The following is a 71331-nucleotide window of genomic DNA, read 5'->3' on the forward strand; positions in this document are numbered from 1 at the left end:
TCAATACTCTTTTTTGTCTAGGATTGTAGGTAGTAAACCTTTTTTTTTTTTTTTGAGCAAAACGTGTAGGACTAAACTTGATCCACTAAAACCGGCCCACTATCCATCCATACCACTAAATCTGATTTTTTTTTTTTTTTTTTTTTTTTAAACGTGTAGGACTAAGATCCGTGTTTTAAGTGGGTTCCATTCCATAGTCTTCTAGAAAATACTAAATTTGATCCACTAAAACCGGCCCACTATTCATCCATACCACTAAATTTGATTTTTTTTTTTTTTTTTATAAAAAAACGTGTAGGACTAGGATCCATGCTTTAAGTGGGTTTCATTCCATAGTCTTCTAGAAAATACTAAAAGAAATCAAGATTTAAGAGTAAAAACAAATGAGTAAAGAGTACAACAAAAGTTAAGCCAAAAGGGGAATGAAAACCCAGCAACAAAGCCATGAAGAAAACTAGAGAAGACCAAAGAGGTAAAGAGAAGAGAAAACAAAAAAAACGAACTTGAAATGACGATCTGTGAACACACCAAGCCTATTGCCAACACCAATTAATGAGTAAGCCAACTAAAAAGAATTTTTTTTTTAGAATCAAGATAGAGAGAGTGAGTGCTTTTTTCTTCTTTCTTTTTTTCTGCCTTTTGTTACTTGTCTATTCTTTCTTTTTTATGCCTTTTGTTATCTTTTATTCTGCATTTTGGTACTTGTATATTGAGAAAATCAATATCTCTCTTTATCTCTCTCTCTACATTTCAAGTAATAAACATGGGTTTTTTTAATGAAATGCGGTACAAAGGTTTGATCTAGGGGATACTTAGATGTAGTGATTTTTTTTTTCCCCTGAGAAACCTAAAGATTTGGTGATTTGATTGAACTTCATGTCATTTCAGCTTTTTTGCATTGTGAAAAATGGTTAGAAATAACTTGTTTCTTCTCAATTTTCAATTAGAGGCTTAAATAATTTGGGCGGACCTTACCTTTTTTTTTTTTTTTAATCTCTTCATATGAGAAAACAACATTATATAATATATTAGGACTATTGGAGACCCTCTTACAAGTGGAGGCCTTAGGGGGTGGCCTAAATGGCCCATAGGTTCAGCTGGCTTGGGCATCGATTAATATGTCCCTAACATAAAAATCTTGGGGTTTTTTTTTTTTTTTTTTTTTTTTTTTTTTTTTTTTAAGCTCAAGCGTGTTTGAAAAAAAGATTAAAAATGAATTTTGGAACTTTTTAATGCTCCCACTCGTTTACAAGAAATTATATCGTCCTCATAGTGGACTACGTCATTTGTCCACCATTCCAATAAAAGACTTACACCTATTTAAAATTGCTGAGTCAGTATTCAGTTTTTATTTAAAACTCCACAAATTTAAACAAGTTGGAGTCTTTTACTAGAATGGTGGACCACATTACTTGCCCACCATGAAGACCATATAATTTATCCACGTAGCATCCACAATAGTGGAGCTAAAAATTTAGCAACTTAGCTCCACCAAAAGTTACTTTATCTATTTTACTTACACATATACTGCAGCAGTAGATCTATTTTAGCGTTTAACACAATAAAATAATATAAATATCACAATAAAATAATATATCTACTATAATAAAATAATATATTTACTACAATAAAATAATCTATCTCACTACAATAAAAACATCACAAATCGATCCACCAACACGGCCAACCAAGAACAACCGCCCACAACCACCCAACAACAACCACTACCAACCAAAAACAACCACCCACAACCACCCAACAACAACTAGCAAGCCAAGAACAACCACCCACAACCACCGCCAAAAATCCAAATTAGCCAAAAACTACCACACAAATCACCACCAACACAGTCACACTACCACTGACCCACAAAACTCAGCCACCATGAATCCCAGCCAAACCACCATCACGAAACCCAGAGAAATCCACGAAATCCAACCACAGCCACGAAATCCACGACGCTCTTGAGTTTGATGAAGGCAGTGCCGGTGGAGCTTGGATTGACGATGAAGCTTAGGTCGGCAATGGAGCTTGGATCGACGGTGAGATGGAGGACTGGGCAAGATGGGTCGACGGCGTGGGACGGTAACGTGGACGATGACGATGAAGATCGGCGACGATAAAGATCCAGAATAGATCAGCGAAGCAGAAAGTAGATGAGGGAGAGGGAAAAAAATGAGAAGGAAAGAGGAAGAAAGAAAAGAAGCTGGAGAGAGAGAGAGAAAAAAAAAAGAAAGAAAGAAAGAGAAAATATTTTTTTTAATAGAAGAGGAAAGAGAAATTTAATAAAATAATATATATTTTTTTAGCTCTCATGAACCGTACACATCTATTTATAGACATGCACTATAGCAATGGAGCTAAAAAAAAAATAGATTTAGCTCCACTGCTGGGTACTGATTTTAGAATTTGAGAAGTTAAAATATAACAATATAACACCACAGTTAGAAGTGCTCTTACGTACGATAACAAAACAAATTGTTTGCGAAAGTCAAAAATAGCATATTTATTTAGGGACAGGGATAGGGAGTCGTAAATCGTAATAGCACAGTTGTTGCCTGAAGAAGTTGGGCAAATATGGAAACAAGTTAGCAGCATGGCGATTTCTTCTGTGTTACGCTCTTTCCTTGGAGAATCGGGTCTCGTTAACTTGAGTACAAATGTCTTCAATCAATGCCCAGAGCTTTTTGCTGCCTCCCCATCCTTCTCCAGTAGTAGCTCAAGACAAATTCTCAGAGACAACAATCAAATCTGCAAATTTCTCTCAAATCCCTCGATGGGTCTCTCTCAAATGCAGTCCTCCTTCGGTGAAAACCCACCAAATCCAACAAGGCCAAGTTGAAAATTTACACTTGATTTCTTTGTCGAAACAAGGGAAGCTCAAACAAGTTCATGAATTTCTTATTCTCATGGACGAGGCAGGTGTTTCCGTTAGTCCCCACTCGTATAAAAGCATATTTGAAACATGTGCCAAGTTGGGATCTTTGTCTGATGGAAGATTGATTCACGACCGGTTGCGAAGAACAGTGCAGGACCCAATTGGCTTTCTTCAGAATTGTGTTCTGCGAATGTATTGTGATTGTGGGAGTCTTGTGGATGCACAGAATGCGTTTGATGAAATGCTTGATAGAAATTTGGTCACGTGGGATATAATTGTATCTGCTTATGCTGAGCAGGGTGTTCTAGACAAAGCTATTGGGTTGTTCTCTGTGTCAAGAATTAAACCAAGCCATTCTATATATATTGGCATGTTAAGGTCCTTGACAGGTTTTTCCCTTTTAGAGCTTGGCAAACAGCTACATTCTCATGTGATAAGAAATGGGTTGGCTTCGAATGTTTCGGTTGACACAGCAATTGCCAACATGTATGTTAAGTGTGGGTGGTTAGAGGGTGCTGAGCTTGTTTTTAATCAGATGACTGAAAAAAATGCAGTGGTTTGGACTGGGTTGATGGTGGGTTATACTCAAGCTGGGAAGCTAGAAGCTGCTCTTGAATTGTTTACTAAGATGGTGAAGGAAGGTGTTCAATTGGACGAGTTTGTGTTCTCAATAATTCTCAAGGTGTGTGGTGGTGTGGAGGACTTGAACATGGGAAGGCAAATTCATGGTTGTAGTGTTAAGCTTGGATTGGATTCTGATGTTTCAGTAGGAACACCTCTTGTGGACTTTTATGTCAAATGTGGGAGTTTTGAATCTGCTCGCCTTGCATTTGAGAGGATAAGTGAACCGAATGATGTTTCATGGAGTTGTGTTATTTCTGGTTATTGCCAAATTGGTGAATTTGAAGAGTCTGTTAAGATTTTTAAATTACTAAAGAACAAAGGTGTGGTTTTAAATTCCTTCATATATACTAGCATTTTCCAAGCCTGTGCTGCACTTGCAGATTTAAATTTGGGTGCTCAAGTTCATGCTGATGCAATAAAAACAGGGTTAGTTGCCTATCTATATGGAGAGAGCGCTATGATTTCGATGTATTCAAGATGTGGGAGATCAGACTATGCCTATCAAGCCTTTGAATCGCTAGAAAATCCTGATACTGTGGCCTGGACTGCTATAATTTGTGGTTATGCTTATCATGGAAATGCCATTGAAGCTTTAAGCCTTTTCAATAGAATGCAGGACTGTGGTGTAAGGCCAAATGCAGTTACATTTATAGGAGTTTTAACCGCTTGTAGTCATTCGGGATTGGTCACAGAGGGCAAGAAATACTTGGAATCAATGAGGGGTGAGTACGGTGTGGAGCCAACTGTCGATCATTATGACTGTATGGTCGATATATACTCTCGTGCTGGGCTACTACAGGAGGCGCTTGAATTGATAAAGTATATGCCTTTTGAACCCGATGCAATGAGTTGGAAAAGCTTATTGGGTGGGTGTTGGACCCATCGGAATCTTGAGCTTGGAAAGATTGCAGCAGAAAATCTCCTTCATCTGGACCCAAATGATACTGCCACCTATATTGTAATGTTTAACTTGTATGCTTCACATGGGAAATGGGAAGAAGCAGCTCATTTTAGATGGATGATGGCTGAAAGGAACTTGAGAAAGGACATTAGTTACAGTTGGATTACTGTCAAGGGTAAAATGCACCGCTTTGTAGCAGGTGATAGACACCATCCACAAACAGAACAGATATACTCAAAATTAGAGGAGTTCACTTCATCTTCTGATAATGCTGAAAATGCCCTTCTAACTGAAGAGGATGTTTCGTGTGGATCGCCTGAACGAAAAGAACAGCTGCCTGACCACAGTGAGAGACTTGCTATAGCATTTGGGCTCATATCCACATCAAGAAATACCCAGATTATAGTTTTCAAGAACCTCCGGGCGTGCAAAGACTGCCATGATTTTGCAAAGCGAGTGTCCATGGTAACAGGACGTGAAATTGTTGTTAGAGATACCAATAGATTCCATCACTTCAAGTTAGGCAAGTGTTCTTGCAATGATTATTGGTGATGTGTGTAAATTGAATTAGTTACATTTACTTGACAAATACAAAGTTGTACAATTGAAGGAATAATATCATTTACCAATTTTGCAATGAAATCCTCACACATTTATAGAATCTATTTATTTTAACTGAAGTTTTGGACACCATTGGACCAGAACCAAGTCATCAATCACATGCTTGTTAATTTTTTTTATAATGCAAAATGGTGGACATCACGTTATGCTCTCGCACCTTTTAATTTTCGAGTTAACCCTTGGCAAGGGGGTGTAGACTGTGCACAACTAAGCAGTACAAATTATTCAATACATCAAGGACATTGTTGCATCCTCGCACATGAATGATTGACTTTATCATAGATTTATAATTAGCGGTAAATTGCTTTTTTTTTTACCCTAAATTATTACCCAAACTACACTTAACTCCTTGAACTATTAAAATCCACAATTGACCCCTCAATTTTAAACATACATTACACTTAACCCTACCGTATGTTTTATTGTTAACTTAGGCGGCAAGGGTACATTGAAACAGAGATATAACTTTAAGAGATCAATTTTGTGTTTTAATGGGCATAGCTAGAAATTTTTGTTTGAGGCGCCAACTTATGATACTAAATTTATTAACTTATACGAACTTTCATAAACATGCACAAACACATACATCTATACACACATATAATTTAATATCCTTCGTTTCTCAAAAAAAAAAAAAAATTTAATATCCTTCATAGTGAATCCTTAAAGTTTTCATTTTTAATATAAGTTACCAAATTGTCTACTAAAGTGAGTAAAAAAATTTTAATTGAACTAATAAAGCATTCAAATACATGAATGATCCAAAATTTTAATAAATACAATAACATATTTTACAATAAAAAAATGAGTGTGAGAAAAAAAATTCTCTATAACTACTAAATTAATTGGACAATTTTTTTTAAGAGTATTATTTGACTAACTCAGATATTTTGAAAGAGTCAAGTTTATTTTTGTAGACTAATAATTAAAATGATGAATATTTATATATAGTGTTCAAATATTATTAAAATTTTGGGAGAGTTCGTGGACCCACTCGTACATGTAGCTCCGAGAAGTTAAAATGTAGTTGGACAAGACAGAAAGTGTTGATCTGTGAACTCACTATCAGACTGCTGGCTGGGCTCAAGCGTGGGCTTTCGAAACTCTAGGCAAGTGGTGGAACTTGCATGGTAGAGACTGCTAGGCACCTTTGGATGTGAGTGCACGCGTGACAAGTTGGGTCACCAATCAGTACGTATTTCTTGCTCCATCAAGAGGAAGCCTACACTACTACGCACACCTTCTTTTTTTCCTTTTTTTTTTTTTTTTTTTTTGCGTGCTTCTGGTCACATAAAGTGGTACAATAAATGTCACAACTCGTTCATGTGGCGAGTTGTGGTTGGTGAAGGGGTGTCTTCACATGATCCACCACCACCCCTTCACCAACCACAACTTACTACATAGATAAATTGTGGCATTTGTTGTGTCACTTTATGTGACACAAGACTTTTATTTTTTCTTTTACTTTTTCTTTTTCTTTTTTCGTTTTGGATAAACACTACACAGACCTAAGAGTAAAACTAATGAAAAGGCATGATGGAATCAGTCGAGGCGTGACGCAATACATCACCATATTTTGGACTAAAGCAATTGCAACAAGTAACAAACATAATACTATATAATATACTATATAGTATTTTTAGTACCATAAAGTAGAAGCAGGTAGTGGAAAGGTAAAGGTTGGGGAGCTCAAATCAAAAATCTAAATGCATGAGAATTTTCATATTTGATCATCCACATCAATGAGTGTAAAGTCTTGCAAAATGTAAAAAATTCTAAATTTTATATATTTTGACCCAAAAAACACTCATATCAGTGGGTTTAAAAATGTGCATAAATGCACAATTACTACAGTAACGGTGCATATATGCACGGTTACTATAGCACTTGTATTTATTATTTTAGTAATTTTTTCTCTCTCTTTGTCTCTGTTGCTCTCACTCTCACCCCATTCTCCATTTTTCTTATTTGATCAACATCAAACCACTGCCGCACGAAGAACTCACCTGATCAACATCAAACCATTGCCGTCGATTAACATCAAACCACAACCACATGAAGCCTGATCAAATTGCCGCCAATCACTCTCACATCACTCTCCATTTTTCTCATTTGATTAACATCAAACCACTGCCGCCGATCAACTCGCCTGATCAACATCAAACCACTGTCGCACGAAACCTGATCAAATTGCCACTAATCAACTCATTGATTTCTCGTTGTTTGATCTGTGGGTTTCGAGTTGGGTGGGTGATGATTTGGCTTTTGGATTGAGTGGATTTCGGCTTGAATGGGTTTTTTAATCTTGGGTTGGTTTGATCTTGAATGGTTTTCTGATCTTGGGTTGGTTTGATCTTGAATGGTTCACCGATCGAGGTAGTGATGATGATGGTGGTTGGGTCTGAGAGGGAGAGAGAGGCAATGAAGAAAATAATAAAAAATGATAAAAGAATGAATATTTTATTGAATAAATGTGTAGAATAGATAGATTGATGTGGGTGTTTTGTAAAATTGGATGTGTAAAATAGAAAAAGTGGGTTTTTTGTGCAAAATAGATGAAAAATTTGCACCCACTGATGTGGATGCTCTTATGTACACCAAGAGAGTGACCAGATCTGTTCTCCATTTTCTTCTTTTCTTTGGGGGGATGGATGGGAATCCATTATACCGACATTGGCTGAGTAATTCATTTTTAATCCAGCGGATTAGGTTAAATTATTTTATAAATAGTTATTAAACTTGGATCACACTAGTTTAACAAATGAGTCACCAGTCGAACCGCATAGTCAAATAAAAATTTTAAAAAATAATAGAACTAGAAATTCTATAAATAATAGAAAATTAAACTTGTCATTTTAATTCAAATTCAAGGTTTCACAAATAATAGAACTAGAAATTCTATAAAATTCTCTAAAACGGCAAAGAACATCACAATTTTTTTTTTTTTTTTGGTACTTCTTTAGGTTTTCTCTTCCTTAAATTATTATATTATCACACATTAAATAATAAAGAAGTCAAAAAAATCATATGTAATTTTGCAAAACTCACAACCCAATTGGGTTATATAAAACCATCCTGAGTTACACAGTTCGCCAAAAAATCGCTAAATTTGACCAATTTTTATGTAAAAATGATCCAATTAAACACCCAAACTGGTCTCGGTGTCAGATTTATAGTCTAACTGATCAAGTCGATCTAGGTTTAAAAACTATGAATATGATTTTATATGTCCCTTCAAACTGACTTGCATTTATAACTCTGGTAAGTTGTAAATTCAGTCAATTAAAGTAACATATAAGTTGTTCATTATAAGCGCTATTTTGTCAAGATTCTTATAACTCATCTAACACATCTTGATATTTTTAAATAAGAAGTCAAGGTTCAAATTCTGTTCTCAAATTAGGAATTATATATTTATATATATATTGCTATCAAAACTCATATCTCATCACTCGAAAACATCTGTTTTTTTGCTTTTCATTTTCACTCATCCATCACTCATTTTGTTGAGTTATGGGTGATGAGAACTGAAAATGAGAACTTGGTCAAACAAGCTTTTTAGGCATGAGATCCACCAAAAATAAGGAATGAGTAATAAAAATAAAGTAATAAATAATGGAAATTGCCTAAACCAAACAGGCTCTTAGAGTGCGAATACGCTACAATGGAAACAATAAGAAAAGGTGTCTAGGATCTTTGTGGGTCGCTACCAATTACCTTATTTTCCATTATTCCATATATTTGATAAGTAAGATCACATGAATCATGAATCGTGTCACCTCTATTTGTATATATCCAACGATCACTAGCAATAATAGCATTATTTTTTAGAAGTTGCAATTCCACTTGCCAATCCATTGTGCCCTCTAAAAAGGCTAAAACTCAAAACTGAGAGAAATATGGGCCCATACAAATGGTAATACAATAATGTTATTACCATATATTTTTATACACGCCACAGTTGTATTATGAGTAGTGGAAGGGAAAAAAAAAGTCATCCATGTAACATTTTGTGCTTGTAATAAAAAAAGGTCCACTATCAAATCAAGCCCATATGATTGCGTCATGGATGTTGTATCGAAATCAGAATCCAACTCATGGGATTCTGAGAAATAATTTAATAAAGAAACAAAAAGAGAAAAGAAACAAAATTGATCGGTTGAATTGGATTTGGGAAACTGTGGGAATGGTATTTGTTAGTTTCAGTTGGCGCCAAAACAAAACAAAGATGGTGGGTTTCGTGTCCTTTGGGAAATTGCAATGGATAACATCTTATCCACTTCTACTTCTACGGCTACTGATGTCTAATTTCTGTCTCTATAATAGTTTGTAATAATTTAACTCTCAACTAGTGAACTAAAAAAGCGACAGTAACTAACGAACACCAAAACTAGTGTCTCTCTATAAATTCACTCACTTTTTTTCAGTTTCCACTCACTCTCAACACTAGCTCTCTTCCCAGTACCATTTTTCAATCCAAATTCTCCTCTGGGTTTCATTTTCTTCTTTGGATTTCAGTGCAAAAGTTCTTGATCTCTGGAAGTTAAGTGCAGAGATTTTTGTTGGTTGCAGCCCCTTGCTTTGTTGTGTGTTCGTTTTTTAAGGTAACTGGTTCAATTTGTTTTTTATTGTGTCGTTCATGGATAAATGTTCTAATTTGGACTTCGTGACTTCTGTTTTGTCATGTGGAAGTTTTGTAGATTTTGCTAAATTCTGTATGTTCAAAATTGTGAGAATATATGGAATGCATTAATTCGTTAATTTTTCTGGAATCAGTTTGTGTGAATATAACATGTGAATCATAGACCCAGAAGCCAATTACTTCGAAGGGGAATCTGGAGGTTCGAATGGCAAAAACTTCAAGTTTACATCTCTTTTTTTTTTTTTTTTTTTAAAATATTGACCCAAAACATGAATTTCCTTGAAGCCTGTAAATTGGGTGTACAGCCCAAATATCACAGTTAACAGGGTCATGTATATGACTGCTGGTTTCTTTAGGAGTTCTCTGCATTTGCACTCTATAAGGCAATTCAGCTAGTTGTATTTCTGTTGATGTAGCACATGAAATATCTCTTCTCATAAAACAAAAGAATGCCCTTTTTCTTTTTTATGATTTTTTGGTTTTTAATCACTTAAATTTGGTATCTCCTATCAATTATGTTTCTTCAAGGTATATCTGAACCCATGGAAGTTGGAGAAACAAAATGTTCCTCAGGCTACAGCAAGCCCCCTTGGATATTTAGAGGCAGGCAAGTGTACAAGTCTTTTTTTTAAATAAAAAGTACCATTTAAATTCCCATTCTCTGGTTAATATTGTTATCCTTCTTTTTTAAACAACATAATTTGCTTAATTATCTTTTTCTCAGTGCCTTATACCAGCTCCATCTTGTCAAAGCAGAAACTGCTCGAGCATGCATCCCAAAAGAGTTCAGATTAGTTGAAGCTTTTGGGTACTTATATTTGCTATCATTGTTGTATTCATGTATGCGCATAACAGGATATTAGTGGGTGCACTTTAATGAATGATGGGATAAATAAACCACCTATTATATTTCTTATGAAAATGCTAAAGCTACTACTAATATTACCACAAAAAGTTTATGGCAATGAATATAATTTTTATCACATCAATATCATATTAAATAAATTTCTTAATCGTCTTCTTGGTTCATGCTTTGAAAGTGGTTGCATTAATTTGTAAGGTTTGTGCAATAAAATTTGTACTAGGCTACTAGCTATAATGTTACTCTCTTTCTTAACCAAATATCACTACCTAACATGGAAATGATTGCGAGATTCATTGGTGGTGCTCCACATAATATTCTCCTTAAAGGATAAGGGTGATTTTGGAGTTTATGAATTCCATTTGCATAAAATCAAATTAAAAAGAAAGAATCTGACTTTACACTTTGTAGGTATACTCTTGGTGGCTTCTTTCTTGCCAGTTATGATGACAGTCCAGCTGGAATTTTTGATGAGGTTGTATATTATTATTGGTTTATGAAATTGATGAATCAATATTTGGTAATTACTTGAAATTTAGATAATTATAGGAGTGATCCTGTGGCAGGAAATGGTAAACTTTCCAGTATTTTCTTTAGCAAAAAATTGTATGAGAAAGAATCTGACTTTTAAATTAATTCTTTTAGTCACTAACATGTATCAGTGTGCATTCTTACCAGCTCGTGGTGATTGCAGGGCTTGTATGGAACCCACCAACATCCTGCGCGTATGTTTCTCTATCCAATTCTTTGTTGTTCATAATAAGAAGAGAAAATAGCACTTACAGAAGTGATTGAACTTTTATTAAGCTAGACACACCCAACATCCTAATCTTATGCTTGTACTAGATTAATAGAATATCCCTGGACCCCAACTGCGACTAATATGATAACTGGCATTAAAACCAAAGGCTATTCATGAAATACACCATTAGTTGGTCTATTACTGAATTAACCTATTGAAAGATTTCCCTAGTCTACCTCAACTCGAATAAGTCCTAATGAAGCTAGGAAAATTGAGTTGGTTTATACAAAATAAGGTGATGTCCACCACTAAATATTGGTTTGTTGAACTTAAAACGTACTTGTATTGGGTTTAGTCATCTTTGTAACTTACATGTGCTAGTGACTCTATTAAATTTTACTCCCTCAGTATCACACTGTTTGTCCTCCTAAGAAAGTTGAACTTTTTAAATAAATAAAATGGTAAGTTAGGACAGTTATGAAAATGGTGTATGTTAACTTTTTTTCAAAGTGGAGACAAGGTTTTTAGCTCAAATGGTTAAAGATATATTAACCCATTAGCATAGGTCCAAGCCTATACTTTGTGTGCAAGCCAAGTCTCCTACTTGTACTAAAAGTTTATTAATTTAGGGTTTAGTCTACTATATATACATATGTTATGATTCATTATAACACATGATTTGTTCTACACTCTAATATATTATTGCTGTAGGCCGTTAGGCTAAACCACTTTATGTTTCCGCTTCCACATCCATACCAGCATATTCAACATGATGTATCAATACTAATATTTAACATGGTATCAGAGCCACCTTCTTGTGGCCATGATTTTTTGTCCTTACGGTGTATTTAAGAGCAATCTTTATCTTCCTCGGTGTTTCTTCGCTACATTCATCTTCTTTAGCTTCCCACTGCTACCGTCAAAACTCTCTAGTATAGTCATGCTACCATTAGAAGTCGCATCAACACTGCAAGACCGTTGCCTTCCTTAAACCACCGTCACAAGGCCAAACTTCATTCAAGGGATCTTCTCAACCTTATCAAATCTCAAGCTTCCATCTTGAATTTGAGAGGAGATATTAGAGATATATTAGCCCATTAGTAAAGACCCAATCCTAATTCTATTTTGTGTGCAAGCCAAGTCTTCTACTTCTACTAGAAGTCTATTAATCTAAAGTTTAATCTACTATATATACACATGTTATAGTTTATTATAACACAAGATTTGTACTACACTTTAATATATTATTGATGTAGCCCTTTAGGGTTTCCTCCGTGGACGTAGGACATTAGGCTGAACTACGTAACCCTCGTGTGTTATTGTGTACTATACTTTATACTTCCGCTTCCACATCCATACTAGCATATTCAATATGGTATATCAATGCTAATATTTAACACAAATAAAACACCTTTTTTTCTTCTCAGTGGGCCTGAAATATCTGTTTACATATTTAATCAATTCAGTATTTAAACATGACTCAGAACGGAATTGAAATCAACTCTTGCAGCAAATGTTGGTTGTTTGTAAACTTCAACTTGAATAATTATTTAATGACAGAGTATTCTTATCTCAACGTTGCCTTTTGTTGGCAGATGGGCAGCTAAGGTGCTTGTGAACAGCAATGTGGCTTGCGATCATGGAAGAAAGGTGGGAGTATGCATAATTCCCAGCCTAAATTTAAAATCCTAAAATTTATGATGATTCAAACTTCATGAGTTTTTGTACAATAATAGTGTACTTTTGAGATCTTTTACATAGATGCGGATTGCTCATACAAGTATAATGATGGAACCATGCAACTTTTAAATAGTAAATGCTTTCAAAAACTTCCATATTTCTTGGAGCAAATAAGAAACAAGTTATGGTCCCTCCAGCTGTGAAATGATGCCTTCCTTCTTCTTTTTCTTCTTTAAATCCTCTCCCTAGTCACCTTATAGGTTAGCACACTTACATATTAGTGTGGTGTTTGCACTATACCAGTCACATTTCTTTTACTTTCATCCATAAATCTGTGATCTTGCTTTGATCTCCCCTTGCAGGAAGTTGGGCTTCCAAGTCAGGTTGCTAGGTTTTCAAAGGTAGGCCTTGAACTGTGTTTTCTTCAGTGTTTCAATACTTGTAATCAATGTCAAAAACTTTCTCTTGTTTAATATTTGAAGGTGAATGTATATATGCTTTTTCCTGTTATGTATGCATATAGTCATTCATAACAAAATGGACATTTGTAGTTTTGCATGTTGTATTGAGTATGATATTTGTTCAAAGCAGAGAATCACAGCAATTACAAGTCCACCCAAGAGTAAAGACATTGGATTTCTAAGCATGGTTGGTATGGGTGCTGCTTTCTGTAGTCCAAGGGATCATATGAATGTTCAAGTGACTGAAATCAATATTCCTGATACAAAAGATATCTGTAACATCAACCTTACCTGTGTTGGTGAGTTGGTTAAAGTGATTCCATTCAGTACTGCTGGCTGCTATAGTAATTAAGATTGGTCCTTTATTTTTCAGTATAGTATGGCATTTTTTAGTAGAAATGTTTTATGAGCCAAAAACTTCTTTTTATAATTTTTATACATTTACAATTTGGGGGATTCTGATATTCAAGTTCATTTCCATAGTTTTTTCATCCTCCATACAAGAGGGATCATTTCATAATCCAGATCTGTGTAAAAGAGTCCCCTTGTTCCTTCTCTTTTTGTGCAGTTTTTTTTTTTTTTTTTTTTTTGGTGGGAGTGGGGGTGGGGGGAAGAGACTGCCCTAATAGAAAACAAGGGGAGTCTAATTGTAGACCTAATCCATAATTCACAAGATTATAGAGGAGAAAGGATTTACTACTGATTGTAAACATATTTGGGAGTTTTAATCATTGAAAGGGATGTATTCCTTGGCTGTAATTTTCTACATATAAAGGTGTGAACCCAAACTAGCAACAGTGCATCACCACCTGAACCCATCCTCACTACTGGAGTCAACAATGGAATAATAGATCAAGACCATCCAATGCCACCATTTTAATGATTATCATCTAATGGATTATATGAAATGCAAGCCTTGTGAAAATTCACTGCATATTTTTAAAGACTTTTAATTTCATCATCTGGCATCTCTCCTATTGAAGTTCAGCTACTTTGGCCGGAGTTCTGAGATTTATTTAGTGGACTATATGTACATGGATTGCTATGCTTCATGAGGAACTGTTGTATGGGATTCTTAGTTGCTTCCTCATGCTATAATGTTTCTGCATGCTCTGTTGCTTCTTTGGGCTTTGCTTATGTCCAGCTTGTACACACACTTTGCAACCTTGTTGACATTACAGGTTGTGATTGGAATAATCACGTTCACTTGGCCCTACCACTAACAACACTTTTATTAACACCACCAATCACAACATGCTACGTCAGCAGTTGTGAAATTTTTTGTCTCTAGACTTATTGTGTAACCTTTGCTTAGGAAGCTGGTTATGCCCATGTTAGCAGGTTTATTAGGTAGGAAGAGGTTAACGATTATTATGTTTGGACATATGTCAATCACATTTCTAGGTAATTAACTCATACCTTTCTGCTAGGAAACTATTTTCTTGTCAGCAATTTTGGCCTCTTGCAGAACAAGCTCGCCTATAACTTTGGTTCTTCCTTTTGATGGCTAGATACCTTCTTCTGGTGCTTTTTGTTCTTTAATCTAAAATAAACCGTGTAGAGAAGGAGATATCACATCCCCTGTTTATCTTTGCGCTTTTCCTTCACATTATTTTCATACATGTGAATGATTTGTCATCTTTTTTTTTTTTCCTGGTTACGTTTTCGGTGATGGCAATGCCGACATTAGATTACAAAAAGTGGAAGGGGCCAGCCATCAAAATGTCTCTTCCAAGTTATAGGTAATTTTTTTGCAATGGTTTTGTTGTATTAGTAATAGTGCCTACTTAGTGACAACTAATGTTTTTGTGGTGTGATATTGCAGTGGCCGTACAGAGTATAATCCCAACCTTCTTAAGTATTCTTGCCAGATTGAGTGCAGGTTTTGTTCCCTTCATTTTCTTTTGGTCTACAAATTACTTTTTTGTGCTTGTAAATCCTCAATTCTCACTAATCACTATGGTTAAATTTGTTATGGAAAAAAAAAAAAAAGTTCAAAACTTTGAAAGATTCTCATGTCATATATGACACCCACTAAAGCTAATTTATAACTTGTTTTAATTGGATAAATTATATTGATGAGATTTTGACAGGAAATGCTAACATATAATTGTGGTTGCTTCCTGACTGTCATAGGGTGCGAGCAGTGCAGCCGGCAAAAGTATCTGGCCCAACTCTTATACTGAATAACGATAGAGGACGTCCTTCAGAACATGGTAGTTGCAATAGTGTAGACTCAACAACTGGGGATCATAGAGATAATGGAGAAAACCTCTGTCTATCTGTGATGTTGTCAAAACCTATATTGGCTTTGGAGTTCAGTTGTTTGAAAATGCAGGTAGAAGCTCCGACTGTGGTTTCCCCCGTCTCTAGAAATTCTTAGGAGCATTAAGTATTGCAGAAATTCTTTTTATCACTGTAGAGTTGCACAATAAAATGAAATTAATGAAGTTCATTTCCCTAAATTGTCTCCAGTTGTTAATTTCAAATACTCTTTGCAAGGTAGGAAATCTGAAAACATCTTCTAGTAATATCAATGAAGATTCTCAACAAGGGAACATCTCAACATTTATGCTGATCTTACATTCTCTTGTATTTCTCATAAATTTTTGAACAGATCAATTATTTAAATCTGTGTTACAAACATATAGCATCAAAAAATGACCAATAAACACTTCTTCTTTTCCCTTTTACTTTGAGATCTTTACAAAATTCTTCTACAATCCACAGCATGGACAAACCCTAGGACCCAACAACCAAACAAATGCAGTTTTCACTCTCAGATGATTAGCCTTTTGCAATCAAACATTACTTACAAACTCAATATGCTATCTGATAAAAAAACAGATCAGTTGATCAGAATGCTTCTGGAAGAGGCTGGCCTTTTAAAAATGACTTGAACAGCACAAGTGATCTCCCAGGCTGTGAGAATGGAGCTTCATGGGATGCTCCTCTAACAGTGGCAAATGAAAGAATATTTCCATAAACTTGAGTCCACCCACCAACCTGATGGTAAAAGATAATTAAGAATCTATTTAGAACAACATACTTTTTAGTTGTAAGTTGTAACACCTAGTAGTTATTGAGTTTGAGAAATTTTCAATGAGATTCACCTGTTGCCCTTCAAACCAGACTCTGTAAGGCACACTGGTTTTCAGTCCTAATTCCTCTGCTAGTCCGTGAACTAATGTTCGACTTCCAGTCAAAGGGATGACAGAATCTTGATCTCCACTGTAATTTGAAATCCAATATGTCATCAACTACAATAATCTTCAGATGGAAGTCTTGAATTCATTTGTCCAACTAATGTTGGTAACCTAAAAGGCTAAAATCATGAAAGAGACATCAAGTTAAAATGAATTTACCTGTAAACCAAGACTGGGATTCCTGCCTTAATGAGTTTTCCCACGACTGAGATTGTTGGTATCTCCAAGTCAAGCAGCTCATAGTCAAGAATACTGCATGGACAAAGCAGAATTGAAGTTAAAGAACTAAACCAGAGAAACCCACAGACAGTCCAAGATTTAAAAGTAAAAGAATGAGTAGAACTTCCAAACTTCATTCTTTTTCCACACGTTAAAGTTCTGCACAGGGGATAATATTCCTTCTTGTTATGTCAAATATATATATATATATATATTTTTTTTTTTGTTTACTCTAGAATAAAGGCACTTTTTCACACAGTGATGATTTTCTTCCTATAGAACAAGTCCTCCTGAAAATTCAGCAACCATGAAAGCTACACAATAATTTAAAACTACTTTACAGTCTACTTGCATTAATCAATGAATTTATCAATGTACAAATTCAAATTTGAGAACAAGATATTGCCATGCTTAGATAAGCAAAACTTTAGGATCATCCAAATTCTAACTGATAGTCCCCTGTGCTGTTATATTATGATCATACAATAGACCGTCTTACTACTCTAAAATAAGCACAAGATTCATTTATTTTTATTTCTGTTAGAAGAGAATTACTTGCTGCAAACTACCCATTGACGTACTCCTACAAGACGTGCATGAAGAGCCATTTGTACGTCTTTCCTGTTTAGATAATTGACTGTTTCATCTTCTACACAGACATCTACTGTCTCAGTAACGTCCTGTTAGAAAAAGAAAACCAGAATAGATGAGTTACTTATTATACTTGGTTAAAAAATAAGGCAATTTTAAAGTGGAAAGCAATATGTAGTGGATGGAAAAGCCAATAAATAATTGAATGTACTCACCTGGGGACTTAGGACTTTGGATTGTGAAAAAATAGATGCCACACAGACATCAAGCGTAACATCATATTTGTCCACAAATCTACTGGTTTCTCTACTCACTTGGCTCATCACCCTTGAGCAAACAGGAGAAATAGTATCTCTGTAATATTCGCTCACATATCGCGAATAGTTACAAACAGATGTGAACATTTTGTATGTTGAGTCTGATATCAGTCCATGAGACCAGAAGTACTCAGCCCTCGAATTAAAGTCTGTGGCAAACTCTAGAACTGGATTACCTAGCTGCAATTAGAGGAAAAACATATTTGTAGATAATAAATTAAAATAAAAAAACTAAATGAACTATAATTTCATGGGCAAATTGAAGGCTCAGAAAGTATGTGTGATTTATTTATCTGTTCAAAGAATTATAGCAATAACCAAATTTTGTGGCCAGTTAACAAATTGATCCGGTTGGCCACATGTTTAAAGAATTATGTTATAAAAAAAAAAAAAAAAAAAAAAAATCATCAAATTCTGTATAGTATATGAGTGGGGTTTTTAAATGAAAAGATTGGAACTTGGAAAAATACTAACAGCAATGCCTTTCAAATTGAACAACTTCTCCTTCATGTTGAATTGAATCATGAGTTCTGCTAGTTGGGGAACATAATGACCTGGATATAGGTAGGGAAAAAAAAAAAGTAACTCAGTCTCTCTTTTTATCTGTTTCAACTAAGAATGACATTGAGATATAAAATAATACCGGCATAGCTCTCTCCTGTGATGAACATACTTCTGTTCCTATATAGTGGGAATTTCTCAAACCATCTTTGCAAGAACACCAGATTGTCCCTGGCTATAAAGGACAAACAAGACGATAAAGTTTCAGAAATCAAAGGTAGCCAGTAAAGTTAACCTTTTGTAAAGAAAAAAACAAAACAGAAACAGTAAGCATTGAACATGGCATAACTGTAAAGTGTTAGAATGCACAGTGCTATACCATTATGAAATATTCTAGTGAACCTTTGAGCAAAAAAGAAATCAAAAAGATTTCCTAAGGAAAATAAAAGACACCTATAATTTTTTTTTTTTTTTTTTTTTTAAAAAGAAGGGTAGCAAAAGAAAAGGAAAAAAGGAAGTTGACTTGAATCTTTGGTATAGAAATTGTGTTTCTTCTTCAATTACAAAATTCTTTTTTTGTAAATGGGCTTATCTTTCTTTGCTTGCAAGACTTCTACAAAGAAAAAGAACATTCAAGAAATCAAGAAAAAGAAAAGAAAGAAGATTGAATGAAAGTTTCACAGTAAAAATGGAAGAATCAAATTGATGAAACATGCCTGTGATCCTGTCATTTACAGCCTCATAAGACGCGGTATCTGTTGCATAAGAGAATCCAACTCCAATTGGTGTCTCCAAATATAACATATTTGCTTCTGCAAAACAATGAGCCATTTATGTCAAAGATAAGAAATAGCACATTACCCAGTAATGTAAACACCAAAACTCAGAAGAAATGTTACTTACCTCTATTCCAGCTATATTGGTTTTTGACCAGCACCTCCCCACTAGGCCTAAATGGCCCATTTTCAGAAAATGCTCCTACGCCTAAAGAAGAACAACCAGGCCCTGCAAACAAAAAAAGAAATCACAAAGATTCAAAATTTAGGCAATGGTTTAATGTCTCCCTTTGTTACAGAGAAAAGAAGGTAAAGTTTTCATTAGTGAGTGAGTGAGTGAGTGAGAAATTTGAGACCTCCATTTAGCCAGAGAACAAGAGGCTTGGAAGCTGGATCCACTTCAGCTTCAGCAAAGTAATAAAACAGAGCTCTCTGGCTTTTGTCATCAACGGTCACATAACCTGAATATTGCTGGAAAGCAACTGGAGGCTGACCAGGTAATTGGTTAATTCTATCGAGAAGAGAAGGAAATGATTCTGCTTCTTTGAGAAAATACAGCTGAAGCAAAGCTACAGTCATTGCAATGGGTTTCCATGGTAGAGAAAGCATGGTTAACAGTTCAACAACAAAGCACCTAGAGAGAGTTTGAGTTTGAGATGAGAGAATAATGAGGGAGGGGCAGCTAAAATGTTACCCACTTGGGGGCATTATATAAAGAGATGAGGTCTTGTTTTTTGTAATTATTAGTATATTTTGCATTTAAACTTTTGTCCCTTTGAAAAACAAAAACTTGGAGCTGATATGAATGTCATGAGAGAGACTAGATCATGATTTACTACTATTGAATTGGGCCTCTCCCTCCTGTGTGTGATAATATAATACACTAAGTTTAAAGATACACAAATGAATTCTTTCTAAATAAAATAATAATAATGATGCCACTGTATATGATGGTGTACTAATCAAAATATGACACCTCAACAAGTTGTAAAAAAATATTTTGAAATTTGTTGCAATAACATGGTTGGTGTGTGACATGACATAAGTGCTAGGTTATGTGGAGCTTGATTTGTGCCAGTTCATAACTCAACTCAACTCAACTCAGAAGCATTACAATTTTAAATGGAATATTTTATGAAACATAGTTCAAGGAGCGATGTTTGGACCATTTTTGGCCCATTTTGGACCTATTGTTTTGGGGTATATACTTGTTTGCTATATGATTTTATTGTAATAGTTTCTGTACTTTTATTCTTAATATAGTGAAAATTGTTGTAACTTTGTTAACATAGGCATATTGCCTAATCACATAAATCTTTATTTCCTGCTATTGTGTTTTGTGCAATTTTTTCACCATTATTGTTTCTAGATACTAGGTTAAATTCCTGACAACGTGGGCATGATTATGGCTGAGTAAGCAAATGGGTGTGGGACTTCATCTGAAAATGACTGTAGAGAATGTGCTTTTAAAGTTTGAAATTATTCACGGAAGTTATTACGGGCCTGTTTTTGTTTTTTTGTGTTAAGATTTTTATTTATTTATTTATTTATTTATTTGGTGTTAAGAGTTTAGAGTTCAGAGTTTAGACCAAGAAGAAGTAGGCCAAAAAAAAAAAAACCATCTTCATAGAAAATGTAAAGGAGATAACAACGGCGTACAGTTCTGCTCGTAAAGGAGCTTTACAGAATGCTTTATGTTTTTCTAATCAAATGGGAATTGCTGAATGTGACAAACAGTATAATTATGTCTATGAAAATTGGTCACAATTTTTATTTATTTTTGTAGGAAAAGTATGGCAGAATAATGACTTATGAAGGCTCATTAGTCATGTCAGTAGAAAGAAGCAAGGCATACGTTCTTTTTGGTTTTCCCAGAAGAATTTTGGCTTCAGTGATTATAAGCCTTTCACATATCCAAGTACAAATTCAAGTCTTTGTTTTCTTCATCGTTTTATTGAACTTAAAAAGTCTTAAAGCCACCCTGCCCCCAACACTGTGAGGGACTGTATTTACTTTCAAAAAATGAAAAAAAATTCATTCTGGCCTTTGCTCCTTTTGTTTTGTAAAATAGAGTTATTGTGAGCAAAAAGTTTTCCCTGCTTGATTAAATAGGCTTGGACATACATATTGTGTATGCAAATATCTGAATATCTAATTAAAAATTAAAAATCACCAAGAAATTGATATAACATGAATTAACCTTTCCTAAGATTAATAGTGTCAATCCATTTGCTCCTTCATGCAACACAAAAAGATTTGTAAACAACCAAAAATCAACTAAGATGAAATAACAAAAAAAAAAAAAAAAAAAAAAGGAAAATTTTCCTGACCATACCTTTGTAATTCAAGACCTTTCTTGAGTTTAGAGAAGAATAAAGGGTCAAGGAACAAAATGACCATTGTTATATTTTCATGCTTTTAAGAGGGGGAGGGGGAACAAAATAAAAGAAGAAGAGAAAAAAAAGTTAACCAGACAGAAGAGTGGTTAGGGAGAACGGAAAAAGTGAGCATATGAACAGGAAGCAGTTAGGCTTTAAAATTTGAAATAAATGACTTTTTTTTAAAAATAAAAAATTAATTGACATACATCACAACTGGAATTTTCAAATTGTTTAGGATTTAAAAATGTCATTTACAAAAATAACCTAAGAACATGTGCTGCTCATAAAAGACATTTTAGTGAAGCCAACGTTTTTTTTTTTTTTTTTTTTGGTTGAGAAACTAGTGAAGGAAATGTAGATAGTAAGATAGATTATTCCAAGCATAGGGAATCAATATCGATGACCTCCTACTAATCATATATTCATATATAATATATTAAAGTGAAGTTCTCATTCAAAAAATTCAAATTATATTCTAATTACATTTTAATTTTACCCCGAGTGACATTCTTATTGTCTACTAATTTGATCTAATGTGTCTTTAGATTCTAAATAGACTTTAATTTTATGCTAAAATGTCATTCCATGTCTAATTTCATGTCAAGTGACATGTAGGTTTATGAATCTAAACTTAAAAAACATTAAAAAAGAGTTCATTAAAAATTTATTATATTTCTATTTAAAACTATGAATGTGTAATATTTTTAAACTATTTAAAGTTCATTTTATTACAAAAATAATTATTAATTCAAATAAAATGAAAATGTGTACAATGTTCTAAAATATTAGCTGTCCATATATTATTAAAAAAAATATACACACGAAATAAATTTATTGTTTCATGATAATGAAAATTAAGATAATAAGTAACAAAATATATATTTTTTTCCCCTAAAATTAAACAACTAAGAATAAGCAATTTGCATACTCTACCAAATATTATCTTTACTAGGTATTTTTTAAGATCCAACAAAAATATAAAAATGACCATCACTAATACTCAACTTAGGTAGGAATTTTAATATATATATATATATATATATAATTATGTTTATTTTTAAATACATTTTTGTGTATGCATGACGTTACAAGATATTTTATATTTATTAAAGAGAATTAAAACTATTCTAGAAAATTCAACCCAAAAAAAAAAAAAAAAAACACAAAATATAAGAAGAAAATTGCGCCTATAAATCACATTGGACAAATATCCCACTACTTATACGCAATAACGCATTATCTAGTAGCTTCGGCTGCTTGTTGTAATACTTGGGTGCCTTTCTAATTTCTGTTCTCAAATGGGTTTATTTGCATGGACAAAGTTTTCCTCTCCAAACTAGTTCGGAAAAACCTCCTTCAAATTATTATATAATGATTTAAATTAAAATTCCTTTTCTTTAGCTCTTTAGTTCCTTCTAATCAATTTATATAAAATTCAAATCCGAAGTGAAGTGAAACCGCGAGACTCTTAGTTTTATAGCTTAGTTTTATAGTATAAATAGAAATAGTATAAAAGTAATATATATATTAGAAACGGGATTCGAGTGGATGAATCGTGAGCGGAAGGTTGACACGTGCCAAAACAAACAGGCGAAACTAAGCAGTTCGATCCAAATGAAGTTTTGTTTTGACTAAAGAGTTATGGATGGCTTGACAATTCATTCCAATTCCAATCAACTAATCCGGCATATTTTCCGCATGCAAGGAGTCCGTCTATGTTTCTACTTTACGAATATGATATTTTCTGGGCATTTCTAATAATAGCAAGTGTTATTCCTATTTTGGCATTTTTGATTTCGGGAGTTTTAGCCCCGATTCGCAAAGGGCCAGAGAAACTTTCTAGTTATGAATCGGGAATAGAACCAATGGGTGATGCTTGGCTCCAATTTCGAATTCGGCATTATATGTTTGCTCTAGTTTTTGTTGTTTTTTATGTTGAAACGGTTTTTCTTTATCCATGGGCAATGAGTTTTGATGTATTGGGTATATCTGTATTTATAGAAGCTTTCATTTTCATGCTTATCCTAATTGTTGGTTCAGTTTATGCATGGCGAAAAGGAGCATTGGAATGGTCTTAGCTCTTGAATATTCAGACAATAAAAATAAAGATAAAGAAAGTAAAAAAAAAACATTGAAACGGTTATGAATTCCATTGAGTTTCCCTTACTTGATCGAACAGCCCCCCCCCCCCCCCAAAAATTCAGTTATTTCAACTACATCAAATGATCTTTCAAATTGGTCAAGACTGTCCAGTTTGTGGCCGCTTCTATATGATACCAGTTGTTGTTTCATTGAATTTGCTTCATTAATAGGCTCACGATTCGACTTTGACCATTATGGGCTGGTACCAAGATCGAGTCCTAGACAGGCAGACCTAATTTTAACTGCAGGTACAGTAACAATGAAAATGGCTCCTTCTTTAGTGAGATTATATGAACAAATGCCTGAACCAAAATATGTTATTGCTATGGGAGCATGTACAATTACAGGGGGTATGTTCAGTACCGATTCTTATACTACTGTTCGGGGGGTCAATAAGCTAATTCCTATAGATGTCTATTTGCCAGGTTGTCCACCTAAACCGGAGGCAGTTATAGATGCTATAACAAAACTTCGTAAAAAACTATCTCGAGAAATCTATGAAGATCAATTAGGTCTCAACAAGGGAGTCGGTGTTTTACTATCAACCACAAGTTTTATATTGGACGAAGTACTCATACTGGAAATTATGATCGAGGATTACTCGATCAACCACCATCTACATCGACTTCGGAGATCCCTCTTGAAATATTTTTCAAATACAACAAGAGTTCAGTATCTTCCCCCGAATTAGTGAATTAGGCAGGATTTTTTTTTTTTCACATTTTTTTACATAATAACAAACAATAATTTTCATAAATTTCATCGTAAATGTGAAATACTTAACTTATAGAGACAAATAAAAGTTTTATACAAATCAAAATGTGGGAGAGATAAAAAAGATGCAAGGTCGTTTGTCTGCTTGGCTAGCCAAACATGGGTTGGTTCATAGATCTTTGGGCTTCAACTACCAAGGAATAGAGACTTTACAAATAAAGCCTGGGGATTGGCATTCCATTGCTGTCATTTTATATGTATATGGTTACAATTATTTACGTTCCCAATGTGCCTATGATGTAGCACCGGGTGGACTGTTAGCTAGTGTGTATCATCTTACGAGAATAGCTTATGGTATAGATCAACCAGAAAAGGTATGTATAAAAGTATTTGCCCCAAGGTGGAATCCTAGAATTCCGTCTATTTTCTGGGTTTGGAAAAGTGTGGATTTTCAAGAAAGGGAATCTTATGATATGTTGGGAATCTTTTATGATAATCATCCACGTTTGAAACGTATCTTAATGCCCGAAAGTTGGATAGGATGGCCCTTACGTAAGGATTATATTGCCTCGAATTTTTATGAAATACAAGATGCTCATTAAATATAAATAATAAAATAAGAAACTAATTTTCACTTCTACAACTCCAGGTATTCAAATAATGTTTGTACGTTCTCTTATAGACCAAAGAGCGTAATGGAAGTCTCATTCGCATTCTATTCTAAATGGGCTAAATAAAACGAAATCAAATATAAATCAAATACAAATAAATAATACAAAATAAATAGAATAAAAAAAATTGTTTCTATTTTTATATATTATATATTTATTTATTTGAATAGAAACAATAAAAAATAGAAATAAAAAGGATAAAAAAAAAAAAAACAAGACAATTAAACAAATACAATTAGTATTAGGATGACCTAAAAGAGTTTCGCATCATGAACTATGTACCACGCACAAAACTTAAATGAGTTCGACAAAGTCACATAGGAGGAAATGAAGAAATAGAATATGAAAAGAAAAGACAACGAAATGAGAGGAGGGCTTGGATTTTATTTGTACTGTATCTGAAATGAATCTTGATTATTCCCACCTTTCAACTCCGCGAGACTATACCTTTGAGTCTTTCAACCAATTAATTTAACCTTTCTATTTTAATATGTATGAAGTATTAAATATCTAAAGTATTAACATTGTTTTTGAATGGTAAGAGACACCGTATAAAAATCTATCCATGTGTATTTATTTAAATTAGTAACATAAATTATCTAAAAAATCATATGAAAAAGTTTCTTCCAAACCAATTTGGAAGTAAAAACTTTTTGCTTTTGTCAATGGGTGAGATGGGTTTGACACATTTGATCTTTTATACTTGTTTTATTTTCCAATAAATTCTTTTTTCAGTCAAAATAAAAAGATTTTCAAGTATGCACCATCTTATTAGTGACAAATTTGGTAGGGTGGTTAGCAAATGCTGTTCCATGGTAAGCAAATCACATTTATGAACAATCTTAAAGTTTGTTTTGATTCGTTTGACCTGTCTATTTAGGCCTTTAATTTTGTCTGACTTCTGAAGATGCCTTTTCCTCAGACACAAGCCAACACACTCACGAGTCTCTCTTATCCCTGGCACTGCACTGGTGTGAATGAGCAATAGCCATTTGGGTCCATAGTCGTCCCTACCAAATGGGCCATGAAACCAGAGAGTATTGCTTCCCAGCCTAGCTAGGAGAAGTGGACTAATGGCAGAAGGCATTTTTGAGAGAAAGCTCATCTTTATTCTCCACACTTTATTACCTACCATGATCTTAATTGCACGTACAAATAATTTTCACAAATTAGTTACCAGGCATTCTAAATTGATTGCGTAAATTTGGGGATTAGAGGATCATATGGGAAGCATCTTGATTGCAGCTATGCTTGTTTATTATGGGCGGCCTCCACGCTTGTAACTAGGGGCCAATTAGAGAATCATATGGGAAGTTTCAGGACTACTTAAATTTTTTCCTGTAACTAGACCCGACAAACATGTCAAGTTGGATGGTTTGGATTTGATATTCAGGTACGGAGTAAATCAAATACATTTAGAAACTATTAGAATAAAAAGAGTTGTTATTCCAAATACTTGGGACTTAAGCCCGATCCCTTGCCCCCCACCCCACAATAAATTGTACCTATGTAGTGACCATTACGTCAAGAATGTGCAATGGTGTTGTTTCAAAAACTCTTAGTTGGTCTTTGATAGCACCAGGTAAATTCGGGTAAAAAAAAAATTAATTAACATACGTACTTTCTAACAATTTTTGTGTATATTTCTCTCAATAAAAATAAAGATTAAAGAAAACTCTCAAAAGACAAATGTTCAATAATATGCATTCCTAAGTTTATATTTCGATAACTAATTCTATTAGTCAATTAGTCCAAAAAAATTACAAAAATATGAAAAGAAAACGCCTATTTTTCATGTTATACTTGAAACATAAAATAAAGTTAAATCACCAATAAAAACAAATTGTGCATTTGAATTATTTTTTTACTAAAATTTTATTTGTTATGTACAAATTTTTAAACATACATTATGAAGAAGACCTTAGCATTTACATTTGAGGTGGCAAAACCACTCAAAAGCTATTTTAGCACCTCAAACCATAAAAATTATGTTACATGAGAATTACTATATCTAAAATTTTTTAGCATTCAACTATAGTGAACTCTTATTTATATAAGAGTTTACTATAGCAACTGTTTTTTTTTTTAAATAATTTTTTATTCTCTCTCTTTGGGTTTTGATATATTCCCTCCATCCCAATTTGTTTCTCTTGTTTGAAAAGTCAAATTTTTTAAGGAAACATTATTTCTTATCTTGTCTGCCTTATAAAGATGTATAAGTTTACAAAATTGCCCTTAAATAAATTTATCAACTTTTTTTTAAAGAGTTATTCTTAATGAGACAACTAAAAAGGTGCCCCAATTAGATTAATTTTTTTAAATATTTGTTAGTTTTCTTTTCAAATAGTTTTGAAAATAAAGTAGGAGTATAATAAGAATATTAGTAAATTAATGACTTTTATTTTTAGAAACAGGATAATATTTTGAAACATCCTAAAATTGAATAGAGGATAAACAAACTGAGACAGAGAAAGTAATTTTCAGTGGGTTTTGATGATCCAAATTGGTTCATGGGTCTTAAATTTTAAATTTGATGATATCAATAGATGCAGTGAATGAAATTCGACTTAAATAGAATTGTTATTCATATTACCTATACCTTTTTTTTCCTCACAAATTTAGGTGGATTAATAGGTTTGAATCTAATTTTATGAAGACTATTTGTAACCGTGTGACTTTTTTGATTGATTTTGTTCCGAATTGTAAAAATATGATATGATAGATCCCAATTCCCCAACCCCACCCAAAAAGAAAAAAAAGATTGACATTAACAAGAGTCCTTCACTCAAGTTCCACTAATTCCTTTGTCGCCACACCAGGCATAATGAGCAAGTTGAATTATTTAGGAAAATTTTGTTGTATTTGAGCCATTATTCCTTGCTTGATTCTGGATCTCTTATCAAATTCAACTCCTTTTTGCAATCTTTAGAATTCTTTCTTTACAAAGGTGCACTTTTTGGATGGCTGAGCCACTCAACTGATAAAACAATGGATAATTCTATGAATCAAATCAAGTAAAGAGCATTTCCGTCCAACCATTGGTATATTTACTAACCTAACATACAATTGAAGATAATTGATTGTGCGTGTGCTGATTAGCAACCTAAAAAAACAGAAAATGAAAAAATAGATGACGTTTGTGCCTCCCTCACACAGTTATGAGATTTACCTTTTTCTTTTCTTTTCATTCACAAAAGTCTGACACAAAGGACAAAATATCCCGTTATTCTATGGTTTGGTATCGATAAATAGGAGAAGTAATAAGTTCTGATTACATAAAGCTCCTAGCCAACAAGCTAAGCTAAATAAGGATTGTACCCATGAATATTTAGTTGGACTGTCACTCATTCCTTTACGAGTGGTTTTTTTATTAGGTAAATTTTTCACCTCATTCCATGACAAGTTTAAAGGTGAAAGGAATATAATCATTTTAGGTCATCTAAATGATACTCTTCTAAAATATTTATATAAATGATATTTTGCTTCTTCTTTTTTAAATTTATTATAGGCAAATAAGAAGAAAAGTGGAGTTGAAATAAAAATTATAAACATAAAACACTATAAAATATATTATTATTACTGTACTATCACTTAAATCGTAAAAAATATTTTATTTTAAGATTCTAAATGTAACATATAAGTTGATGCTTTCGAATACTATTAAGTAAGAGAATACTTTATTTTTTTAAATGATTTCTACTCATATGTGCATATCTTAATGGGAGTTTCATTTCATCCATAATTTGAGTATGAGTCTCATATTAAACTTGAACTTTTCTCTCACATTTATAAAAACATAAAGGAGATTTACAAACTTTTTAAGTGTATCATTTTGATGATATAGGTTGTTTAATTTACCTTTTCATTTTTCTATATTATTCGTGAGATTCCCGTAGCCTTTTTCTCCAAATTTTAACTAGATAACGTACAATTAACTTCTTGTTTTTGTTGTACCGAAGCAAAATACCCGTTTGTGGCATGTGAGTTACTTTTGAGTTTTGAGTAGAAAAATAAAAAGAATGAAATGGGAGTTGGCCTAGCTAGTTGGGAAATGTGCTAGAATGGGAAAGGAGCATGGAGCTCTAGTAAATCCCTTGTGGATTCTTGAGATGGAAGCAAAGGTTCACTTTTATCCTTTTCCGATTTTTTATTCCTTTTATATGAAATGCCCTTTTGATGATGCAATTTGTGTTCTTAGAAAGGAAAAGCTAGCTAACTTTTTAAATTAATAATACTTTTCATTCCTATATTTATTTGGCCTAGAATGCATGTTTGAACATCACAATTGCGCTTCAATCCTTGTATTAACAGCTTTGATTGCCTGACTAAAAAACTGGGAGTATGGTCTCGTATGAATTCAATGTGTCTCCTCTCGAAGAAACAAAAAATGAAAGAAAATTCATGTTGGTATGATTGAGCCTCTTTTTCTTCTAGCAAAATTTGTGTAAATTATGATTTCATCTCTATGATAGTAATGTTTCTGGTCCATCATTTTATTTATTAAAACAAAGTTTGGGAACTTTGGTAAACTCAAAGAAACCTGACAATAAAAAATAAAAAAAAATGAATACATTATTTACTAGAAGATGGCCGAAATTAACTAGGAAGATAATTATGAGATTGACTGAGGGAGAAAGAACCGTATTTGCATGATGTAATCAATGGACTTTCACCATTAGAGAGAGTGCATGTTTGGGACACTTTAAATGGTGAAGAAAGATAACAAAGATTGGAAATTGTAAGATAATAGACAAAACATAAAAGTAATTAATTGAAATTTGGAAGCTGCTAAAAAAGTACTTCTCTCTCTCTCTCTCTCTCTCGGAGTTAATGATGGGGTCAATAGGGGAATGATTTCCAAATGCGCATGTTGGAGAAGAGAGACATTTTAATTCGTGGGTGGCAAGACATTCATATTCATATATTATGTGACACATTTCTTAGTTTTACCAAAATAGACCAACCATTTTGCAGAGACAAAAGGCAAAAGCTACCACAAACACGCCCCCACCCAGCATTTTCATATTCGAATTAAACCCACTCCACCCACAAATACAATTACCACATTGCTTTTTGCCTTTCTGGTGGCCCATCTCAGCTAACTTCCATACGAACCTTCACAACTGGAAACAAATAAAAAGATAAGTATATTTTTGAAAAGATGCACTAAAAAATACATAATCAGATTTCATCATTTCAACGTAATAATGATGGAAAAAAAATATATAATTAGTGTAAGTTTATCTCTTTAATTTTTTTTTTTTGGGGGCATCCTTTCACATTAAGTGGAAGAAGAATTAATCTAATCATCTAATGTAAACAAGTGAGTGTATTTGGTTAGTGACATGTAGGACCCCATGCCACTAAACAGAGAAAGTCAGAGAAACTGTTAACTGTTAGATAAGCGGATTAGGTCAAAATAACCTTTAGAATTTGTGTGTCTTTCTCTTCTTTCCCCATGCGCACCTTTTCACCAAAAGAATGCTTTTTTTTTTCATTTTTTCTTTGGCTATGCTCTTTGTCCCCGTGTTTATCAACGTGACAGTGTGCCATTATTTTTATATTGAAGTGCACATGCCCATGAGGCACACAAGATTAGAACCAAGCAAACCTTAGCCATATATATATACTTTATGATGGTAAGGTTATGGGTGTAACATTTTTTTTTAATTTTAGTTTTGAGAGTATATGAACACAAACAAAACCTGCAGCGCGTGCTAAGTGGCATAGAGACTGAGGTAGCCCTGATTGAAAGAGACTTCATAGAGAGATGGACCTTCAAAAGATAAAAGTCTATTCAATAATGATTCCCCGATCTTCTAATGTCCAATTTACAACGTTCCATCGGAGAGGTGACAAAACGAATTTTCAGAAGAAAAAATTATTATTATGCTTTTTTTTTCTCTCTGTCTAAAGCCGTTATATCTGTACGAGATTTATGTGTCTTTATCTGCTTATATTGGCTCTTGGATAAGGGAAAGGGCTCGAGAAAAAGAAAACAAAAAATAGAGGAAAAAAACAAAAAAGATTTGTAGACTTAGGTAGTCTCTCAATCAAAAATAAAATCAATCAAGATTTTTTAGCATATTAGGTTGAAACATATCTGGCTAACAAACAAACCAAGGACTTCCTTCCTGAGTTATGACTAACGACCATTGTAATAAATAATAAGAACTTTTAGTTTTAAGTATGCAATCACTTTCTCAAAATGGTCCTTGGTTCTTGGGTCACCTTATTTATTAAATTTTCTTTGAGAAGGCAAGTACGTAGCTAGTTCCTTTCAAAAAAAAAGTAGGTAACTAGTTCTATATGGTCCTCTTATCTCAAAAAAAAAAAAAAAAAGTTCCATGCGTTCACTGTACACATGTTCTATATGGTCCTCTTATTCACAATGAGCACACCGTACACACGTTCCTCCCCAAAAAAAGGTACAGTGTACACAAACCAGACCTGGCCTACCCCACCAGCCCATACCAATAACATTGGTAGCCACTCATTATTTTTTTGTGGAATACAAATTGTGGATATTTCCTGGGTCATTATTGGACCCTATCACGCCAGCCCATATTATGTCTAATTGGACGCAGCCATCAGGCCAGTAAAGGCCGAATTTTTTTAGTTTTGATCATAATTAATCCATCAATAGGCATGATGAGAGTTGGTCGGAGACTCATTATATGATTCATATCCACATTCACAACAGAATGGAGCCCAAATCACGCCCTTGCTTAGCTGCTCTAAAAAAAAATTTATATTGAAAAAAATAGAATACATGAATAAAGGGAAAAGAACTACCATTTCTCTTTGATTTATGGATTGATATTTGCTTTTAAATAATGACACCTAATAATTAATATTTTGTTTTGTTTCTACGATCAATATGAATTTATTAGGACACCAACTCTAAAATGAAATTAACGTAAACGGATATATGAGATTGATATCAATTATCCCATGAATACAGCTTTATCAATTAAGGGCTCCACTGACCTCATGAATAGACTAAATCATACGTTCATAAAAAAAAATATATATATATATATATATTTATATATATATAAATATATAAATAAAAAAAAGAATAGACTAAATCATACAGCTAATTACAAAATTTATAGTTTTAAATTATGTACCCCAAATAGGTCAATAGAGATACGTGTAATGAACTTTACATCACAGTAACACAAATGGAAAACCCAGTTGGTTTCCCACATCACACATAAACAAAAATGCTCCAAAACTAAAAGAAAATCTAACAAAAATGAATTACAGGAAAATAGAAACAAACAAAAAAGGAGTGCAAACATCTCAAGCCAGTGGTGGTTTGTCAAGCAGTACTCTTCATTTATGCAGCAGCTTTCCGTGAAATCAAATTGGAAGGATCCTGGTCAATTTCTTTCCGAGATGCTTCCCATAGTCGATGCTCAATCCCCAATTTCCTGAGCTCCATCAAACCTTGGTCAACTGAAACAAAACATTTAGATAAGCAATACTTCATAAGCAACAGCTGAACATAAAACTCTAAATTAATGAAGTAGAAATTACCATCAACAGCATCATGTGAAGTTGGCGAGTGCCCACTGCGGCTAATCCAAAACTGAAGACGTTCTTTTGCGATGCTCTCTTCTATACCATGAGCTTTGGCTCTTCTCCAAAAATATGTAAGCCATGCCTGTGCAAGTTGAAAACAGAAAATATCAGATTCAGTGTCTCTAATACATATGATTGATTTGAGATATCTGTCAACTACTAGGCATGAAGATCAACATACAGAAACCATTTAAATCCTTACACACTGGCTGACTGATCTAAAGTACCATATAAAGGTGGGTAAAAAGCAGAGAAGAATTTAAAGAACAGCAAGAGGAAACCCCAAAGTTGCAAGCAACATAACCTCCTCCAACCTGTTCCACAACTAGCATTATAAAAGGACCGGAAGCTTATCTGAGTGCATCAGTAGGAAATGATGACATTGAGTTGAATTTTTTACTAGAGACTATGATTCTACCAGCAGTTAACCAAAGGCTAATAAGAAAGCCCAGATAGTTCCTAGTGTTGACCAAAAGACTAGGATAGGAATAGATATGTATATATCATCACACAACAAGAATGGGATACATGATCAAGGAATAACAGGGAAGAAACAAAAAAATTGAGAAAGAACATGGAAGAAAAAAAAATAATAATAATAATAATAATAAATAAAAAACAACAACAACAACAACATACCTCCTTGAAAAGAACATCTTCAGACTCCTCAGCGCTTAGTTCTGCAAGAGAAAATTGATCAAGAGAAAATTTATGTCAATATCATGCGCTCATCATAACAAAGAATTCGTAATGATAGAAAGCATCAAAAACTAACATATCTTCACAAGTTTCTTCCCCATGGGTAAGGGATGGTTTCAAATTAAATCTCTCATATCTTCACAAGTTTCAAATTAAACCCGACTCTTAAAAAACTGTTTCAATTCAAACCATACACCCATTTAGACTAACACTGTTAACAGAATGTTCAAACAAGTGTTTATTATATGTGGACATTATTTCACTCCAAGCAACACACGTCATTTTGTCTAAAAGCATTTTCCATTAACGCCATTATGCAAAATGGATTTATCGTTTGAATTGAAACGTTCTTGAAAGTGCAGGGCTTAATTTGAAACTTCTGAAAGTATGAGGTTTAATTTGAAACCACCTCTAAATTATAGAGTTTGATAATGTAATTTACCAAAAATATTTTGAATAAGTGCTATGTCCACCATCTTAAATTGGTGCGGTGGTAGTTTTTCTCAATTCAAGCACATAGTAACAAATTCTGAAGCAAAATACAAAGGAAAACCAAAATATGACTTACCGAATGCCTCCATAAACTTCGGATCACTTGGTGATTTAAGATCTGAAAACATGAGGGGTATATATCAGTAAACTGAGATTTCACTAAGAAAAATGTGGCTCATGGAATCATGACAAGCTAACTGAAATGAAGAGCGCTTCTAGGGTGTAATGCAATCATCACATACCTCTGAAAATACCAGAGGAAAAAATTACAAAAAGACAAAAAATAAGAGCCCCATGCTTTATGGTAAGAAGTTGAACTAATTCATATAGAGAAGGTGAAAGTAGCACTAGCACCAATAAGAAACAAGAAAAGCAAATCATGTGGAGATGGTTCTCCCACATGCAATTCTAACCAGTAACGTACCAACAGAGATAAAGGTTGAAAATGCTGCTCAGATATGCAGGAGATCAGTTACAACATCAGTTGAGGTAGGAAGAAAAGATAATTTGGAATAAGATTTGTTAAAAAATTTAGCATTGATGCATACCATGTTGAACATGCTAGAGTATGTGGAAGAGGAAGCATAGAATAGTGAACACAAGAACATGAGAGTTACGTGATTCAGCTTTATTAGGCTATGTCCACAGAGAAAATATATAGTAGACTAAACCCTAGACTTCTAGTACAAGTAGGAGACTTGTCTTGCACACAAAGTAGGTGTGGGCTTGGGCTTATACTATGGGCTAATATGTCTAATATATCTCTAAAGAGATTTAGAAGAAACCATGTCCCCAGCAATCAGATAGTGGAACTAGTAAACCATAAAGTCCCAAAAGAGGACAAGCAACCAGAAAAATAATTTAGACCATAACCCTATAATGGTAACCATATTATCCATATTGACTCAACATTGTACACAGCATCATCCTAACTATGTTCTATTGTTTAAAATGGTAACTGAAAAGAACTATAATAATGCACAATAATGTTAGTATGTTTAAGTCATAGGCTATAATGTAAAGCGTTTTTGTACTAGTACCCAGGTATCTGAATAATTTACACATAGCTCCTATATTCTTGTACCATGGACCTATCCAACCTTTATTAACAAATTTTGAACCATCCATGTGCTCTTCAAATCTCAACTCTATTATCAAAAATCATTATTCAATGACTATAAGTCCCAAATATTTCTCATCTGCACAGGCTGCCAAGACAAGAAAGAGTGAAGACAGGACAAACCAGAACAATTGAATAATAAAATCAAAAGATATGAAAATAAAGGATAAGAACCTAGGAGTCAATACCATGCAAAGATAAACCACTAGGAGCTAGCACCTAGGGTTGGCTGGAGTCAGCACAAGATCAAAAACCAAAAGCAACTTTCATTCACCAAAATCCTCTCCAAAAGGAGTACAATAGTTTTGCTTAATAGGAAAACTAAGCCCTAATTCTAATTGGGGTAGGAAACCTAATCGTCTTATTACATAATAGCCCTGCTTCCAAATATTAAAATACTGCACGTTTGGTACACTGTATTACATGGGAATAGGAATAAGTATTACAAGGAATACATTAAGTCGGAATGTAATAAGTATTACTATTCATTAGTTTGGTGAACATTTAGGAATAGAATTGTGAATATGCATCCACAATTTAGTAAAGTATAAAAAGAAAGTGTAATTAAATCATTTTTAAGTCAAATTTCCTAAAATACACTTATTTTAGAGTGTTCAAAATAGAGCTCATAATTAACAAGGAAAATTTATTTTCTTTCCTTTTGAAGATGTGGCAACTAATGGCTTTTTAGGAAATTTTAAAAAAAAGTTATTACATATGGTGAAGGAATAGATATTCAGTATTTTTTATAAGGAATAGTTATTTCTCATTTTGAAGAATAGCTATTCATAAAGAATAACTATTCATTATAATAAAAACATAACCAAACAACCGAATAGTTACGCCATAGGAATATTTATTACATTACAGTGTCTATTACAATCTATCAAACGTGCCCTAATAGACTAATAAACTACTAGGACCTAATAAATAAAAGGCGAAAATACCACTTTGGTCTCTATATTTGATAGCAATCAATTTCGTCCATGTTATTTTCAACTTACAATCAATTTGGTCCCTACTGTTAAATACTAACGGAAAATGCCTACATGGCAAACGGTGTGTACTGTTGGCACACTTCGTGCCTACATGGCTTATAAAATAATATTAAAAAATTTCAATCAACATGAAAAACTTGCCGCATCAACATTTATATTAAATTACGATTTTTTAAGGAAAAAAATAATAAATGAAATTAATAAAAAAATCTATAAGAATCACACTTCTTTTCTTTTCTTGGCAATGAAACACAATACAAACATTGAAAAAAATCTCAATATAACTATTCAGCGGTGGGTTTATTTTTCAATTGAAATGGTTGGATTTGATTTTTATTCAAATCCAGTCTTCTCTCTCTTGGAAATACAAAAAACCAAACTAAAAGAAAAGAACCCAAAAGCAGGTCCCAAAACTTAAATCGTATTGACCATAAATCAAGTAAATGTGCAGATCAGAAATAGCCAAAAAAATAATAATAATAACTCACTCCTCTGTGCTATATAATCATGAGTACTAAGTTCAACAGAAATTCTCACAGTGACCAGCGATTTGGGCTAGTTAGGGCCGAATTTTTTTATTTTCATTTTCTCACAATTTCTCGGAAACCAAACGGTGGGTAAGCTTCAACCACCTGTCCCTCTACCTTGCCGCCGCTGCAACCTAACCACTGTAGAGACCAAAACCTCTGTCGTAATGCAGCCCCATTCACCACCGATCAGCCATCGCATGACCCCAACACCCAACAAGAACTGCAGAAGTCGTTGCTATTGAGGAGTCACATCAGGTCGACAGAGATGTGCTGCTGTTGGGGTTGGAGTCCATGGCCACTGCTAGTACAGTATACTGTTAGGGTTGGTGAAGGCAAAAGAGATCAGTTTCATGTTGGTGATGTTTTGTATTAAGTTTCAACTTTCAATACACAGATTTGGACGTGGTTTTGTTTTTCTAAGTTTTTGTGGTTTTACAAGAAGGGTGTATTGTGTTTGGTTACCCGGAAAATGGAAGAAAGAAAATGAATTAGAGAGTGATTGTTTTTGTTTGTGTTTTAAATGAGGAATTAATTTTATCTTTGTTTTTTTTCTAATGTTTATTTTTTAATGCTAATGTAGCAATTCTTTTATGCTAATTAATATTATTTTATAAGCCACATAGGATTGAATTGTGCCAATAGTGCACACCATTTGCCACGTTGGCATTTTCCGTTTGTGAGTTAATGGTAAAGACCAAATTAACTACAAGTTGAAAATAACAAGAACCAAATTGACTACTACAAAAATGTAGAGACCAAATTGACTATGACCCCAAAATGTAGGGAACAAAATAGTGTTTTCGCCAAAATAAAAATAAAACTTGCAAAAAGTAAATACTACTAAATCAATATAAAAATCTCCTTGCATCTCCCGCATCAAGTGACTTTGTCAACCATGACAGAAGTTGCTGCATTCCAAGCAAAATATTATGGGCTCAACCCAACAATGAAAATATATGATTATGAACTAGCAGACAAGAAGAAAATTGACAGGAACTCAAATGCCTATAGTACCCAACAAATTTGTCAGTGCCCTCTCCAATCTCCATAATATGGTATATACATAACTGGTGGATTAAAAGTTCAAACTGAAGCAAAAGTACAAAACAAAGATAAGTAAAGTAGATGATGTGAAATATCAAAACATAGCTGTCACGTACAACTAGATATATTTAAGCTTAACCCTCTAATGCCTACATATATGTAGATGTAGCCCATTGTCACCCAAAACAGGAAATCAAAGACCATATCAAAGAAAAAAACAATAAGGACAGACAAAAGTATTGAACAGAGAAATCTACCAAATAGAGCAGGAATCAGAAGGGAATTAAACAAAGCATGTCAGTTATATAAAGCACACCTGAAATAGATAGTCGAGCAGAATTTGGACGGCGCTGTTGGGCCAGTGAGAGCACAATGGCCTCCTCAACCTTGAAAATGGTAAACATTAAATATGTTAGTTTGTATGGCTGCAGTTAAACAAGAAAGCAAAACCAAAGCATGTAGACTCAGCGACTATTCAAGAAGGCTAATGCTGACCAGATGTGGTGCTTTAATTGGAGAATTTAAGCAAATAATAAAGAAAAATATAAAAACACAACACTCTGAGCAATTAATTAGAAGAGAACCTTCAAGGAAGCAAGCTCTTTCAACCCCATTTCAACTGAAAGCATACTCTCAATATTTCCTTCTCCCGTTAAATCATAGTCTTGAACTTTGCTCCTGTTCTCAGGATCATCATCACCTGCTAAACAGTGATACAATCGTAAAAAGATGACATTGCTGCCAGCAAAATGAAAAGAAAAAAAAAAAAAAAGGAAAAACATATCAACTGCAAGCTCCAATAAGGATTACTAGCCTTTTTCCCAACCTTCTTCCTTGGCCTTTTGTCCTGCAGAAAGGACAACCTCAAATGGAAGAGGTGCTAAGGATGACCAGTGTTCGTACTTCGACATTGCGATATCTGCACAGATACCTACAGATAAAGAAAGATGTTACGTAAGATAGGGAGTGAGATGTGATGATGAACTGCATAATCATCCACCTGTTCAAACAAAAAAGATAATGAAGTATGCATACATCCGAAAATAAAGGTACTCAAAACCAAGCAAAACTAAAATGAAGATTTTACCTTGAGGGGGGGTGGAGGGGAGAGAGAGATAAAACATCAGCATGGAACACTAGAGAGTGGACTTCCTTTTATTTTTTGATGAATGAGAGTGAACATGTTATGGAAGGCCAAATAATAGGCTTGAATAATTCAGAGTTCACAATAGATCATAGATCATAATAGAAGTGGGGGTAGGGTAAAAGAAAAAACGGCTTCTGGAATTTGTAGAGTCTTTACAAACTTTTATTCAACATTCTAAACTTGCCCACATTACTGTGTGTTGTCTAATTAAGTCATAGAGCAAAGAGTAGACAAGTAACCAGAGAATTCTTTCTCTTCATAATGAATGAAGACAAAGCATTCTCTTCATACCAGAGAATTCTTTCTCTTCATAATGAATGAAGACAATGCATACTACCATATTTTGCAGCTAAGCCCCAGTAACGAGCAAGCCAACACCTTTTCAGCACAACTTCTTCCTGAAACATGGAAAAGCTAGATAATTAGTCTCCAAATTACTATTATGATTCTCCTTACAATGATGCAAGTAAATACCATCTCTTTCTGAGTTAGTATCATTCTTTGAGTCATTGATCGAAGAGCTTTTACGTCAGATTCAGCTCCATGAAGCTGTTGCATGACATCTGCTGCCTCATCTTTTGCATTCTGATTCAGGCAAGAAATAAAACATAAACTGAAATATTTAGCAGTAGGAGCAGCAGAAAACTCCTCAGAAACTTTAAATAAAGTACATAGAAAAGGTGTGCTATCATACTTACCGCAACTTTAGATCGAAGGGAATCAATTTCCTTATCTTCTCCACCCTTAGATCTTTTTGCATCTTTAAGTGCAGCCTGTCAAACAAAGAGGGTTTCATCAGAGGGAGTTTTCTTTAAGGGGTAAAACATTTTAACCACTATCTGATGAAATAAGACTCCATTTTGCTCACAGTCCAATACTCCTGAGATAGGAAGTTCTACTGGCACAAGGCCACTGAAGAAGTCTAACTTGATACAGCTCAACTCAAGGTAGAAGAGCATTGCTGAAGTAGAAAGTCATACAGTTCTGACATAGGACATTGTACAGGGTTATTGGATCAATTTTCTTATTATTTATGTAATTTTCAGAATTTTATTGTGTAGGGTTTTATTTGCTTGTTTTAGTATTTTTGGGAGTATTCTAGTAAAAATGAGCCCTTTATAGTAGGACATCGATCAGGATCTCTATAGGAAAATTCTTGTTTAGAAATTAAGTTTTCTAGAGCCATTAAATTGAGCCGTAAGTTGTAAACTCATTTATATAAGTTCACTATCAAAAAATTTCAGCCTTTTGTTCTCTATTTTTCTGGTGGATCCTAGATCTCTGCCTTGTGTATTCAAGATGTTCAGGGTTTAGTCATGTACTAACCCTTCCCAAGCCATCACACAGCCTCAAATGGTATCAGAGCGTTGATTAGCCTGATCTGGTGACCAAACCACTAAGTTACTGATAGCTTGTAGACAATGATCAAGGGGTGTAGGCCATCTAGACTACAATGAGAGTTCAGATGACGGCATTAAAATATGATGAACAAAGTTCTCTAGTTGATCCAAGTATTCATGACAATAGGAATTGTGAAAGTGATAGGAGAAATCATAGCGAAGATTTAGCTTACAGTCAGCCAATTCATAGACGTGTTCCTAGATACAACAAAATTCAATTCTTTGATGAAATAATGTGGGAATCCATCATTTTTTTTTTTTTTTTTTTTTTTGGGGGGGGGGGGGGGGGGGGGGGGGGTGTGGTGCGGGAGGCTTATTTTGATTATTGGAAGATCCAGGATGAAAAAACAAAGTAAGATTTATGTCTAATAAGTTAAGAAGTGATGCGATCAAATATTGGGCCGATATACAAGTGATAAGAGTTTGTCAAGGTAAGCATGAAATTTGTTCTTGGAAAAGAATGAAGAAGATTTTAGTTCATTTCTTTTTCTTTTTTTCCCCATGATTATAAAAAAAAATATTTATTTTTACTACTTATGATTCTAAGTGTCTAAATTTATACATGGGGGGATTAAACGACATGAGCTCTATCTTTCAAATACCAAAGGAAGACACAATATTGAAGTTCGAAGATTTGATTATGCGAAGACAAATATGATTTTGAAGAATATGAACAAGAGGCACAAGTTGAAGAATCGTATGGTAAAGAGAATATCTTTCTTCTTCTTTTTTTTTTTTTTTTTTGATAAGAAAGAGAAGAGAATATCTTTCTTGAAGAATACACAAAGTCAAAGAAGAAAATATGGAGATTTTTTAGAAAAGTAATGAAGATCCTATCATAGAAATATATTATTAACTCGAGGTTATGGAGAAAATTAAGGAACACCAATTCAAAATCAGTTGAGATGGTAAACCCATGACCCACAAGTCAAACAATCCAATTGATTGTGTGAACAACAAAGTACTATAATATATTGATTTCATTGGGGTAGAAATATTTGATTAGATTGTCAATTCTTATTTGGTGAATCTTGTCAATTGCCAAAAAACCAAGAAAAAAATTTCTTAAGTTGTTTTGTTAATTCAATTTATGGATTGAACTAATCGAAATGTTTTTTTTGATAAATAAATTAATCAAAGTATTTGTTCTCTTGATATAGAAGATTCCAAATCTCAAATATTAATTGGATAACAAGTTTTTTCTAAGTAGAAGAATCTGACGTAGAACATCACATGCGGTTATTGGAGGAATTTCTTATTGTATGTAAATTTCAGGTTTTTCTAGTGCATGGTTTTATTTGCTTGCTTTTGAGTATTTTATGAGTATTTTAGAAAAATTTGAGTCCCTATATGGTAGGGTAACATATAAGGATCTGTCAAGGAATATATTTAAACGAAAATTAAGTTTCATGGAGCCTTTGAATCAATATTTTGACATTCATTCTATACATTTCATTTTTTGCTACTAGAACAGAATATTTCACAACCAATATGTACTGGTGTGCCATTTCAATAGTAACGCTATATATGAATAACTTTATAATAAGTTCATAGTTCATGCCATCTCATTAACCAACATAAATTCATAAAAGTTATAGCATTTAAAAAGAAAAGGAAAGCTTAAGAACTACAATATTTCAATTTCACCAAAACTATATTACAAAAGCTTTAGAAATAAAGAGTGGGTATATGTTTTTGAGCTAGGCACCAAACCTTAAGATATTAGGAGGTGGAAGAGCTTACGAAATACCAAGTTTCCAAATGGGACCTATGATTCCGTGAGCTTGTGAGCTATGAGAAAAGATAAATTGGGAGTTGGGCCAAGGAAGCCGATTGTATGAGAGTCTGAGAGAGCGAGAGAATGAATTGGGGATCGGGAAAGTTGATTCAAATTATCAGATAAAGGGAGGAGGGGATTTAACTAAAGTGGTGCATTTTTCTTAAAATATTACAAGAAAACCCCAAACCAATTTCTCCAGAATGTATGTTTTGCTGAAATGTCGAAATTTTGCTGAAATGGCCCGTACAGGCCAGAATTTTGCCCAGAAAAGGAATTTATGGTCATTCCGATTGGAGAAGAGTGGATATCAAAACTTTGCTTTAAATTGGCTCCTACATCGTAAAACGAATTTAATAAGTTCACTATCAATAAATATTTCAATCTTTTGGTCTCTATTTTTCTGGTGGATCCCAAATCTCTACCTTGTGGGTTCAAGGTGTTCCAGGATTTAGTCATGTAGTAACCCTTCCCACGCTATCATGCCAAGTTACTAACATTTATGGTTTACATACTCAAAATAAAGTACATTTTGAAGTTTCCCTAATTACCTCTCTTTGACGCAGTGCAGCTTCCTTTCTGCAGATTAATAATATGGTATGTTACAATCACATTAAGAAGAAAAGAAGAGCACACATGAAGGTTGTTAGAATGAAATCCACCTGCTCAGGAGTTTAGCTTCCAAAGAGACACCTTCTCCAAGAGAAGCAACCTGCAAATTTGGAATCAAGCAACAAGGCTTACAAATTGAATTTGCAATACGTTCGAAAATGTAAAAAAGAGTTGCTATTAAATTACGAATCTCCAAACCCTTAAATCTCTTTTTCTTTCTTTTTAAAAAAAGGTCCAAATCATCCAATGATCTTATGATGGTAAACTGCACTTTGCAAGGCCACTGAGCATGCAGGCAAACTCATATATCTGTACCAATAATCTACCAGTTAATCCCTTTAGAAAATTCACCAATTTCTTCTTTTTCTTTAAAAATATCATCAAAAAGTGTAAATTGAATTAAGATTACAAAATGTTTATTGCATTCTAGGAATGAACCACCGTCATTGGGTTCCATCAAATTGTTTATTGCATTAAAAGTAAATAATAGCTCCTAATGAAGTTAGCTATCAATGGTCATAGAATTTAAGAGAGAAAAAAGAGCTTAAACCTAACATTCTGGGTAAGGTATGAATGGATGGAAAACCTCATTGGATGAATTGTGAGAGTCAACTCCAGGTCCAGCACATAATGCAGAGCTTAATTGACACCTCAAATGCTACCACCATTCTCAATTAACATATTAAATGGCCTCTAAAGGTATAAAATTGCAAAAATTTAACAGTAATATGATAGAAACTCAATAAGCTTATGCATTACATGATGAAATTTGGCCAAGCTCTTCTTATGTTATTATACAAAATTTTGTCAAGCTCTTCAATTACAACATGTTGGAATGCAGAGTAGGGAATCCTCCAACCATGTAACAGCACCCATAAAAGAGAGTCTGCATATTGGGAAGTATACCCTCTGACGTTATGATGTACAGCATGAAAACAAAGCAATTACCTGTTTCTCAAGCTCCTTAACTCTGGCCTCTGCTTCCTTGTGTCTCTCTTCCTCAAGTCTGAGCTGTAAATCAAATTCCATGATATAGTTAACTACTGCCAGGTGAAATAAAATGTATAAATAATGAATTTACTTTGTTGGGAAAGGCCAAGAAGAAAATATTGCACCTTCTCAAGCATACCCTCATTCTCTTCTTGTAGTATATCAAGCTGTGAGGCGAGTAGTTGTTAATTTCAAGAAAACTATGCACCTAAATAAAATACTCACAACACATACTTAGTTTTATGCATAACAAGCACACATGAAACTAAATTGATGTGGTTAACATACTTCATCACGAAGTGTAGAAGCATCACGTTGATCTCCTGAATCTTTTGGTTTAAAATTTCCTGCATCTGATGTGAATCTGTAATTCAAGAAATTAACCATCTTCCACTTATCACAAATCTATATATCTGCATATATATATATATATATATATATATATATATATAAAGCATAGACTTCAACAAAAATAGTCTAATGTTATGTCATGTGGCACATTCCTTAAAATTCTCTTCAATTAGCCTGCCACCTCACCACACTTTGCATTTATGTCAAAGTATTAATTATCTTGGAGGACTAATTTATAATTTATAAAACTGGAAACATTTAACTTTTGGTTGACCTCGTGGTATTTTGACACACAACACAAGCTTTAGAGGTCCCACAATTTTACTTGTCGTTATTCTATTATATATTAATTAATTAATTAATTTAAAATTCTATTCTATATTTAAACCCTCCATTAGAATCCTGCCAATTGATATTTTCTTTAAATTGTAGAATAGTCAGTTCCATTCACAAACACAATCATAATAAATACCTATTAATAATTACCATACTTATCAAACTTTATACTTCAAATAATAATTTTTACAATAATAATGGATACCTATTAATAATTACCATAATTATCAAATTTTATATATAGACTAATAAATGATTATTAATAATTATCTTAATCATCAAATTTCATATTTAGACAAAAAATAAAAGAGAGAACAATCTTATTATGTTAGACATTCCCGTGCATTGCACAAGTTACCGACTAGTTATAGGAAACTTAATGAACAGTTAAAGAATCTAAAACCTACATTAATGCCAGCTAGTATGTACTTTTTTTTCTTTTTGAAGAACCACAAAAACCGAATGTACTTAAATACAAATATGCCTGGATATCTCAAATAAAGCCACTAATGCTAGATGTCAGGGGGATAAATAAAGTTTTCAGCACAGATATGAGGAGATATATTACATGCAAAGCTAAAACTGGCTTCACAAACCAGCCAATAGCTTCTTAAAGTTGTAGGTACTTTCACAAAATAAATAAATCTAATTTATTACATTCTGCTTATATTTTTTATGGCACTTAACCTTTAACACCCTCCATTTTTCAATTACACAAAATAATTATCATGATGATTTGACATAAATGAATCATCAATATAGCAAAACAGGTTTTTGGGTCATTAAGAATAGCATTATTAGAGAGTCCAAAGTTATCCGATCATCCTAAACATTTTATATATTCATAATTTTCAAAGGCAAGACAATATATTTTCTTTTCTTTTTCCCTTTTCTTGCGTATTTGAGTACAATGACGTAAAATCGCCCACCTTTTATTGCTTTGCACAATTGCAGGAGGCTGATCTAGTGGAGGAAGAGAAACAGCGGTCCTCAATGGTGCTTTATTTGGCGGTAACAATGGCGCTGCTGTACGAGCCGAAATTGCCAATGGCCTTCCAGTGGACGTTGAGTGGACTGACGGAGTTTCCTCTACATAGTTCCGAGCCAACTAATTAAATTATGAGAAAAAAAAAACCAATTAGCTCTCTACTATATAGCCCAATCCTCCCCCAAAGAGTTATGCTAGAGATATTACAAATTTTAGCGCATATAATTTTTACAAACTATTGTGTCACCAATCACACAAAAGTAATTCAAATATTAAAATGGCACCAATCACATTCATTTTCATGTTTTTTGCTTCCCAAATATCATTCTCATTGATAGCACACATTCATTCCAAAAATAGCCATAATTAACCCTAACTAATGAGCTTAATAAATTATAAACGCTAAAGCTTAATCGGTTTACTTCAATTTATTAACTAATCAATCAAACAAATCTTCTTCGTTTCCATTGAACACGCTTCTCATTTGCTCAAACATTAGGATAAATTATAATAAAGGAAAACACTATCTGAAAGTAAATTCAAGCTCAATGAAGTAAAAAAGAAGTTTCCATAAAACACAGCACACAACGCAATGCACTACCAAATCTGAAATCTACAGCTCGAACAGAGGTAAATGTAGAATGTAGAGGTGGAAATTACCGACGGTGAAGCGGATCTGTTGGTTCTTACAGTTGGAATGGCCGGCTTGGTGGTGGTGGTTGAGGTGAGGTTGCGAGTGTGAGAGAGAGAAATAGAAGGAGGAGGAGCACTGTAACGGAACCCTAGGCCAGAGTCGTCGTCTTCGTCGTCGTCATCGTCGGCGGTCTGCGAGGCCATGACCTGAGCGAGGCGCTGAGCGGCGGCTTTGGCGGCGAAGTTCTGAGTGCGCTTGACGGTGGAGAAGGCGGTGGCGGAGGCGGATCGAACGTGAGTCGCACGCGACGGAGACATCCCCGGCGAGGCCAGATTGGTGGCGGGGGAAGTGGAAGACTCGCTGCTCCATTGGCGGATGTATAGCGGACTGTCGGTTCGTCTACGCTCCATAACAGTCACTGTGTATATACAATCAGAGAGAGAGAGAGAGTTGAAGATAGAAATGGGGAGTGTTTAGATCCTCGTGTAAATGTTAGTGTAGGAAAGTGAAGTAGTCACTAGTGAGAGAGGAATTGAGTCTTTGTTTGCTCTGACCTCTGTCTAAATGAGGGAGATAGGTAGATAGTAGCGGATATTTTTGGGCGGAGTCGACATTGTATTTGTAATTATTGTACGTGTAATCCAACTGTATTTGTAATTATTGTACGTGTAATCCAATAAATTAGCTTCTTTTTAGTTTCTCTCTCCATATTCCTCCCACCTCTTAATTTGTTTATCCGATTTAAAAAATCAAACTTTTTAAAGAAACATTCTCTATTGTCTTCCTTGTTTTATAAAAATACATAAATTTATGAAACTACCTATAAATAAATTTATTAATTTTTTTTTAAAAAAAGTTATTCTTAGTGAGGCAATTAAAAATGTTTTTTAATTAAATTAATTTTTTAAATATTTATTATTTTTCTTTTCAAATTATTTTAAAAATAAAATAAGAGTATAATAAAAATATTAGTAAATTAATGACTTTCATTTTTAAAAACAGAACGATATTTAGGTACGGATTTATTATTAATTACACTGGTGCAGACTGTGCAGTGGTGCTATGGTATAAAAAAAAAAAAAAAAAAAAAGAAAAAAAAAGGCAAAAATGTGTTGCAGTGATAGAGGTGGTACTGTTATCGGTGAATGCTTTGTAATATTTTGATTAATTATAATAAGTGATACTAATAACCCATAATCTGCGTGATAAATGCTCCTAATAATTATGGTTTCTAAAATGCACTGATTTGGTTTCATATGAATTATGGTGTTCGAGCATTGCATTTAAGTTCAAACTTAACATCATCTACGGTATTAAAGTTAGGAGAGTTTTAGTTACGCCTCTCCATCTCATCTTCAATAAATGTTAGAGTGACATTTTGGACAAGTATTTTGATGGTGTTAGATGCGGGCTAAAAGGGTGAAAAAGTAAGAATCTTTAAAACTTTTTCTTTTTTGTTGTAAAATAAAAGTAAGAGCAAAACTATGGTTTTATAAACCAGATCAATCAAAGAACCGAAAATGAATGGTTGTTGATGGTTAAATCGGCGACGTCATAAATAAATAATTAATAATTTTAAAATTATAAAAAAAAGTAATAAGATATATAATAAATTTATAATTGGTAATATTTAGTATAAAAATATATTTCAAAATTTTAAAAAAATAAGTCACAACACATAATAGCAAAGTTATACTAAAGTTCATTTATTATTTAATTTATATATTAATTATTATTGTACATTATCACTTTTATATATATATATATATATATTTTATTTTTATTTTTTATAAGAATCACTTATATAGTCATATAATATATTATCATTTAAATAATATATAATTGTTTGGTTATTTAAATTATATAGGTAATGTTGTATATTAAAAAAATTAAGCATTTATTAGATTTAAATTATATTTATGCCAATATTTGTGTTGTATTTGTATCACCATATGGCTTCTTCTTCTTTTTTCCCTAGCAAAAGAGAACATGCCTATTAATTATGAATGGTAAATAATTTTTTTTTTTTTTTTTTGCTAAACTAAATGGTAAGTAATAATGGCTCTAGGAGTTTACCAAAAAAAAAAAAAAATAGTAACATTAGAGCACTAGCATGGAGGGTGTAATTGTGTAAACACCCCCAATTTCTATTTACAACCCAAAACAGCAAAAACCCACTCCATCTGGTTTTATATACTTAAAAAAATTTGCAACCTATGAATAGTAAGGTTGCATATATACAACCTTACTATTCATAGGTTGTAAGGAAAAAGATAGTGGGGGAAAAGAGAGAGAATAATACTTTTTATTATTTTATTAGGTGGTTTATAATATTTTATAGGGTTGTATGTAAAAATAAAAACTAAAATGCAGAGTGAGTTGTAAAATGAGTTGATAAAATAGATAAAGTAATGTTTGTATCCCCGGATGCTATGCTAGTGCTCTTACTCTAGAAAAGTAGTACTATGGGTCTGTTTTGATATCACTTATTTTGTTGAAAACTGAAAACATTGTAGTAAAATAATTTTTAAATGTGTGAATAGTATTGTAAGATCCAATTTTAAAGTTTTTTTTTTAATAAAGTACTTGTGGGTCCCGTGAACAAGAGAAATTATAAGATCCACATGGTGGACAAGTGATATGATCTACCATTCCACTAAAAAACTTCCACCTATTTAAAATTGTTAGTTAGAAAAAAATTTTAAACAGAAATTAATTACTGACTCAACAATTTTAAATAAGTGGTAGTTTTTTAGTGGAATGGTGGACAAGTGACGTGGTTCACCAGAGGACTCTATAATTTCTCCCATGAACAATACACAGAACCCACGGGAAAATAAAAAAAAATAAAAAAAAAATAAAAAAAAAAAACGCTTTTCTCTTCCTACACGGGACCCACAGTGCACGTTCTCAACAAAAAAAAAGGTCAAAGGGTAGATGCTGACCTTTATTAGCTGTATCCAAACGGGTACTACATTAAATGAAGAAAGAGAAAGTTAGAATAATTGGAACGGAAAGAGACGAAAAAATAAAAAATAAATAAAACATTTTTCTTAATCTTAGCACTCAAAAGTCAAGTAGTCAACACTCCTCTTTAAATCCCCCACCACGCCACCTATCCACTTCTTTCTTTTTATCTCTGTTGTTTTTTCTTTGGAAATTTGATTGAAGGAGTGAAAAAGTAGAAAGATAGAAAATTATGGAAGAGTGAAAAAGTGATAAGATAGAAAAAAAATTAATTTCTCTTATTTTTGTTTGGATGGGAGTGAAAAAGTAGAGGGATGGAAAAAATATGTGTATAAATTTACTCATATATCCTTGTTAAAAAATGATGCCCTATTAAAACAAAAACAAAAAAGTGACAAAAAAAATCACCCGAATTTATTAGGAAAAAAATCATATATAAAGAAAAAAACAAAAATAAAAACAAAAAATCACAAAAGAAAGCAGAAGAGGAAAAAAAAAGTTGTATTATTCATAGGTTGTAAAAAAGAAGATAGTGGGAGGAAAGAGAAAGACAAAAATACTTTTTATTATTTTATTAGATAGTTTATATTATTTTATTGGGTTGTTTATAAAAATAAAAATTAAAATGTAGAGTGAGTTGTAAAATAAGGCTGTGTTTGGTTGCCGTAAAACGTTTTCCGGAAAATACATATTTTCCGGAAATGTTAATTTCTGGAAAAGGAAAATATTTGTGTGTGTTTGGTTGCATTTCAAAAAATTTTCCGGAAAACATTTTCTAGTGTTTGGAAAAGAAGATAGGAAAACACAAATCCAGGGGCAAAACCAAACCCAGAAAACCCAAATCCAGATCGCGCGATCGCGATCTCGCCGGCGGATCGCGATCTCGCCGGCGCAATCTCGCGAAGGCGAGATCGCGATCGAGATTGCGCAGGCGAGATCGCGATCAACGTCGCGATCTCGCGACGGCGCGATCTCGCGTTCGCGAGATCGCGCCGTCGATCGCGATCGCGATCCGGCGCGATCGACGCTTCGCGAGATCGCGCCGTCGATCGCGATCGCGATCCGGCGCGATCTCGCGAAGGCGAGATCGCGATCAACGGCGCGATCTCGCGAACGACGTTCGCGAGATCGCGCCGTCGATCGCGCCGTCGGACTGGTCTTAGGACTGGAGATCGCGCCGTTACTGGCCTTCTCCCTCGCGCGCGCGCGCTCTCTCTCTCTCTCTCTCTTTTCCGGAATGCGTTTGAAGTGAAAATAGAGCCGGTAATTGATTTCCGTGGTCAAAGGCGTTTTTTTTCGGTCAACGGATTTCAATTTCCGGAAAATAGAATTTTCCGGACCAACCAAACACACTATTTTCCGGAAAATCATTTCCGGAATGCGTTTGAAGTCGATTCAAACGCACCCTAAGTTAGCAAAATAAATAAAGTAATATATGAGAACGTAAAATAAGTTTTTTTTGGCATTCCCGGATGCTATGCTGGTACTCTTACTCTAGAAAAGTAGTGCTGCATTGAATGGAGAAAGAGAAAGTTAAAACAATTGGAACGAAAAATAAAATAAAAATAAAAATAAAAAATAAAAAACGTTTCATTTAATCTTTGCACTCAAAAGTCAAGTAGTCAACACTACCCATTAAATCTCTCACCACCTACCACGCCACCTACCCACTTCTTTCTTTTTATCTTTGTTTTTTTTCTTGGGTTTTGATTGGAGGAGTAGAAAAGTAAAAAAATAGAAAATTTTGAGATGATGGAAAAGTAAGAGAATAGAAAAAATTTTAATTTCTCTCATTTCTATTTGGTTGTGAGTGAAAAAGCAGAGATATAGAAAAAATGTGTATAAATTTACTTATATACTCTTATTAAAAAATGATGCCCTATTAAAAAAAAAGTGAAAAAAAAAATCACCCGAATTTATTAGGAAATAAAAATTATATATAGAAAAAAAAATCATGTCTAAACAAAAAAACAAAAACAAAAAATCACAAAAGAAAGCAGAAGAGAAAAAAAAAAGAAAAAGTAATAGGCAAGTTCCAAACTAGAAGAAAAAGAAGAAGAAGAAGAAGGAATAAGCAAAGTACAAAGTCTATAGACCAGACCCCAAAAAAAAAAAAAAAAAAAAACAAACAAACAAACAACAGATTGGACAAGCCCATGTGCAAGTGCACATAGGCATTTTTGTCATTTATCTATTAAATTTCTCCCACTCGGTTTTCTCTCAATTTTAGAGAGAAAACATTTTGGTGTGCCTTGAGAGAAAACACTCGAGCCCCACCAATTTTTTTCCCTCCCCTCCCTCCAACCAAACACCCACCAAAAAAGTTTTCATTCTCATCTTCTCTATAAAGTTTTCCATCCACCTTATTTCACTTTCAAACAAACACACCCTTAGTGACCCAACACCCAGCCCCCTCATTTTTTAAGCTTTCCATTTCTCCTTTTTCATATTTCGAATCAACTTCTTCTCCATCTCTCTAACTCTCTCTTTCCCCTGAAAATTTCAAGAATCAGTGTGTTTGGGTTCAAATTAAAAAGCCAGTTTATTTTACTATTCAGCTTATTTTTGCTACTATTCATAAGCTCCACTACACTTTTTGGTACTATTCATGGGTCTCACTATACTATTTCAGTTAACTTTTACTTTTATTTACAATACTTTCAACAAAAAGTTTTCAATTTTAATAAAATAAACAGATCTTAAATAGACCCTGAGTGATTTGAAAAAGGCCAAGTAAGGTAATCCATCTAAAAAATATTTACCTCACTCTCTAATATTTACCTCTCTCTCTCTCTCTCTCTCTCTCTCTCTCTCTCTCTCTCTCTCTCTCTCTCTCTCTCTCTCTCTCTCTCTACAAACGTATGTGGTTTTTATTTATTTTCATATTTGATTTTTATTTATTTTCAATAGAAAATATATGTGTAAGGACCAAATTTGATATCCCAGCCCAAGGTATGAATGGACTTAGGCCCAAAAAGCCCAAAACAATAAATTTTGTAGGGAATGGATTAGAAAACTGGGCTTTAGTTATCCAAACAACAAGTTAGGTAGGTTTGATGATAAAATAATGAAATTACACAAGTGTAAACTGAAGAAAAAACGTCCTCAGCGAAGTCCGAGGACACTAGTTCTTATATAGAGTTCTTAGGTAATGTTACAAGTCTGATTCTAGATTGCTATAGTGTTTCTTTCCTGATTTTTCCGATCCCTTCCTCATAGGAGGTCTCTTACATTATATAGCTCCCTCTGGACCATCTTGATCCTACACTTGTTGATCATTTGATCCTTTACTTGAGTACCTGTCCCATCAAACACCCTCTTTGGCTTTCTGTGAGTTTTGATTGCCAAGGCAGCACTGTTCAGAGATCTTCTCCATATAAATACGGCCAGAAGAGTAGTTGTAGTGCATTTAATGCGGTGGTAACAGCTTTACCTTAAATATTTGTTGAGTTCCCATCACCCTGGTATGTTTATGATGCACGTCCTTGTTGCTGGAGCTTCCTGGAAGGTCACCTTAATTATCAGGATACATATTGGAGTTGTTCCCAGTTTATCCGAGAAGATGTTCCTCCTTGGACCACCTTCCATTCATTCCCTACTTATGAGGCTTTAGACTGGAATTACCCATAGCTATTTATTCCTCATTGGACCATTTGTGTCCTCAGACCAAGCCTAAGGCCCAATATACACTTTAGGCCCTTAACCCTACAATAGTCCCTCAAAACTCAATTTTTTTCCCTCTCATCCGAGGAGAAAAATGGGGTTTTGATTTTTTAAGGGTTAATACCAACTGATTCCTTGGTTCACACGTGCAGGAGTGCTGTTTTATGTGCCTCATAATTGTTACTGACGTTTCGAAACCCGCGAAGCTTCATTAATTGCTCCAGGCGGCGTCCTATCCCCCCCCCATCGAACGGTGACGCGCAAATCCAAAGGTTGATATTTTTCTAGGAATTTTGAGCGGGATTACTCTCATTCATTCCCACACTTTATATAAAGCCTTGAGGGAAATCATTTTCCCTTTACTTTATGAATCTTCAAGTTCTCCAAAGATCTCAAGCACTCCAACTCTCAAAGCTCCCTACACTCCTAAATCTCCCTAATTCATTTCCTTAAGAAAATTTCCAAGAGACTTTTCTAAAGGTTCAAGGTTAAATACACTCACTTTCGTAAGTATCTCTCTCTTTAAATTTTCTTTTTCTCCTCAGCCAAACTCCTCGACCTTCTTCCTTTTTAGAAAACTTCCTTCGTGTCATCTACATTCGCTTAGATGGGTAGATTCAAGCACTTAATGGACCCTCCGGCCGGTATGGAGGGTTTTAGAGCCAAATATCATATCTCACAGGGAGTGGTTTTAGAATATTGTCCCCCGGACTGAATACTTATAGACAGAGAAGAAGGTGAAGTTGTCATTCCAATGATCGCCTTTATAGAGGGAGGAATGACACTTTCCATGGGTAGGATAACCAGAGACTACCTGCTCAATCACAGGTTGTATTCCCATCAGTGCGCTCCCAACCTGTTTAGAGTCCTAGGGAGTGTAGATGCCTTGAACGATTAGATGAACCTAGGGCTCACATGGCACGACGTCGTTCACATGTACAAGTATCATTTCCTTGCCAACGAGGGATATTACCTCAAGTCTCAGTCTGACGTTGTTAGGTTGATATCCTACCTTTCTAAGTCCAACAAGGGCTTGAAAGATGATTATTTGGTCGCCTCCGAAGAGTGGCACGACGGTCTTCATTGCCCAGTTTGGGCAGGAAAACTAGGTGGGGTACCTTAGGATTAGGTCCCTTAGTAAGGATTTTAGTTTTCTTATATATACATTTTTTTTTAACTTTGCCTTAACATCTCGCCTTCTCAGATGATAGTTTTTATTTTTCTAACCACAATTTCCTCCTCGGATGTTTTTGTAGATAAAAACCACGTCGCTCCGAGACTTAGTCACGTCAACATACTGGGTCTTAACAAATTGCTGAGGTCCGAGATATTCATAAGCGAAGACAGACAGTTACGGGTCACCCACTTAATTTTGAACTACGAGCCACTATCTCGCATATTCCAGGACATTGGCCAGGCAATAAGGGCTGGTGACCCCAGGCTAGCACGCATAGACGTCTCTAAGCTGAGGTTCTTGTCTAGGAGAGACCTTCTGCCTGTTGAGCTACCCATTCAACGCGCATCTCGGGAAGTAGCCGCTTCGAGAGAGGAGATAGCCTCTACACCCTTATCCCTCGAGCCCGAGATCGACTAATTCTGTCTTGAGGAGGAAAGTGAAGTGCCAGAAAGGCCGGTAGAGCTCTCGGACTCTGAGGCCAATTTGGATAGGTTTTCTATTGCTCATTCTCTGAGGTTGATAGTTACTCGAGTTGATACCAACTTGGAGGAAGAAGAAGGTATGGACTTAAAGCAAAGGTCCAGCTTAAAGGGTCTGTTGGCCAACTGGAATAAGGGGTCAACTTCAAAAGAAGTCTCCAAAACCCAAGTTCCTCCTAATCTTCCCCCTCCTCCTCCCCCTGTGATCGTAGAGGGACTGCTCCCTTGTCCTAATTTAAAAAAGAAGAGAAAGGCACAGGAAGGGGAGGAAGGGGAGATTATTCCTCCGAAAGGGGCGAAACAGCCCAAGAATGTTAAGGACAAACGGGCTCCCTCCGTGGAGAGCAGGGAGGAGACTGGTGCTGAAGTGCGCCGAGGGTCGCGCATATGGGCCCCTCAGCTAGAGGTGGGGGGTACTCCCATTCCTTGGGATGCCACTATTTGGGAGTCCCAAAGGGGGTACGCCACCCTCCTCACAGAGGCCTTAGAGCAGCCTTTTCTCCTACCTAGAGACATGGAGGGCCTTAGGCGTACAAGGTAACATGACATTTTCATGTCCCTGAAGAGGGACTTAGCCATGGTAAGTCAGTCAATACCCTTCTAAGTTCAACGCTAGGATTCATACTTATTTATATGTACATATTTGACCACTTTGCTATTATTATGCAGATCACCCAACAAGTTTTTGTAGCTGAGGAATGGGTCAGGAATGCTCGCGATAAAGTTAATGTTGAGGCCTACTCCCGAGCTAATGCTGAAAAGGTTTTTGGAGCCCTTAAGGAGGAGCACAGAGAGCTGACCAACAAGCTGAAGGAGGCAGACAAGGAGTGCCTGAGTGCCTTGGCCACTTAGAAACAATTCGTTATAGATCTCAAGGCCGAGTTACAGAAGGTAAAAGATGTAGCTAAAGAGGCAGCTCGGGTGGCCAAAGAAACTACTACAGTTGTGGAGATAGCATTCTACGAACGTGGGGTGGAGGATATAGAAAATAGGTTGGCTGAGGAGGTGGCTGGAGTGTGTAGGGAGTGCTGCGTTGAGACCTAGATAGGGGCGCTCAATAGTGCAAGGGTCCCTGCTGACTCCGAGCTGAGGAAAGCTGAGAAAATATTTTTTCCTGAGCATATCCAAGAAATTCCAGCGGACCTCCCTCCCACTGCTCTACCCCTTCCTCCTCCTGAGTAGGTCCCAAGTATCCAGGACTACTTTTGATGCTGGGGCCTCCATAGGGGCAGATAAGGGTAAGGAGACCCTGCCCTCAGACAAAGACACTCCGTCCGAGGACGCCCTTACAATCAAGGATGTTGTCTCCCAAGCTAAAGAAGTTAAATCTAAGTCCAAGACTGGGAGTGCTGAGCTTAAGGCATCTGACTCCAATGAGGGCCTTCAATCAGCAAAGAAGTAGTTGTAGGATTTTTTTTTTCTTTTTTTTATCTTCATGTTATTTCCTTCTTGTTCTGGCCTCTGCCATTATTTGTTATGTACTTTCCTTTTAATCAATTAATTGACCTTTTTTTTGTTACTCTAAGTGTTTTCACTTTATACCTTTTTTAACTTATTACTATTGCATGCAGTCTTGAATTGCGGCCACTCTATCCTTGATAAAAACGAGTAACAACACAAAACACTGCTAATAGTTTAAGTAATTTGATCAAGTACTATGAATAAAGAGGTTTACCACATATTTGTGCTGAGAGCTGAACCCTTTGCTACGAAGGTAGAATTTAATGTGGATGAGCAATATATCTTGCCCAGGATAAAAAAGGGGGGATACATCCTCCATTCTGTTTAACACTTAGGCAAGTAACAAAGGATTTTAACTTATTCAAAGTTACCAATCCGAGCAGTTGGTTGTAACCTTGGATTAGTCTTGACACTTTAATGAAAAATAAAACATCACAAAAAGTTAGTTTCCCCAAAGTATGTGGTCCGAGGAGCTTGACATTACCTAGGTTCAGTTCAGCACTTGTAAAGTCGTCATTGAGTGTTAATTTTACCAAAGTATGTGGTCCAAGAGACCAGGCATAGCTAAAGTTCTGTTTAACACTTATAAAGATGCCATTGAGTGTTAATTTTACCAAAGTATGTGGTCCGAGTGACCAGGCATAGCTAATGTTCTGTTTAATACTTATAAAGATGTCATTGAATGTTAATTTCCCCAAAGTATATGGTCCGAGGAGTCAGGCATAACTTTGGTTCTGTTTAATCACTTAGGAATATGTCATAGAGTGTTAATTTCCCCAAAGTATATGATCCAAGGAGCCAGGCATAATTTAGGTTCTGTTTAACACTTATATAGATGTCAGGGAGTATTAATTTTCCCAAAGCATGTGATCTGAAGAGCTAGGCATAGCTAAGGTTCTGTTTAATACTTAGAGTAATGAATAAAATATATCAATTTCTCCAAGGTATGTGGTCCGAGGAGTCAAGCATGACCAAGGTTCTGTTTGATACTTAGATAGATGTTAGGGAGTATTAATTTTCCCAAAGCACGTGGTCCGAAGAGCCAAGCGTAGCTAAGGTTCTATTTAATACTTAGAGCAATGAATGAAAGATATCAATTTCCCCAAGGTATGTGGTCCGAGGAGCTAGGCATGACTAAGGTTCTGTTTGATACTTAGATAGATGTCGGGGATGCATAACATGTAACATAATAAACCCAAATAGGGTGAAGAAAAACTTCATTAATAATATTATCTTCTAAGGTTATGTACATTCCAGGGACGTGGTACAATCTTTTCCTCTAGATCTTTGAGATAATAGGTACCTATTCCAACCACCGAGGTGATACGATATGGCCCTTCCCAGTTGGAACCTAATTTTCCCCATGCTGGGTTCTTTGCGGTTCTTATAACCTTTCTCAAAACCAAGTCTCCGACTGTTAATGGCCTTAGCTTTACGTTGGCATCATACCCCTACTTGAGCTTGTGTTAGTAGTAGGCCAATTGGACCATGACATTCTCTCTACGCTCTTCAATTAAGTCCAAGCTTTTCTCCAACAGCCCATCATTGCTGCTCGGGGTGAAAGAACTTGTTCTTAGCGTAGGGAATCTAGTTTCTAAAGGAATAATAGTCTTGGCCCCATAAGTCATTGAAAAGGGGGTTTCCCCAGTGGACCTGCGAGGAGTAGTTCGATATGTTTAGAGGACGTGTGGCAACTCTTCCACCCATTTTCCCTTTGCGTCGTTCAATCTCTTTTTAAGTCCACCTACTATGACTTTATTGACAACCTCAGCCTGTCCGTTCCCTTGTGGATAGGCTAGAGTGGAATACCTGTTTTTTATTCCTAGATCACAACAGTATCTTCTGAAGGCTTTACTATCAAATTGAAGTCCATTGTCCGAGATGAGGGTGTGTGGGATTCCAAATCGTGTGATAATGTTTTTCCAGACAAATCTTTTGGCATCCATGTCCCTGATATTTGCCAATGGTTCAGTTTCAACCCATTTGGTGAAGTAGTCTGTGCCGACCAACAAATACCTCTTATTTCCTGCTGCCTTAGGGAAAGGGCCTACAATATCCAACCCTCACTGAGCAAAAGGTCAAGGGCTGGATAGAGGGTTAAGGACTCCACCTGGTTGATGAATATTTGGCGCAAATCTTTGGCGTTGGTCTCACTTCTTCACATAGTCATGTGCTCATTTCTTCGGCTACCAATAAACTTGTGTGAGGGCCCTATGAGATAAAGATCTGCCCCCCGTGTGACTTCCACAAATCCCTTCATGTAATTCTTCCAGGAGCAGTTCAACTACTTCAGGGCGTACACATAGCAGGTATGGGCCAGAGAAGGATCTTTTGTATAAATTTGGTCCTCGGACAACCAAAACCGATGAGCTTTTCTCTGTATCTTGTCGGCCTCGGACTTACTCTCAGGCAGGACATCGTCCTTAAGGAATAGCACAATAGGGTCCATCCAATTAAGCCTTACCCTTATTTGGTGAACATGGACCGTGCTTCCCTTTTCCTCTGTAGGTTTGCATAAGTCCTCCACAAGGATCACCCTGGGTAAACTCTGTAGGTTGCCAATGTGGCAAGGGAGTCTGCATGGGTATTTCTACTTCTAGGGACTTGTGACAAATTGAAAAATTCAAATCCAGACTGTAAATGTTTAACCTAGCTCAAATATCCCTGCATTCTAGGGTCTCTAGCTTCCAATTCTCCCTAGACTTGGCCTACAACCAGCCTTGAATCGGAGAATATTTCCACTGCTTTTCCACCCATCTTCTGAACCATGGTCATCCCTACCAACAGAGCTTCGTACTCGGCCTCATTGTTCATAGCCGAGAATCCTAATCTTAGGGACTTTTCAATTGTGATCTTCTTAGGAGATATCAGAACGAGCCCCACTCTAGATCCTTTGTGATTAGCCGCACCATCAACATAGACCTTCCAGGACAAGGGCTCTTGCAAGGAGATTACACCAACCAATTTTCTATCCATGTTTTGCTCCTCTAATTTATCTTCTGATGGGGTTTTGACAAAACTCAGCCACCAAATCGGCGAGGACCTTACCCTTGACAGAGGTGAAAGGCATATATTTGATATCAAAAGCCCCTAGAATCGTGCTCCATTTTGCAATTCTCCCTGTGTAGTCGGCACTCCGAAGTAAAGATTTGAGCGGGAGTTGAGTCAAGACAACAACCGTGTGTGATTGGAAATAATGGGGGAGCTTACGAGTGCCATGCACCATTGCTAAAATGGCCTTCTCAAGTGGTAAGTACCGGACCTTAGCTTCATGTAGTGACTTGCTTATGTAATAGACTAGCCTCTACACACCACTGTCAACCCGGATCAAAACCAAACTTACTGCGTGGGAGGCGACGACGATGTAAGCAAACAGAACCTCATCCACCTCAGGCCTAGGCATAATGGGCGGCCAACAAAGGTACTCTTTCAACTGCTGGAAAGCCAAGGCACACTCCTCGATCCATTCAAATCCCTTCCATTTTTTCAACAATTGAAAGAAAGGCCTACACTTATCTGCTGACTGAGAGATGAACCGGTTTAAAGCAACAATCATCCCAGTTAGCCTCTGGACCTCTTTGGGATTCCGAGGCGGTTGCAGATTGTTGATTGCCTTGATTTGGTCAAGGTTGACCTCATTCCCACGATGTGTGACCATGTAGCCCAAGAACTTCTCTGATCCGACGCCAAAAGAACACTTGGAAGCATTAAGTCGTAGCTTATACTTCCTCAAGATAGCAAAGATATTTCCGAGGTTATTAACATGCTTGGACTCTACCTTGCTTTTTACCACCATATCGTCGATATAAATCTCAATGTTTTTTCCTAACTGTGGCTCAAACATCCTAATCATCATCCTCTGGTAGGTAGCCCATGCATTCTTCAAACCAAAGGGCATTACTTTGTAATGGTAATTTCCAATAGGAGTAACAAAATTTGTCCTCTCTTGGTTGTCCAAAGCCAAAGGTATCTGATGGTACCCTTGAAAGGCATCCAAAAAACTCATTCGAGGATGGCCTACCATTGCGTCCACCAGCTGGTCAATCCGAGGCATAGGGAAATGGTCTTTTGGGCAGGCTCTGTTCAAGTTTGTGAAATCTACACATACGTGCCACTTCTTAGTCTTCTTGAGAAATGATAGAGAATTTGACGAACCTTGCCGAGAGTGTGAGCGAGAGCGGAGCCGGCAATGCCAGCATCGACGATGATAACGTCGGCGTCGACGGCGTTAGTGGATCTACATTCTCCGTTAGTGGCTGCCACCGTGACACAATTCACTACCTCAGTTTGCGCCTCTCCAGCGACCTTTTTCTTCGCGGCGACGAAGCTATAAATCGCAATGACGAGCTCAAAAACTGAGACGATGATCACTCCCAGCGAGTACTGATCCAAAGCCACCACCACCATTTTCACCCAATGCGCAGCAATCGAGAGCTCACAGAGTTAAAAAAGAACCACAACGAATCATATTAAAGGCATCATATTAAACATTTGCTCCGGAGCTTTATGAAATTTAGATGATGGCAAATGAAGATCAGATCCACCCCCGGAGCTTCGTAAGCATTCCAAGCGAATACATCAACGTTCTTCTTGAGAAATATCACCAACTCCTCCTTCTCCTGAGGTGGTAGTTGAGCTCCAACCTGAAAAAACTTTTCTGGATCATCACCTACGACGAATTTCTCTAAATCTTCACATTTGGCCTCCTCAGCTGGCCCCTTTGTTGGTAATTTCGAAGACTTTGGCTGCTATAAACCTTCCTTAACTGAGGCTGAGGACTCAGTTGCTGGTTGATGCAAAATTGCATACACGAGGCACTACCTAGCCATGGATTGGTTCCCTACCAGCTCCTTAATTCGGTCTCTGAATAGATACTTCACCTTCTGATGCATAGTTGAAAAAACAGCACCCAAGGTATGAAGCCAGGGTCTGGCCACAATGGCCTTGTAAGGGGAGTATGCATCCACCACTATGAAGTCCACTTCCACTACCTCTGAGCTGGCCTGTACAAGCAACCTAATCTGGCCCTTCGGGATAACAAGCTTCCTATCAAAACTTACCAGAGGCGAATCGTAGGTTATTAGGTCTTCAGGTTTCAAGTTTAGTTCTCTATGCAAGTCAGGATACATGACTTCTACACAACTGCCCTGGTTCAACATTACTATCTTTACATCATACCCCCCTATCCTGAGGGTGACCACCAAAGCGTCATCATGTGGTTGGATGGTTCCAATCTTGTCTTTGTCCGAGAAACTCAACGAAAGTCGGATTTCCAGTCTAGCCCTCTTCGGCTTGGAGTTGGAATCCTCGGCTGGTGATCTAACTACAGACATCACCTTGGAAGGGCAAGAACCTATTCTCTCCGGTGTAGCAAAAATGACATTGATTGTACTTAAAGGGGGCCTTGGAGGAGCATTTCCCTGAGCTCCTGCCCTTGACTGGTCTCCTTGTCCATTGGGTCGATACAGAAATTGTTGTAACCTCCACTCTTTTACCAGTTGCTCCAGATGGTTCCACAACGTTTAGCAGTCCTCGGTGGTATGCCCCCGCTCTTGGTGATACAGGCAATGAAGGCTTTGGTTGCGCCTCAAAAGGTCTCCACTCATTTTGTTCGGCGATCTGAAGTATGGCTCGTTCTTAATTTTCTCTAAAACTTGATGCACCGGTTCTCTAAATACAGTGCTCACCACTTGAGGAGCTGGAGGCTCAGACTGCCCAACAAAATCCCTTCAGGTTCTGTTATTGTTGTAACGGTCCGACCTGAAGTCCCTCATTTCCTGAAGGATAACATTTCCCTTCCCCTTATCTTGCTCCTGGTCTTCTTCAACCCTCTTATTCTTGTCAATCTGATCCATGAGCTAGCGTATACTAGTAACATGCTTCCCAGTCAAAGACTTCCTTAAACCATACTCGGCAGGTAGGCCGAGCTTGAAAGTACTAATGGTTACATTGTCAAAATTATCATTTATCTCGTTGAACATCTTCCAATATCTATCCGAATATGTTTTCAGGGTTTCTCCTTCTCTCATAGACAAAGATAACAAGGTAGCCAAAGGCCGATGAACACTGTTACATGTAATAAAGCGGGACCCAAACTCTTGGGTGAGTTCCTTAAAGGAATCAATGGAACCTACCCTTAGACTGTCAAACCACCTTATCACCACAGGCCCCAGACTGAATGGGAATACCTTGCACATCAAGGTTTCATTCTTGGAATGTACAACCATCCCATGATTGAAGCGGCTAACATGCTCTACGGGGTCTGTTATGCCATTATACAGGGTGAATGTGGGTTGAGTGAACCGCCGAGGAAGTCTCCCTCTCTCAATTCAACGCGTGAAAGGTGACTTGGAAATTTGGTTGAGTGCTTTACTTATAGCATCATTTTCCATGCCTCCCGAAGATGAATTTCTGTTTCAGCGTTCATGGCGGTAATCTTCATCATATGAGAAAGACTCACTGGGGGGAGTCCTTGATCTCTGTCTATAGTCTACGTCCTTTTCATCATCGAAAGAGGAATCAGAGTTGGAAGGAGCTCGCCTTTTGCGTTCGTGGCGTAAGCTTCTCTTTAAGTGATCAATCTCCTTCTGCATGTTTCTGGCATTCTCCTTATGAGAGACGTGGCTTTTACCCCGAGATTGACTTTTATTGGTGTGGGTAGTATGTACACTTCCCTCCCGATCTCCCTTTCGCTTAAGTTCGCGGAAATGATCTTGAAGTTGAGACCCCATGGATTCTGCTTGGTTTGGACCTGAACCTACCATTGTTGAATGTCGAACTCACTATCATCCCAGTAATCCCCATAGACGGTGCCAATTGTAAGGACCAGATTTGATATCCCAGCCTAAAGTATGAATGGACTTAGGCCCAAAAAGCCTAAAACAATGAATTTGTAAAGAATGGGTTAGAAAAATGGGTTTTAGTTATCCAAACAACAAGTTAGGTAGGTTTGATGACAAAATAATGAAAATACACAAGTGTAAACTGAAGAAAAAACGTCCTCGGCGAAGTTCGAGGACACTGGTTCTTATAAAGAGTTCTTAGGTAATGTTACAAGTCTGATTCTAGATTGCTACAATGTTTCCTTCCTGATTTTTCCGATCCCTTCCTCATGGGAGGTCTTTTACATTATATAGCTCCCTCTAGACCATCTTGATCCTACACTTGTTGATCATTTGAGCCCTTACTTGAGTACCTGTCTCATCAAACACCCTTTTTGGCTTTCTATGAGTTGTGATTGCCAAGGCAGCACTGTTCAGGGGTCTTCTCCACATAAATACGGCCAGAAGAGTAGCTGTAGTGCATTTAATGCGGTGGTAACAGCTTTTCGTTAGATATTTTTGAGTTCCCACCACCCTGGTACATTTATGATGTACGTCCTTGTCGTTGGAGCTTCCTGGAAGGTCACCTTAATTATCAGGATACATACTGGAGTTGTTCCCAGTTTATCCAAGGAGATGTTCCTCCTCGGACCACCTTCCATTCATTCCCTACTTATGAGACTTTAGACCGGAATTACCCATAACTATTTATTCCTCCTCGGACCATTCACATCCTCGAACTAGGCCCAAGGCCCAATATACACTTTAGGCCCTTAACCCTACGGTATGCGTTTAGGAATTTAACATAACCATTCAAGAACCGGTCCAACCATACCGGTTTCTAGATTTCATGATTGAACCGATGAGCTTCGCAATCTATGACAATTATAAAAGACATAGATTTTACAAAATCAATTCAAGTGATGGTTGAGAGAGCTTAAAACCCGACCCATCTGAAAGTCTTCACTTCCACCCTCCTATTTGAAGGTTCTTTTGCCATCTACAACAATATTCAGGCTAGATTTCGTTGTTTTTGTCTCATTTAGGTAAGATTTTTCTTTCTCTCTTCGTCGATATAAGGAGATCTTGGCCAGATTTAACTAGATCTCGATATATCTTCTCCCTTTACCACAAACTCGATGAACCTGACACTTGACCACCGTTCAATGAGGCTCAATCGGACATTCCTTCATGATTGAAGAAGGGTTTGTACTTACCCCGAAGTGTTTGGGTCGAGTTTGGGTTAGGCATAAACCAAACCTGAACTAACTCGTGGACACCCCTAAACTCAATGACAAGCTCGTGAAAGAAAACAAAGGTGATGGCTAGAGAAGACAAGCTTGCAAGAGAAAGCAAAGGTGGCAACAATTGCTTTTTCTTTTTCTTTGGTTCATGTAAAATATTTTTTGGAAAATAAATATTTTCGGAAATGCTATTTTACGTAAAAGGAAAACATGTTTGGTTGTTTGACTGTGTTGTGAAAATTATACCGGAAAATTATTTCTTGTGTTTGGTCTTACATGTAAAAAACCTATTTTCAGAAAAGGAAACACAAGTCAGCCCCTGGCCAGCACTTGGTCTAGCCACCGCCACCACCAACCACCCAAAATCCAGATTGAGAAGAGGAAAAAAACCGCTCCCATTGCTCCGTTACCACCAAAACACCAACACTCAAACCACCACAATCACAACAAAATCTAAAATCAAAGAAAAAGAATATCAAACACAGAAATATGTGAGGGGTTTTGTTCGGGTTAGAGAGAAAAAGTGAGATGAGAAGATGAAGACCACCGTGGAGAAGAGAGGGAGGGTGAGATCGATTGAAGGGAGGGATGGTGATACCGTTCCAGATCGAGCTATGGCAGTGGTGGATCAGGTTCATGCAGAGGTGGAGGAGGTGTTTGACTGGTCGATGGTGAGGTGGAGTGAGAAGATGAGGGAGAAACTCACCGTGGGTGCATGGCTAGCGATCGGAGAGGTGGATCGGTGATGAGGGAGGGGTGGGCTGAGATCTGGGTGGACCAGTGTTTGTGGGTCTTGGGTGTTTGGCCGGCGCGTGATTTGGGCGGTGGGGTGGCGTGATCTGGGCGGTGGGGGCGGCACGATCTAGGCTAGCTGGAGCTTAGCTGGGCGGCCACCTATGCTCTCTCTTCTTGCTCTCTCCCTCTCTCTCTCTCTCTCTCTTTGTCTGTGAGCCTGGAATTCATTTGAAGATAAAATAGAAACTGAAAATCATTTCTGGCTTTGGAAGGGTATTTTACGGTCAACGCGGAAATTGATTTCCGTTTGACCCAATTTTCTGTGCTTACCAAACACTCAGGCTGGTGTAAAATGATTTCCTGAAATCATTTTCAGCCAAAACAAACACAGCCTTATTCTTTGAAGAAGACAATTTTTTTTGTAAAAAAAGTTGAATTTGTGAAAGGTTAATTTGTGCTTTTTGTGAAAATTTTCACATTTGAATTTGTGAAAACACACACACACACTTGTGAGGCTCTGATTTGTAAATAATTATTAAATTTGTGAAATGTAAAAGGTCGTTTTGTCTATAATTGAAGAGAGAAAATGCTAAAATTGGAGAACGATGGATGTAGGAGAAAAGAAAGGATCCGGCTTGTGTCCAGTGAAAACTTTCACTGGACACAAGCCTTGCTCGAAAAGAAAAAAAAAAAAAAAGAAGATATATATGGAGAGAGAAAAATAGTAAAGGATGAAATTAATATTTAAATAAAAATTTGAAAGATGGAAGAATATGACGTGCGTAGATGTGAACAGTGATATAGGTAAAATATTTATAAAAAAAATAAATAAATAAAAAACCTGAGTTTATTTTTTTAATAGCTAAAAATGTATTGAGGTTAACCTGAGAATACTGAAATAGTTATAAAAAAAGATTGTGGCCCTGACCTTGTGTTAACAAAATGCATAAATTTATCACTAACGGAATAGTACACTTACATTACTCCACAATTATTACTCTTCTAATCATGATCAATTTATTCACTAGTACAATTGAAAGCGTAGAAAACCATGACAATCCAAGAATATCCGTCAAATCTTGAGTCACAAGTAATAGAGTAACTGATAAAGCTTCGTGAATTCTTATGTCACGGTTTAAGATTCCAACCAGAAGCATGACCATTTAAGGTAACATTATCTGTCTCAGTAATTCTGTGGCCTAAAAATAGACAAGCAAGCGGGTGGGGCATTTTGGGTTCCTAATTCTGGTACTTCTCTCTCAGCTTTTGCACTTCAGTTTTACATCCATTGAGCTGTCAATTTATTATCAGAGCAATATTATTTTTCCATGGATCCACTAATTTTATTATGCATCACACATTAGGCATAAAATCCACCCCATTTGAGAGAATTGTTACAGCTTTTTCGGGAAAATTTGATGCGTCCTATACTTACTTCTCCATAGCCAAGGGACTTACCATTTTTAAGCCAAAAAATTTATTTAAAATTTCTATCATTCTATTTCCATGAAAATTCAAGTACGGTTCGACAGGACAACTGTGGCTGTGAAATAGTTTCAGTTTTCATTCTCTTGATCACATTTTTCATACTCTGTAAATATAGGGTTGACATGATATATTATGATTGGTTTGTAATAAAAATGATATCATTGGTCTAAGTGAAAATGACATTACCCCAATCATAATATACCATGTCAATAGTTTTAAAAAAACAAAACCAAAAACCAAAACAAAAAAGAGAAAAAGAAGTTCCTAGATATTAATGACTTCCCTCAAACCTTTAGGTTACAAATTTAAAAAGATAAACATATAAAGCTGTTGAACCAGGGAAATTAAAAAGTTGAAAACTTTTCTTTTGTTCCCCAGGGTATTCTTTAAGGCAAGCCAAATTGATCGTGTGGGATGCAAAAATTCACTTTCAGATCAGGTAACCGGGGAAATAGAGGAATCCGGGCAGCTCAATTAGATTAACAGGAACGAACCAAATCAGCATATTCCTCTCCCCATGCTTTCCAAAATCATTCTTCTAACCTCCTTACCAGTAATATTTAGTCACATCCCAGTAAAAATAACAAGAATTTTTTGTATAAAAGTAGGTTAGAGCAAGCCTTTTCTTCCTTCCTATTCAGGACTCTCCCTGTCTCAACCGTCTCCATGCTTGACATATATATGAATTCTCACAATTGTGCATTTTAAAGCGACTCCAGTGACTCGGTTACTCTCTCAAACAGTTTTTTTAATTTATCTTTAATTTTACATTTTGGATCTCCCAAACTTTACAATCATCAAATCACCATTCTTGTTACCCAAGGAGACTGGTGCAAGCAATTGTCAAGGCCTCTGGCCAATATTTGTCCAAAATCTTGCCGTAGTGGGTTACATTTTAGTCACCAAACCCCTCAATCATATTGGTCAACTACCGCTCAGACTCAGTACTGTCTTCCCTACAAAATGTACGCCACCCAAATAAAGAAAAAGCTCAAGACTACCATGGCATCTAATCTTATGAATGCTTTGGCTGAACTCTTCAGAAAATTGGCGGGCAATGAAAGGGAAAGTGCAGCCAACAGCTTATTATGGATGGATAACTCAAATCAAAACTACGCCAAGCATTCTCAGGTCTAGCCTGATCATACAAAGCATGACCTCATGATCCATCCATAACTTTAATGCCATTCTTGATTTTATAATTATCAGGTTTTAGTTTACCATTGGGGTTTAGGGAGTGGATTGTTTATGATTTAATGGCAAATTCTCGCTCATTTGCCCTCCGGTAAAGCAAAGCTGATGCTTCCACCCTGTTTTTACAGCAAGAGGGGAAAAAGGGGGAAGAGAAAAAAGAGGGGGGTGGGGGAGGGGGGAGAGAGAAGCTATGTCAATACCAAAAACAGATGAATTAGGAAAAATTAAGGGACCAACAAAAAAAAAAGGACAAATATTTTCCCTGACCCAGATAGAGTTTTCTTACCAGCCTGGATAAACAACAAATCTTCCTGTAGAAAGAGCCCAATTAACCTGTTCATAACAATAATACCATGCCTCAGATTTAAACACATCCAGGGGAAAAAAAAGGAAGCTTTTTTTGGTTTTGCTAAGAATATAACTATATAAGTGTATGAACAAGTGTTTCTAAAAGAATTTTACGACTCAAGGCATCAAGCAGATCCCCCAAGGTTTTCTGTTTAAACAATCTTGAGTGAAGAAAGGTCCCCAAGAGGTCTACAAAGCAGAGAATTTAGCAACGATACCTTATCAGTCCCAAGAGAATTGGCAACTACATGTGTGACCTGTTCATCTATTTGGTTGGTACATACAGCACCAAACTGCTCAGCTGTCTGCCAAAGTGGATGTAGGTGAGGATTGGCTTCGCCAACTGGAAACACCCTACTAAATACAATACGACAGCCAGACAAAATCTTCCGCTGCGCCGCAGCTAGTATAGTTCTAACATCAGCTTCATCTAAGGACTGATGGGAGAAAAAGTCTTGATGTATTCTCTCAATAACCTATTTAAGACAAAAAAAATAAAAAAAATAATCACCGGAAGAGCAGTTAACAATTCACAATTTCTCTAGGCAAGTTTAACTATAGCCTCACCGACAAAGAGGATGCCAAAGTTCCTTCTTCTGGTCTTTCATCATGGTCAATCTCCAGTAGAGAAGGACCTTGAAGCCCAAATTGGCGTCTACTACAGGGAAAGTATGTGTACCTGCAATACATCAATGCATTAGTATAGGTATAAAACAATGAGGCTGCCTGCCAAAATATAAAATCACTACAGACATTGCACATTTTATTTTAAATACAGGTATACTTACCTTTCTACAACTATCAAGTTCAGTTTGTTATGTGGCCAAACCCGCACAGAATCGTCTATAATTACAACAGCCGATTCCATACCTAGAACCCCTTCCAGATCCTTACTCTTAGGAACCCTCTCATCACCATCAAAAGGATCCCCATCATCACCCCTAGAGATAACGCGTCCAGCAAACAGAACCCCTTTTGGATCAAGCACTTTTGCCATCTCCGTAGCATATAGCTTGTTCCCCATAGTGTATAGATGCAGCTCATAAAGCTTACTAGCCTAAAATGCAGACAGGAAAAGCATTGAGTGCTTCCTATTGAACCCAAACACCAATTGATTATCTAAGCCACAGGGATGAATAAATTACCTTCTCCAAAAAATTCCAAATACCAGGCCGTAGTTTGGTCCACATTGCCATATGAGGAAAGCGGAAGAGGTGTCTCCACGGTTTTTCACGATCTTGTTCCTCTTTCTTTCTTAATATCTCATCATGAACCGGATCTACTTCCACAAACTGAAAAAGATGAATAAAATTAAAACACAGTGATGAAATAAACCTTATTCTCCAAGGATTAGCCACCAACAAGAGAAGAGAGAGAGAGAGAGAGAGAGAGAGAGAGAGAATTGACAAGCTATTACCTTAGCAGAATTAAGCAGCGTGTGATCCAGATCCAAGACGAGGCAGAGCTTGCGGGAAGCAAACATTTTATTCTGTTCTTCTATCCTCCTGGCCCTCTCTCTGTGGATAGCAGCCTTTTGCTGCTCATCATATCCTTCAAATAAATGTTCAACATCTTTCCATGAGTTTTCTGAACGAGAAGCAGCTGCTACACCTAATTCTGGTGCTGAACTCATCCCATTCTGCTGGTCCTCTGAGTTCGAAGCTATACCTTTCACATCCACTTTGTCTGACTTTACTGCTACTGCTTCAGAAGACATATTCTGAGAAATTATTGGTACAGTTGTCGATGCTTGGGAAACAGACATAGTATCAGCAATATTTTTCAGATTCTTGGAGAAAAGACGAGCAAAGTCAGGTGGTGCAACTGATTGAGAAGGCCCTGACTTTATATCTGCCTGACCCTCTTGCTTTTGAACATTCATATTGTCCTTACTTCCCTGCGTGCTTGATATAGGGGAAACAGATATAATATCAGCAATATTTTTCAGATTCTTGGTGAAAAGCCGAGCAAAGTCAGGTGGTGCAACAGATTGAGAAGGCCCTGACTTTGTATCTGCCTGACCCTCTTGCTTTAGAACATTCATATTGTCCTTACTTCCCTGGGTGCTTGATATAGGGGATACAATAGTTTTGAGCTGCTCATGTCCCGAGCTTGAACTCTTCTGAAGTGCACTGCCATGGAGAATCCGGCGAGGATCACGTGGTTTCATGCGAATTTTTCCCAAGTCATCCTGCTGGCTCTGTCAGTCATTAAGCATGCATAAAGGTATACTCAAAAGAAGCCAGAAACATATTGGTAATGACAATAATTATTTTTATTATTAAAAAAATTTGTTAGAAAAAACTTTAGTCTAATTTTATTTAATTCATCAGGAGGGGACGACTCAATATAAATCCCTTTTCCAGATAAGTGAATCGAAACTCAAAAGTATATCTTACTGAAACATATCACTATTTTTAATGAGGTCAATTATAATTTAGAGAATATTGATCAAGCAACCAATTACAAAATTTAAAGAAAACCAATTTTAAGATCAAACAAACTAATAAAATGCTAATGGCCTTTGGGTCAAATTGCAGCTTCACCCTATAAGTATGGTCTTCAGGTGATCAGGAAACCTATTAAAATATTAAAGAAAACCAATTTTAAAGTCAAACAAACTAATAAAAAATCCAATGGTCTTCAGGTTGAATGACAATTTCACCCCATAAGTCTTGGGTTCAAATCCGGTGGGACTGCAAGGTGTTAAAGTTACTTAGCAATCAAAATAATAGCAATAATAACTAAAAATATTTGAAACAAACCAACCAAGGTGAAATTAAAGTTACTCCTAAAAGATACCAACCATATAGCAATTTAGCTATAATCAAAGGCAAATAGAATAGAAAAATTGAAGTAGGCCACTGAACCAACACAAAAAACAAACGGTGACTTAAAAAGCACATGCTTAACACTAAAATAGTTTCTGCCTTTAGAAAAAGTAGAAAATAGATATATCTACTGCTCACCATGGGAGCTATTTGTGAAGGAACTTGAATTGTTCCAGCTGGTTTCTGCAAGAGCCCTAAGGTCTTTGATGCAGCAACATTCACCAAGGGAACCGCTCCAAGAATTGAGTTTGTGCTTGGAAGTTGAGTTGTACTTTTAGCAGGATCAACAGACATTTGCTGGGCTCCCACTTTAAGTATATTTATCAGCATAGTTGGATTCACAACTATATCTTTCAATAATGCAGGCAAAGAAGCTGTGGTGCTGGTACTTGTCACTGGCACCTGCTCATTTCCACTAATTGTCACGTTGGTGTTAGCACTAGTACTAGGACAATTTACAGCATTAACCATTTTTCTGGGATCAGTTTCTGCATTCTCCATCAACAGGTTCCTGTTCATTAACTGAGGTCCAACTAAACCAGCGTCCTCCAACCAGCCACCGCTTCCAGACACAATTTTCACATCCCTAACAATTCCAGGATTTTCTAATCCATTCCTTTGCCTTTTTAATGCAGGACCTTCCAAACTAGGCTCCTCAACATTTTTTTGCTTTCTCGAATTTATTGTTCCAACAGAATCTACTTTAGGTGCATTATGCACCATAGATAAGGGGCGTTGGTTAAGATCTAAAGCACTCGCATCAGAATTGGCTAACCGAAGCCTAGGGTCTCTACTCTTTGCTGAAGCTTTCACTATGGGAGGATTCAACCCAGAAGTTGTAGGTGCAGCACTTGCAGCAGTAATTAGTCCTTGCATGCTAGAACTGTCCATGGAGGGGGCAATTGATTGCCCCAAAATGGGCAAATTCGCATTTCTTACATTGCCAACAGTAGAAGAACTAGAAACCTCCCCACTGATGTCACCATCCCCATCATCCTCATCTGCCGAAGGAGTTGGGCTAGGGAGCATATCACTTGTAAAGAAGGAACTCCGACCAAACTTTTGTTGATAGCTAGAAACAGCTTTGAAGGCATCAGTTTCATAGAGGTGCAATTTAGAATTTTCTGTGTCATGCGCCAACTTAGTTGTTGGCAACACCAATTTAGTCATCCCATCTCCAACAGCCATTCCTTTGTTTACGTAGAAACTTGATGGTGCTTCCCGTGTGGGTGAGGGGAGACTGTCTGCATCATGATCCTTGTGAAGGTCTAACAGCGGGAGTAGAG

The 71331-nt window shown here is 35.8% G+C and overlaps 6 protein-coding genes across 13 annotated transcripts in view; 2 read left to right on the forward strand and 4 right to left on the reverse strand.

The window, feature by feature from the left end:
* Positions 1-2439: 2439 nt before the first annotated feature.
* Positions 2440-5045, forward strand: LOC126718078 (pentatricopeptide repeat-containing protein At5g13270, chloroplastic). Its single transcript, XM_050420140.1, has one exon. It carries the CDS (start codon positions 2661-2663, stop codon positions 4953-4955), a length of 2295 nt encoding a protein of 764 aa, XP_050276097.1. The 5' UTR covers positions 2440-2660; the 3' UTR covers positions 4956-5045.
* A 4255-nt stretch (positions 5046-9300) lies between these two features.
* On the forward strand, positions 9301-15876 carry LOC126718080 (protein NEOXANTHIN-DEFICIENT 1). Of its 4 annotated transcripts, none has more exons than XM_050420146.1 (11): positions 9301-9628; positions 10195-10273; positions 10391-10474; positions 10940-11003; positions 11207-11253; positions 12866-12920; positions 13313-13351; positions 13542-13710; positions 15102-15153; positions 15237-15293; positions 15548-15876. In XM_050420146.1, the coding sequence occupies exons 2-11, from the start codon at positions 10209-10211 to the stop codon at positions 15792-15794; spliced, it is 879 nt and encodes a 292-aa protein (XP_050276103.1). In that variant the 5' UTR covers positions 9301-9628; positions 10195-10208; the 3' UTR covers positions 15795-15876. The 4 variants fall into 4 exon arrangements, with proteins under 4 accessions (XP_050276103.1, XP_050276102.1, XP_050276101.1 ...); XM_050420145.1 differs by having other exon boundaries at positions 9302-9627; positions 10184-10273; XM_050420144.1 differs by having other exon boundaries at positions 9303-9628; positions 9801-10273.
* A 103-nt stretch (positions 15877-15979) lies between these two features.
* Positions 15980-19721, reverse strand: LOC126718079 (serine carboxypeptidase-like 45). Its single transcript, XM_050420142.1, has 10 exons — positions 19378-19721; positions 19149-19250; positions 18958-19057; positions 18388-18476; positions 18219-18298; positions 17643-17924; positions 17392-17516; positions 16777-16869; positions 16525-16642; positions 15980-16417 (listed from the first exon to the last, which is right to left on the reverse strand). Exons 1-10 carry the CDS (start codon positions 19628-19630, stop codon positions 16268-16270), a joined length of 1392 nt encoding a protein of 463 aa, XP_050276099.1. The 5' UTR covers positions 19631-19721; the 3' UTR covers positions 15980-16267.
* Positions 19722-32032: 12311 nt separating this feature from the next.
* LOC126718081 (coiled-coil domain-containing protein SCD2) lies at positions 32033-46241 on the reverse strand. Of its 3 annotated transcripts, none has more exons than XM_050420149.1 (17): positions 45664-46241; positions 44945-45123; positions 43617-43692; positions 43454-43495; positions 43287-43349; positions 42389-42438; positions 42278-42305; positions 39248-39322; positions 39024-39134; positions 38887-38947; positions 38229-38333; positions 37987-38102; positions 37719-37788; positions 33787-33828; positions 33159-33199; positions 32475-32601; positions 32033-32393 (listed from the first exon to the last, which is right to left on the reverse strand). In XM_050420149.1, the coding sequence occupies exons 1-17, from the start codon at positions 46045-46047 to the stop codon at positions 32275-32277; spliced, it is 1689 nt and encodes a 562-aa protein (XP_050276106.1). In that variant the 5' UTR covers positions 46048-46241; the 3' UTR covers positions 32033-32274. The 3 variants fall into 3 exon arrangements, with proteins under 3 accessions (XP_050276106.1, XP_050276105.1, XP_050276104.1); XM_050420148.1 differs by having other exon boundaries at positions 37987-38105; XM_050420147.1 differs by having other exon boundaries at positions 38217-38333.
* A 13960-nt stretch (positions 46242-60201) lies between these two features.
* On the reverse strand, positions 60202-60717 carry LOC126719663 (uncharacterized). The gene has a single exon (XM_050422194.1). It carries the CDS (start codon positions 60715-60717, stop codon positions 60202-60204), a length of 516 nt encoding a protein of 171 aa, XP_050278151.1.
* A 5202-nt stretch (positions 60718-65919) lies between these two features.
* The window catches only part of LOC126718082 (RNA polymerase II C-terminal domain phosphatase-like 3), a 7566-nt gene continuing 2154 nt past the window's right edge, over positions 65920-71331 (reverse strand). The window contains exons 5-13 of one of the 3 annotated variants that reach the window (XM_050420152.1): positions 70184-71331; positions 69192-69414; positions 68632-69029; positions 68360-68506; positions 68003-68271; positions 67782-67893; positions 67433-67690; positions 67153-67199; positions 65920-66982 (exon numbers count right to left, since the gene is read on the reverse strand). The exon at positions 70184-71331 is cut by the window's right edge and continues 262 nt beyond it. In XM_050420152.1, the coding sequence (XP_050276109.1) occupies positions 66919-66982; positions 67153-67199; positions 67433-67690; positions 67782-67893; positions 68003-68271; positions 68360-68506; positions 68632-69029; positions 69192-69414; positions 70184-71331 (2666 nt within the window). In that variant the 3' untranslated portion in view covers positions 65920-66918. Of the gene's footprint in view, positions 66983-67152; positions 67200-67432; positions 67691-67781; positions 67894-68002; positions 68272-68359; positions 68507-68631; positions 69415-70183 lie in introns of all 3 variants that reach the window. The other 2 variants (XM_050420151.1, XM_050420150.1) reach the window with 2 other exon arrangements.

This window comes from Quercus robur, chromosome 3 (genome assembly GCF_932294415.1).
Source record: "Quercus robur chromosome 3, dhQueRobu3.1, whole genome shotgun sequence".
In the NCBI taxonomy this organism is placed as follows: Eukaryota; Viridiplantae; Streptophyta; class Magnoliopsida; order Fagales; family Fagaceae; genus Quercus; species Quercus robur.

Coding starts and splice junctions, on each gene's coding strand:
- LOC126718078 (XM_050420140.1), top strand. CDS start 2,661: ATGTCTTCAATCAATGCCCAGAGCTTTTTGCTGCCTCCCCATCCTTCT.
- LOC126718080 (XM_050420144.1), top strand. CDS start 10,182: ATGTTTCTTCAAGGTATATCTGAACCCATGGAAGTTGGAGAAACAAAA. Junction 10,475..10,939: donor AGATTAGTTGAAGCTTTTGG/GTACTTATATTT, acceptor TACACTTTGTAG/GTATACTCTTGGTGGCTTCT. Junction 12,921..13,312: donor CTTGCGATCATGGAAGAAAG/GTGGGAGTATGC, acceptor CTCCCCTTGCAG/GAAGTTGGGCTTCCAAGTCA.
- LOC126718079 (XM_050420142.1), bottom strand. CDS start 19,630: ATGCTTTCTCTACCATGGAAACCCATTGCAATGACTGTAGCTTTGCTT. Junction 16,870..17,391: donor CAATGGGTAGTTTGCAGCAA/GTAATTCTCTTC, acceptor TTGTCCATGCAG/TATTCTTGACTATGAGCTGC. Junction 16,418..16,524: donor TCTGGTTTGAAGGGCAACAG/GTGAATCTCATT, acceptor TTTTACCATCAG/GTTGGTGGGTGGACTCAAGT.
- LOC126718081 (XM_050420147.1), bottom strand. CDS start 46,047: ATGGAGCGTAGACGAACCGACAGTCCGCTATACATCCGCCAATGGAGC. Junction 42,439..43,286: donor TTAAGGAGCTTGAGAAACAG/GTAATTGCTTTG, acceptor CCAAATTTGCAG/GTTGCTTCTCTTGGAGAAGG. Junction 39,323..42,277: donor CTGCACTGCGTCAAAGAGAG/GTAATTAGGGAA, acceptor TTTGTTTGACAG/GCTGCACTTAAAGATGCAAA.
- LOC126719663 (XM_050422194.1), bottom strand. CDS start 60,717: ATGTCTGTAGTTAGATCACCAGCCGAGGATTCCAACTCCAAGCCGAAG.